Source organism: Glycine soja, chromosome 1 (genome assembly GCF_004193775.1).
Source record: "Glycine soja cultivar W05 chromosome 1, ASM419377v2, whole genome shotgun sequence".
NCBI lineage: Eukaryota > Viridiplantae > Streptophyta > Magnoliopsida > Fabales > Fabaceae > Glycine > Glycine soja.
In genome coordinates, this window is record NC_041002.1 from 10,050,576 (window position 1) to 10,122,664 (window position 72,089).

Here is a 72,089-nt window from a genome sequence, read left to right on the forward strand (position 1 = left end):
TTATGTCCTTAAAATGATAGAGATAACTAAGATAAATAATGTCTTATATGCTTATGTTATTTGCAACTTAATGTACACCTAAGATTATGTGTTTGTACCAATATTGTTTTGGTATTAAATATCTTGGAAAGATACTTTAGCAACCTAGTTTTGGGCTATTAGAAAGCCATAAAAGATCTATAGACTTGCAGGGCACCATGAATTATATGTTGACCTTTATGCATGAAGTGTGATCAACTTTAGGTCATTGCTTTTGCAAGTGTCCCTAACAACCGAAAAATATTTTCTTGACTCTTTTTTTTATGATGGTAGGAGAAGTTGTTTCTTGGAAATGTGTCAAGTAGCCACTTACAGCTACTCCTACCTTAGTGATAGAGTATGTTGCTTTCTGTGAGGCTGGTTTCCTAATTATGTGATTGATTTTGGTTATTGCATTATTGAGAATATATGTAGGCCACTTGTGTATATTGCGACAATACTATTGTTGTGCTTTTCTCTCTGAATAATAGGAGCTCTTCTTGTATAATACACTTTGATAATTGTTGAAAAAAGAAATTATAAAGTCTTAGCTAGACTTGAATTGAGCACATTGTTATAGAGCTTTTGAGGATTTTGTAGCTCACTTGTGTTTGGTTAAGTCTTTTGAGGTTTTGGGTTAGCGGGAGTTTGAAATTGCACATCTGGATATTAATGAGATATGAGATTTGTCGACATCATTTTTAGTATCATATCTCTTATGGCAATATTAAGATGTTTGGGACCATTTTGTTGGGATTGCATTTTTGTCTTATTTCACTATGTTTTCTTTTATCCATCTTGTGTATGAAATGTGAGTTATTGACATGAATGATATTTGTATCTATCGGATATAATTTTCTACATGGTTAATAACTCATAATTTATTTAAGCATACTTGATATTTTGTGTTTAACAATCTTTTGTCTCCAATAAATAAACTAATGTTATCCAAGTGGTACATTGTTGGAATTTTGTGAATTAACATTGTTGAATTATAAATTCTCTCAATATATTTAATACTATCTTTATAAATAAGAGAGTAGTAAGGGTTAGTTACTTTCATTTTTATCAAAGGAGCGCATATTCCTTAATTGACTTTTGTCTTCATAAAAAAAAGGGTTCCAACAATGTTAATCCATAAGTGGGAGATTGTTGGAATCAAAAGAAAAAGAAAACATGTTAATGTTAGCAAAGAAATTCAATATCCACAAGTGGAAGATTGTTGGAATCCTTTTTTTTATGAAGACAAAAAAAGTCAATAAAGGAATATGTTCTCCTTTGATAAAAACAGAAGTAACTAACTCTTGCTACTCTCTAATTTATAACAATGGTATTAAATATACTGAAAGAATTTATAATTAAACAATGTTAATCCACCAAATTTCAACAATCTCCCACTTGGATAAGATTAGTTTAACTATTGGAAACAAAAGATTATTAAAGCAAAAAATCAAGTATGCCTAATAAATAATGAGCAATTAATGATGTAGAAAATTATATTTGATAGGGACAAGTATCATGCATGCCAATAACTTATATTTCATACACAATAAGGATGAAGGAAAGCATAATTAAATAAGACAAATATCCAATCCTAAAAAAATGGTCCCAAATAGCTTAATGATGTCATAATAGATACAATACTAAACATATTGTTTTGACAAATATATCAATATAGAATTTGTAAAGTACAATTCAATTAAAGGATGTAGCACCCTAAATAAAATCCTTCTTGATTATAGTATCCATACTTTAATTGCATTTGATATATTTGGCAAATCAATATGTTCCCAATTTGATATATCCCAAATTTATATTAAATAAAGATATTAAAACCTTTTGTTTACTTGATCTATGAAGCACAAACATTATGCAAAAGAAATAATAATTTGATACCAATGAATATTGAAAGCGGATTAGGACCTTCGATTGTGGGCAATGAAATAATTAGAACCAAATAGTAAGTGCCAAATATGTTAATTGATCCACAAAAGCCACACTTTTACCAAAAGAAAAAAAAGTACTGGACTAAAGGAAAGTCAAATATGATACCATAGGAGTATCTTTACTGGGAGATCTTGGAGTGGGTTTTTAACCTTAAGAACCGATCTTTTAAAGATCCAGCACTAGAGAAACAACAAGGATCTCTACCATGTAAGATTTGTTCTTGTAGAAGAACCCTCAAGGTCTACAATGCTTTAAAAAATTGGTTTTTTACTCTCTCTCCCTAACAACTTTGAGAGGGAAGCAATAGAAGAAAACCACTAGATCAAAAGCAACCACAACAATCAAAGTAATAAAAAATAAAATAAAAATACACAAGTGGATTTGAAGAGGTATGCGCGACAACCATCACCAGTTATTGTTGAACAACAACAGAGGGATCTTGAAGATAAGCATGGAGATCGCCGATCTGTGTGACTTTGTGAGATTGTCGATTTATCTCTTAGAGATGAAGATGAGCATGGAGATCATTGTTGTCACGGATCTTCTCTACTGCCATTTATCATGGCCCTACACAGATATCCACCATTTTCTATTACCATGGTCGTGTAGGGGTGGGCGAGGAGGTAACTGGAGGAAGGTGGAGAGTGGGTGGCTTTCTGAGAAATGGAAAGTGAAGGGGTGGGGGAATGGTAACATATGTGAATTTTTTAATAAAATGAAAAAGAAGTGGTCTGTGATGGTGGGAATGAGAGATCACTACTTTAATTTTTCTCTCCCTTTTATTGTTACTTGTCAATATTGGGAAGTGAAAGGAATTTTTTTTGTTGAACTTTTGTTATCAATCAATAGGTGTATTTAAGTGTTTTCTATAATATTTGTGAGAGAAATTTGTAACGTTTCTTATCAATCAATATTAGTTGTTTCATAATTAAAATTTATATGAATAATTACTTAAATTTATTTTAAATTAAATATTAAATAAAATTTAAAAAAGTGGAGTCCATTGTGGGACCTACAAAAAGTGATTTAAGAACTTAAAGTAGGATCAATCATTTGAGCAAAAAATGGGAGAGATCGTGAATCACATGTGATATTGCGGGACTCACAAAAAGTAGCTTAAGATTCCAAAATTGGATCTATCACTAAAGATGCTCTAAGATAAACAAATTAAATGATGTCATACGATGCCATATGCTTCTTCGACATTTTCCAATCCATAAACAATTACCAAGTTACTTGCCTTTCTTTATTCTATTTAGTGCGCCATTAACCACAAAGGCACATCATTCATGAAGGCTTTCATGGATACATAGTTAATAAATTAATTTACAGAGACACTAGCAAATTGTAGCAAAACAAAATAAAACATAAAACAAATCCCAATCGATAATTTATTATACCTTTTGAAGGATAAATGCAAGGTATTCTCTAATTTTACAAATATTATTGTTTCAAATTGTAAATTATTTAGCCCAATTTTGACCCAAAATTAAAACGAAGAATATAATAGAGTTTAATAGGATCTAAAATTCCATGTTGTTATAACACAAAAAACAACCGTAGTACTCTTCAATCTAGTTCTAATACCAATTGATAGAAAATTGATAACATGTGATGCACATTATAGCATGTTTATAAACATCTAATAGAAATCATCAATGGTTAGAAAATGTGTACCGGAAGAAAAGGAGATGGAATCCATCCTTAGTATCTCAGTTAATCATGAACATTGAATATTGAATATCGAATGAATGAAGGAGATATTATTCTTTGTATAGCGGTTAGGGTTTCTCACATAATGTTGTGCTATCATAAAATTGTCAAATGAAAGAACAATTTTATAGGCACTAGACGAGAACAGAACACCCTAATATGGACACTAAGTGGGGCCCAACCAATCATAAGAATATTCACATAATAAACCCAAATAATTTAAAGGTTTTAGCATAATTTTATGTGTTGAGTACTATTCTAATATAATTTATAAATTTTTATTTTATTATTGTAACTTTTTGAACACTAAATTTTTTAAATAAAATTTAATAATCAAGTAATTTTAACATCTCGCCTTATATTCATTTATAAAATCACATCTAGTAATATAGTTTATATCAAATTAAATATAAAAACTTAATTTTGAAAATTTTCTTTTGATAATGATAACAATTGTAAATATTGTTAATAATATTTTATAAACATTACATGTATTTAAAAAGGATCGATTTTCAATATAGCTTAATACTTCTAATAGTAAATTACTTTTTTGTAAGTATTTATTTAGTAACTTCAATTTTGGGTGGAAAAAAAAATTCAAGACCACTAATATCAAATTAATGCTCACTAAAACTTAAATTTGTTTCAAGATCCAATAAAAAAAAATGGTTTCAAGATTAATACTTTTTAATTCATTCTTCTTTAAGATTCTCAAATATTTGTATTCCAGTAAAAAAAAGTTCAAAGTGATTCTATATTTTAATTTTTTCGTATAAGTTGTAAATAAAAATAAATAAATAAATTCATTTGATATGTATATAAAATAATCAAAACTAAAAGAATTATTCATTAACTAAATGGTGATTTAATCACTGTTATTTTCATGAAAATATTCTTTTAATGAATCATACAATATATGAAATTTAATCTTTATATTCATTTTAATGTTATTTTTTTGTTTGAATTTAAACCAATTGTAAACTCATTTTTCTTATAATATTTTAAATGAGTAATAAAATTTCTCAAATAATTTATAACAATATTTATGTACATACATATTTTTTTAATTATATTAATTTACTCATAAATTAAATACAAAAAATATAATATAGTTTATTATAAAATAATTCAAATTAAAATATTTTTAAAAGCATATGTAAAAAAATTAAAAACTTAAATTAAGGCCTATGGCCGTCACTGGCCTTGCGGCAGCCACAACCCTATATAACACTCAAACAAAGTCAATTAAACATAGAGACATGGATTAAATGCAAATCATATTTGATCATGCATAAAGTAAAAATGACTAATACACATAGACATAACGACTAAAATTTGAATCATACATAAAAAATTGACTCACACATATAGACATAATGAATTTGGAATTTGAATCAAACAACACACCAATTTAGAGAAACACAAATGACACACAGAAAGCTGTAAATCTAAAGAAAAAAAACAAGTTAATGTTAGCAAAGAAATTCATTATCCACAAAACATTAAGCACAAGCATCATCCAAATATTGATCATGTTTAATGCAGAATACAAAGATGAGAACAACAATGAATTTTATCGAGTTAGCTCCTCTTATAAGTAACAACTTTGAAGTAATGTCAGCCACAACTGCGAAGTTGGAACAATTCAATTTGCAAATGAAAGTTATATTTCAGAGAAACTCCTCATGCTTTATCTTATAGCCATATAAGGTTTTCTTTTTTTTTTTAGTTTTTTTTCTAAAGGTTTAGAGTTGAGGTTTTTCATTTTTATGAGAATTCGAGTTTTTATTTTTAATTGAGATGGAAGGGTTGTATGTCAATTTCATGTGAGAGGAGACATATTGGTAAGGTTTTTTATGTGTACCTTTAATTTGCATGAGATTCTTAATTAAGGAGTCTCGGCAAGTAAGTGATACACATTCTCTTATATTTTACTATTGCAAAGGAGAGTACGATTCAAAGAAATGTTATTGTATTTTGATTAGGAATCTTATGATTGATAGGAAAATAATTTTGCATATGTGTGCATATTATAAGTTTGAGTGTGTGACACATAATGCACAATGTGTGTGCTATGTGATGTATGCAAGTGTGATTTTGTGAGAGGATGATGAGTAGGTGAGTGTAAGATGTGTGTAGGAGAGAAACATGAAAAAAAAAGTGGTTACACAAAGACAAACTACAACTGATAAACAAAAGATTCAACCACAAAAAAATAGAATATTGAACAAAGATAAATGACAATGGTTGACCATTTTGCTCGTCTTTCATAGTCTTATTTGATTAATTGTTTACAAGGGATTGAACAAACCACAAATGGATGAAAGAAGTGGACATTGCAACCACCCATTTTGATGAGGACAAGGCAATGAATAAGGGCAAGGAATCTTTAGAAGGACTTGGAGGACCTATGGCAAGGGCTAGAACAAAGAAGGCCAAGGAAGCTCTTAACAAGTGTTAACCATGCTATTTGAATTTAGGCCCAAGTTACAAGTGGAGAAGCTTCGGATTGTTAATTGCACCATGTTCCAAGAAGAGTAGAGGGTGCCACTTTTATTGAGTGGTTTTATTAGCATTTTGTTAGTTGAAATAAAGGCCCAAACTTGTGTTAAAGTGGCTGTCAATTCTCTTGGGATTTGCACCACCTATGGGCTTGTTTAAATTTAAAGAAATTAAGGTTTAATAAGGTGAAAACTCTAGGATTGTGGCTGCCTCTTGGCTGACCAAGGAGTTGCACAATTTTCCATATGTTTATGTGTCTTAATTCTAGTTTTAATTAGGTATAATGACACCATCAATTGTTGTTATCAATTCTAGTTTTAATTAGGTTTAATGATACCATCAATTGTTGTTATTGGTGATCATTTCACTTGTGTAACCAACTTGATGTCATTCCTATTTATAGGCTGCATATTTTCTAATAAAAAAAGAGACCTTGAATTTGAGTTTTTAATCACCTTCTAAAGTGTGAGAGTGAATCTCCTAGTTACTTGAGTGATTCAAGAAATTGGTTTATCAAGGAACACTAGCTTGTGTGTGACACCAATTCTGGAGGAGTGATTCTTCCAACCCCCTTCTTCATTTTCCTTCTTCATCTTTCTAAACCTTCATTCTTTAATCCTACTTGAACACCATTGTTATCATCTTCATTTTCCATCCAAACACATTCAAACTTTGAACCAAATACCTTACATTCAACCCTCCATAAACTCGTCACTTTCTCTCTCATTCAATAAATTTCATAAAAAAAAAGAAAAAAAAACCTTTGAAGATCCATCTTCCACCCTTGTGCAAATGGGTTTACATCACATTTAAAACTACACCTACCATAAAAGAAGGAACATCTCTAGAAAAGTAACTAATGTTTGCATAATTTTACTTTCATGTGCAATTTCCTAGGGTTCAGCATGTAAGAAATTATATCATAAGATCTTGGATAACATAATTCTCACATCTATTATACTCTGTAATTTCTCTAAGAGAATATTTAAAAAACTTACCCGGATTCATAATGTGTTCTTGAAAAGTACTTTAATCCTTGCAACAAGTTTCTTGCCTCTCTACCTTTCTTTACGTGTATCTTTGATGATGAAGATACAAGTTATGTTATGTGGTTTTTCTTTTAAGCAAAAAGTTAAAAAACGTACATGAAGAGTGCCTCACTTTGAACCTTGAGTAGCTTCAATGGTGAAAGAGAAACAAGCTTCTATGTGGTTTTAAGAATGATGAAGATGAGAAGAGTTGAGAGAAGGAAACGAAAGCTCTCTTTTGTGCGATTATTTTGGATCCTCTTTAGAAATGTACAACCATCTTTTTCTTTCTTGTCAGTTGGCATAGGATCTTTGGAATTGGGTCAGTAACTTGTTGCAATGTCGCATAGACCTCACGTCCCAGTTATCCATCCTGCATGGTCATCAGAATAATAGCAAGCAAGTTCAAGATGTTTATGTTGCAACTATTTTAAATGTTGTTTGGTATATCTAGATCAATAGAAATAACTCTAGATTCAAATTAAACATGGCGTTTAAAGAACAAGATTATTGCGGATGTTGCTCGCGCAGGTAATTATAGTTTGGAATAAATATCTACGCCCAAGATCCAATCCATCATGTTATCAATTTTAGTAAAGAATTGTTCTTTATTTTATTATCATATTTATTGCTTTATTAAATCGTTAATTTGACAAGTCCTTGATTAAAATTAGAGACTTGCTATCATGATAGAGATTATGATAATGAGAAACAAGTCCTTTATAATTTTAATCTAAATTTTTCTTGATTGTAGGATTATTGTGAATAGGACATCCGGATAGATCAATACATATGTAATGGTCTTTGTTGGATAAAGATTAATAGATCTCATTTATTAAATTGCATATATAGATGATATATATGTGGATGTCATCATTGAACTGACTTAATTAAGAATTTCTAATAGTTAATATTACCTTGATATGACAATAAGAAGTTCTCAAGAAGAAATACAATAGTTTCATTTGACCTGAGATTATCATAGTAATTAACAAGTTATTTGTTGTATTTTAATTTCGGACACCTAATGCCTTAGGACACTAGTTGAATGAATATTGAATATGATTAAAAACTTGTAGAATTAATGATTAATTAATCAAGAAGGAATCCATCAACTCTAGGTAATGAGTTTAAGTTCTATGATAGAATTAAGATCTTGACCAAGGCAATTGAATGAAAGAAGAATATAGTTTGTTAAGTCATTCATTGATTAAATGTGTTAGCTTATTAGAGTTTGACAATAATACTATACTCTAGAGTTAACCTTGAGTTATAAATGATGGAATGAAATATTATATTATTCTTTAATTGGTTCTTGAAAGTAAAAGATGTTACTTCATGTTATCCAGACATTAAGGAATGTTGTTGTCTGTCTACCTTAATTAGTAAATTAATTATCGGTTTAGTATTGAACTTACAGGGTCACACACAAATGAATGTTTCAATCTTTGCAAGAGAAAATAATTTATTTGATAATTAAATTAGAGAATTTAATTTAATCAAATAAATATTTTTGTGGAATATTATTATATTTTTTGTTAGCACCAAGAATATAATTAATATAAAAAGGGGAGTATTATTTATAAATGTGGAACTTGTCCATAAAATAAGAATAATATTTTGTTGTTACATATCAACAATGTGATTAATAATCATAATTAATCATGTGATTAATTATGAATTATCTTTGTCTTATATCAAGAAGCTTCTTAGAATAAAAGATATGACATAATTTTTATTTTTATAAAGATAAAGAGATATATAATTATTTTAAATCTTTCTTCTTTTTTTTTTTTTTGAAAAAAGACCCAAATTCATACCTCTTTAACGGTATAAATAGAAACATCAACCTAAGGCAAAGTACACCATACACAAACTAGAAAAGTTCAACCCTAGTTGTAGACCTAAAAGTAGAAAGAGGATTTGCATAGATTTGTCTAGCTATAGATACACGTAGAGTCTTCACATTATTGAAGAAAATTTTAGTTGCTTCAAGAACGCACATCCAATACACAAATCTATTTTTCTTCATTTATTATTGTTATATATTTTTTAATGCAAAATAGATCATAATTTTCCGCAGCAAGTATTGGGTACACTTCTACGTAACTATTAATTCAAGAGCAAAGTTATAAAATTCATTCTGGTCATTGACCCGGTTGAGGTAGTAGGTCAATGGTCCAACCGGTAGGCCAATAATTGATCCGGTTTGATCTGATATGTATATTAAAAAATTAAAAATTATATATATATATATATATATATATATATATATATATATATATATATATATCTATTATATATAAGTATATATAACTAACAATATTTGATTAAGAAAAATTCATTCATACTCCAAAATTTAAAATAACAATTGAAATATTAGAGTTGATAACACAAGTTCACAAATAATAATTCAATAACACAATTACACAAGTTCTAGGTTATTTTTGGAGCGTTTTGAAGTGTTTTTTTTTTTTTTGCAAAATGGGTTTTAAAAACCGATCCGGGTGATCGGGTTTATCCCAAATCGGTCGGATCTGACCGGATCATCTCGTGTCAGATGCATAACCAGTCCAATAACCAAACCGACCCGGTTATGCCACCGGGTCCGGGTTGGACCAATCTGACCAGGTTTTTAAACTATGCTCAAGAGGTACAATGCATAATTCATTCACGAATTTCATCACTCTTAAAAACTTTGAAGTTTCTATACACCCGAACAAAGCTCTTGTAATTAAACCTGTCACCTTGTGCCCTCGATTGTGTGAGTGGATTATCGAGGCCACATCTTACGGTGCTTTTCCTGGCATATTGGTAACAATACAACCCTTTGCGCAGAGCTCTTGGCAGCCATGAAGGCCATTGAAATATCATATAGTCATGGATGGCGTAAACTATGGCTGGAGTGCGATTCAAGCTTGGTAGTTGCAGCCTTTAAAAACCTTAAGTCCCATGGCAGTGGCGAACTCGCTGGATAAACTGTATTCACTCGACCAAGAAGATGAATTTGTGGTTTCTTACGTGTATCGTGAAGGCAATGCTTACGCTGACAAATTAAATTAGCAGATTATGGAATCCAAGTCTCGGAGGGCGAGCCCTGGTGCAGCGGTAAAGTTGTGCCTTGGTGACTTGTTGGTCATGGGTTCGAATCCGGAAACAGCCTCTTTGCATATGCAAGGGTAAAGTTGCGTACAACATCCCTCCCCCATACCTTCGCATAGCGAAGAGCCTCTGGGCAATGGGGTACGAAGTTTTTTTATGGAATCCAAGTCTCGGGTTTTATGTGGTGGGATCTTATTCCTAATTTTCTTAGGAGTGTATTTTTTCATGATATGACTGGACTTCCCTCCCAGTTAGGTTTCATTAAGATGCGTGGAGGGTTTAGAACCTTTGTTTAATTGTAACTCTTTCAGTTTTTAATAATATTAAGTTTGTGGGTAGGGGCCGGGATTGGTAGTTTTTCTTGGTGCAAATCTAGTAGGGATCAGGGATGCTACCATGATGTTCAACATGTTTTTGCTTAAAAAAATATTGATCAAATTAATTGTATTTATTCCTTTGTTCGATTGATGTTATCTGGAAGGATGTGAATGGACTCACTTCTAGTTGGTTTTCAATGTAACAAGGAGAAAAAAGGTGTGAGAGTGAGTTTTCATTATATTTCTAAATGTTACTAAATAGAGTAATTTAGATACTAAATTTTAAATAATACCTCAAAAGTTTTAATTTTAGTTTTATAAAACAACATTTCTGATCACATCTTTTACTTATAATAAAGTTCTTGTATTTTTTAAATACTTTTTTAGAGTTCATAATTGTGCTATTAAATAAATATTTAGATAATCTAAAAAATTATCTGAAAATTCTTGAGAATATAAAATTATATTCTAAACATATTTACATGCTTAATATATATATATATATATTCTCCCTCTTTTATTTTTTTCCAGAAAAAAATATTTTGTGTTCCGTAATTTACTTCAAAATTTGTTACAAATCTAAACATTATTTTTAATTCTAATTTAAATAAAAATCTCTTAGAATTGAACATTCAAATAAAGTGTTATGAAAACATATTAGTAATATTTATTTATGTTTAGTGATATTTTTTAAAATTTGTTAAAAATTTTTAACAACATTTTTACTCCGTGTTAAGCAAAAATATGTTATTAAAAGTCATGTGTTGTAGTGTGATGTCATCCAACATGACATGCCACTTAATAGAGGAAAGTTAACCCTTAAAAATAACTTTCATGACAGAAAATAAACAATAAACTAAAAGTTGGTATTTTTTTAGAGAAATAAATTACATCTATAAATTTAAAATTTTATAATAATAAAAACGTAGTTAACTTTAGATTGAAATATATTTTTGTTCATGTAAGTTAGTATTTTTTTTTAATTTTTGATTCTTATAAGTTTTTTTTTTTTCAATTTTAGTTGTGGTAAGATGATATTTTTTCACTTTTGGGTTCTTGCAAGTTTTTTTTTTTTTTTCATTTTTAGTCTTTGTACCTTTTTAATTTTAGTCTCTTTAAGATTTTAATTTTTTATTTATAGTTCCCATAAGTTCGTACTTACAATGATAAAAATTTTAAAATCCTAAACTAAAATGAACAAAATATGTTATATGGATCAAAATTGATAAAACATAAACTTACATGAATTAAAAATTAACAATTTTTTTTACAAAAATAAAAATTGAAAAAAATATGAATATATAAAAAAAATATATTTATGCCTTAACTTTATATATTATCTCCTTGGTATTTGAGTCAGTGAAATCCAATATACATGCCTACATGGGATGGGAGAGATTGGTATCTCAATGTTATTTAAAAAAAAAACATTCATTGTACTTATTATAAAACATGTTAAATTTGAAATACATTTATTAAGTTACTACCTAATAACTTTAAAGAATGTAAAGGTAAATATATGTTAATAATATTATTATGATAGTGACATTAAAACGATATATTCAATCAAAGATGTGGACTAACAAGTGTCATTTTACATTAGCTTCCCATCATTAAGAACAACCTAACAACTAGCTAGTAAACCAATAAGCACGTGAATTAAGGATAGTATGAGTTTATTTCACTTTAATTAAAAATATTAAGTTAGGTCTTGAATATATTACTGTATTAAATATTTAGAGAAAGAATTTTATCATTCATAATAAATCTATTTGGTTCAAAAAAAATTGTCTCCGGTGAAAGTTACATGTGTTTAAAAAAAAAAACTAGCAAGCAACAACTTAAATAAGGATATGAGATCTGGGAACCAGAGGGAGAGTTCAGGCTCGGGTAATTATAAAAATGTGGTCGATATTGGTATTCCATCACCATTTTCTTTTGCGTATAAATTGTCTGTTAACAACGAAAGAATAGCTCAACCAATCAACAAAATTAGAAGGCTTTAAAATGAGTTAGTTGTATGCACTCGAGTAGTTTGGCAGGAGATCATAAACTTCTCTTTTTTTCGCATAAGTTCATTAGTTAGAAGCATATATCAACCTTTATTAGTTAATACAATATATTAATTAATGGATTTGGATTTCTTGATTTTACGATCATTTTGTTTATATTGCTTTTTTTTTTCTTCCGATACATTTATATTGCTTTTTGTATCATGTTATGAAGGAAAATAAATACAAAACCAAGTATAGAAGATCTATACAAATAGACTATAATTTTATTATAGCTAGTTTCATATTTTTTCTATTTCATAGCATAAAGGTAAAGAAGATGAAAACTTTAAAACCAGCTACGTGCATTCATAAGCATGTCTGAGTTTTAGTTAAAAATCTTCAAATTATGGATTAAGTAAATATTATAAGATTTTGGAAGTATTTCTTCCTTATAAGGTGTTGTCTTTTTCTTGGCATTTGATTTTGGACAGATTACTGTTTAAGGTTGTTCTTTTTCGCCAATATGTTATTATAAACTTATAGGAGATCCTTTGTTATGCATATTCTGTAAATACAGATCATGTGTTTTTCTCTTGCTTAGTCCTTTCTCAGGTATGGTCTCTTTTGTAAGTTCGGTTGGGGAGTTTTTATGCGGTTTTCCTAATTTTGGTGCTGTTTATTATATATAACATGGCGGTTTTGTTTCGCGGGAACAAATCATAGAGCTGACAGATAAAAAATAAATAAATCATAGAGCTGAGTTTATTTTTTTGTCATGTGTATAATATGGTCCTCGTGGTTGATAATAATAGGATTAATTTTCAGAAAAATTCTTTTGACATATGGTTCATTTTTTTATAGCATTAAGATTCTCTTAGGGTTAGATTATGATTCAAATTAATTTTGGAATGTGATTTATATTTTGAATAAATATCTTATCTCGTCACATAATATATTATGTAAATCGATTCTAAACAAAATTTATTTTGATTAAAAATGATTTTAAAATCATGTGATTTACATTTGAATATTTTTATTATAGAAGTAAGTTAGTAGTAAAATTTAGTAAATTTTTTTCATCTAACACAAAAGTTACCTAAATTTATTTTTAATCCAAAATCAATTCTAAACCTAAAATTAGAACAAAACTCGTGAATATTTACCTATTATTAAGTTAACTGGTATTTTAACGTGATTATAGAGTATTCAATATGAAACCAGATATGAACTAAAGCAGGGAAAGAGGGGTAACAATTATATGTTTTCATGTTCTTATATTCATCTGATCGATTGTATATCTTGAAAATTTATTTACGATGTAAATGATTTTGTATATGTTTAAAGTATTTCTTATACTTTTTAATTTTTAATTTTATTTTCTTAGCAAAAAAAGTAAAAGTTAATTACAATTTTCAAGAGGCAGCTTTTTTTTTTTTGTTAAATATATAATTTAAGATATTTTTAACAAAGAATCAAATACAAACGCGTTCTTACTAATTTATTAAAATAAAAATAAACATTTTTTAAAGAATGACATTAATTAATATTAAGAATCAAATTTAATAAAATAAATTTTTTAATATATTTCATAAACGTTAAATTTATTTCTTTCACTTTCATATATATCAAGTTAAGACTTTCTTTAAACAAAGAATCAAACACAAACGCGTTACTAATTTATTTATTAAAATAACAATAAAAACATTTTTTAAAGGATAGCATAATTAATATTAAGTATCAAATTCAATAAAATAATTTTTTTAATATATTTCATAAATGTTAAATTTATTTCTTTGACTGTCATTATATTTATTAGATTCTTATCTGTTATTGACTAAATTATTTACAGTTTGGTATGAATATTTATTGACTCAAATAATATAATATATTAATTGCATTGATGACATTCAATATTTACACAAAAAAATTTATTTAATTAAATAGACACAAATTTTTATATTGTTATTTTATTATAAAATATTATATATAATAAATCCTAATTAATTGATAGCATAAAATATAAAATATTACCATAAAAGTATACTATGAGTTTGTCAACTTGACACCTAGATCATGTCTAAAATGTGTTGATAACCTTTTGATAAAACTAACGTTTTAAACAGAATTCTGATTTGTGAACGTGATCATTGCATGTCCACAGCATTGTGAAAATCCTCATCCCACCGAATCTCATCACATAATAATAATAATAATAATAATAATAATAATAATAATAGAGAAGCCAAAGTTGGTTGGCCATTCGTGAGTGGGGAGGATGAAATATTGATTTTTTTTAACTCTTCAATTGGTGGGGTGGGCCCTATCCAAAGAAGGAAAAAAAAATATATAGTCAAAGCAAATAATAAGAAGAAAAGAAAAAAAAAATTGAAAAAAAAGAGAGGAAGAGAATGCAGCGTATATATAAAGAAGATATCGAAAGAGAAGCGAAAAAACAGAGGCACGTACAGACAGCTCAGTTTGTACATGAGAGCCAGTTTCAGATTTGGGATACAGCTAAGTTCTTTTTTTTTTTTTTTTGAAGTATCGAGGAGTTGCAGGATCCTACGGTGGGTGTCACCGCATGCTAACAATTCTCCAACGTAACATGTTGCATCAGCATCACCGGTGAGTTTCACCTCCGGCATCATTGTCAAACTCGAAATGGGTTGGTTTTGTTTTTTGTGTTTTGTTTTGGTTTTCGGTTTTGTGGTTTTTTTTTGGGGGTTTGTTAAGGTTGAAAGTCAAAGGTTTTAGTTTTAGTCGTTTTGTGTTGTGTTGTGTTCGTTTTTGATTCGTCTCCTTTGAAGTTTGGTCGATGGATCCGTGGGCACCAATGTGGTCGTGTTGGTTTTTTTTGTTGGAATTTTCTCGGGAAAATTCTGGTTGGTGGGAAAATGGGATAGAAAATAGTAAAGGGGTGATGATGATGACGATAACGGTGAGTGAGGGATAAAATAAAAGTAGCGAAATCTGATAAAGATGGAGACTTTGGAGAGAAACAATTTGTGGGAATTGAAGGACACTATGAAAAGTGAGAGAGTGATACTACAGAAAAGTTGCATATTTTTGGTTTGAAATTAAATTTTGATATGAGGGGGTTAGAGGTGAAGATTTAATGCTACAATATACCGTATTGAATTTGGGGTATTGGAGGGTAGGGTCAGGACTTCGTTTCACTGTTGCTAATGCATTAATTGCAGAAGGAGAAGGTGGAGGGTGTAATGTGTGAAGAGGGAATGAGAGAGAGAGAGAGAGAGAGAGAGAGAGAGAGAGAGAGAGAGAGAGAGAGAGAGAGAGTCACAGTTGACCATTATGAACGTTATAATTACAACTCATCCATTATCTATCTCTTGGTACTGTGTGGTTGCTTTTATTATTAGGATTAATTTATTTATTATTAGGATTAATTAATTGAATTATTTTTATTATATAGTTATATATCTCTTCCTTTTTTTTTTATCAACCTTAAGCATTGAAGTACGTTTACCGACATAAGGAAACTCTTTCTCTTCTTCGCCAGTTTTGGACTTTGGTAAATTCTCTTTCTGCTTTGATTTTATTTTAGCCGTGTGATTCTCTCTCTTCCACTCTCTGGTGACTTACATGGTTTGTGTTCAAACCAATTTTGTTTTATTTTTATATACAACTTTTTTTTTGCTTTATTTTTCAATTTTCAATTTCAAATCCTTTTGTTTCCTACATGTTGTCATTCTTATTTTATTTTTTATTCTTTTGAGACTTTCATCTCCAGGTGAAGTCAGAATTTTCTGAAATTGTCTGTTCTCAAGGGAGATAGATAGAGAGAATCAGAGAATAAGAAAATTGAAGGTTTTTTTTTTTTGTTAAAATATTTTTTTCTTCTGAATGCTGAGCAAATCCTATTTTCTCTTTTAATATGAGAAGTATCTTTTTAGCCCTTTACTATTTTATGGGGATAAGAAGGTTTTGGGATCTGAGATAGATCTCTATTATGGTTTTGACCATGTTCCCTGATTTTCCTTCATGAGATTCCAGTGTAAGTTTTAACTCGGCTGGGGATTTTTTGCACTGTACTTTTTATCTGGTTTTCTAAACTTGTTTATTCTGATGAGTCAGATCTTAATCAGAGCTAAAGGACAAAGTATTTTGGTAGGGATTTTGTAGGGAGTCATCTTGTTTATGCAGACCTTGTGATTTAAAATTTCGGTTTGTAATTTTGTAGTTGAAAACTTTCGAAAAAGTTTGAGATTTTTAAAACTTTTTTCTTGTCCTATTACACCATCTTCTGTACCTTCCTTGGATTCTACTTAGGCGAAATCTTTTTCTTATAAAAAGGAAAAGGCAACTAACTGGTACTTGCTTTTTAGTACTTAAAATATATATTGATATATCTCATATGTAATATGTATGTGTTGTGTGGATATTAAAAGCTTAATATAGAATATGGTCCCTAGTTTTGCTGGTTTAATCTAAACCTTGTTCTTAGAATTTGTGGTAAACTCTTTATTCCCTTTTCTTATGCTATGGTTTATTTTATAATTAGTGTCATGACTAGAGTTGGGTTCTGGTAAATTTCATTCCTGGTTTGTAATCAGGAATATAGGGTAAACAGTGACAGAATCAGTGTTTCCTTTATACTGCAATCCAAATAAATAATTTATGATTTCTTATTGATTAGAGAATTGGCACTTTTTCTTTCTTTTTTCTTTTTCTGTTTTTTTGCTCTTTTAAATAAGATTATCTTTTGGAGCAGTAGAATAGAATCTTATTATTGGTGCTTGGCTTTGAGTGTACCTTTGTAGATCATTGAAGACATTATTGCTCTTGTTTTCATTATGTGCAGTTAAATTTTAGTTGGTTACTAACCTATCATTGTTGTTGTTTGCTGGTTTTCAGATCCCCGCAGAATATTGTGTAATCAGACTAGTCACTAATCTCTTTGGTTGACAATAATAGTCAAAATACCAGTGATTGTTGCACAGAAAATTTGCCCATGTATTTATACCTCAGCCCACCATGAAATTAGGTAACAAACTGTTCATTTTATGGTACCTGCAATTGGTTGTTTTACTATTTCCAGCTGACTTTTGTATTTGTTCTTTGCTTTGAAATGGGTTGGACTAGTATATATTTGTTTGGCCATTTGGGGTAACAAGATTGTGACACCTGAAATGGGGATCATCGTATACATATATTTTAAAATTTTTTAGGCCGTGGTTGTCAGTTCTAGTTGAGGGTCGATTGTTTCTTGACCCAATTGTTCAGTGTGGGTTAAGGATATGTTCTTTCTAGTTCTTTAAAAGCCATAATAATATAACTATTTTAATCAGTGGTTCTTCCTATGATTTACTTAGTTTTAAATGGTATGTGTTTTATGATCAATCTCCTTAGTTTTAAATTCTAACCTAACTAATTTTTTTGCTGGTATCAAAATGAATGCGCAGAAGGAAATAAAGTGACTTTTCGACATTCAAATATTGGTCTTGAGCCTGAATCTCAAGCGTTTGTGTTCATTGATGATGATCAAGTTTCCGATGGATACAAATTACAAAACCAGAAAGTGAAGGAATATGAGAATGTAGTTCCTGCCTTTTTAGAGAACAATGAACAAGGTTTAGATTCATCACAATACAACATGGAGTCAGCTGATTGTATGAAAAATGAATATGAAGCAAAGGTAAAGGACATAGTTGAGCCAGTTTCTCATTCTTCCAAGGATATGGAGTCATTTATGAAGTTTCCAAATGATGTAGAATCAGTTAAAAGGTCCCTTACTTCACCAATCTCTAATCCTGCAGAGGGAAGAGACTTGCCTAGGAATTCTGTGGATGGTTACATGGACAAAACTGTCACAGAATGTGAACCACACCTAGAAGTGTGTTACAAAGAGAGTAATTATCATGTTGTCAAGGACATCTGCGTTGATGAAGGGGTCCTTAACAAGGATAAGGTCATGTTTGTGAATACTGTTGATGAAAAGGCTCACAATTTCTTCCATTCAGAGAGTTACGAAAATAAAGAAAAGCAGAAAGACAACACCAGTATCAAGGCACTAAGCCTAACACCAACAGAGGAAAAGGCTCACAATTTCTTCCTTTCTGAGAGTTACGAAAATAAAGAAAAGCAGAAAGACAACATCAGTATCAATGTACTAAGCCTAACACCAACAGAGGAAAAGGCTCACAATTTCTTCCCTTCTGAAAGTAAAGAAAAGCAGAAAGACAACACCAGTATCAATGTTCTAAGCCTAACTCCAACAGAGGAGTCTGACGAGGTTCATGCTAATCATGACCAACCCAAGGGTTTGATGCACAAGGATGGGGACGCAACTGAAAAAATTTCTGGTAATGTCAACAAAGAGATGAAGCCTTTACCAGAAGACAAAGTTTTGTTGCAAGATTTACTCACTGAGGATTCTGTATCTTCTGATGACAAGGGTGAACAGGTATTCAACATATTATCAAATGTAACCTAAATATATTGTTTGGAAATATATGTTACTTGTTCTTATAGAAGGATTAACTTTGGTATGTTAATTAATTTGTACAATTGTTACTTATTAGATTTAATCATATTAGATACAGCATTGAAAACACAATGTGTGTTCATGTTGGAGTCACTAGTTGAGCAGGACGGCCAAAGATTTTAAAAATTTTAGAAACATTGTATATTATTTGCAATTTACCTACTATTAAATAAAGTTTCTAGGTAGTTGATTATTCCCCATATCTATGTTGTGACAAACATATCTTTCGGAGCTTTTATTTCTAAAATGTTATTGGCCAAATTTTGATATTCTCTTACTGGAAATTGTGTATTTATGTGTACTGAAGGTGTTAGAAAAGAGAAATTTCAGAAAATGATATCTTTGCTATATGTGCAGATCTCCAATGAGCCTGAATTGCACTCCCAATCAGAAGGCTCCAAAAATACAGTTGAGGAAGCAATATTGGAAAGTCCTTCTTTGGCATTGGCAGATGATGAATCAAATAATGATAACATGCTTTCAGAGAAAGAAAGCTCCACTCATCAATTGGATCCTTCACGTCCTTCAGATTGTGGTAAAGAGGAATGCCACCAAGCTGGTGTTTGTAAATGTGATGAAATTCAACAAACAATGAAGCCAGTAGAAGGGAAGTCCGATGATCAGGCTGTAACTGGCCACATTCATCACAGCTTAGGCGAGGCAAGTTTCTCTTCCATTGGCCCCATGTCGGGTCGAATAAGCTACTCAGGGCCGGTACCTTATTCTGGCAGCATCTCTCTTCGATCAGATAGCAGCACTACCAGCACGCGATCCTTCGCATTTCCCATGTAAATTGCCAGAAAACTTCTTGAGTTAATACTTATTCCTTTTTGCCAGTAATGCATGACTAATAAGCTGTGATTTGTGCCTTTGCAGAATTCAATCTGAATGGAATAGCAGCCCGGTCAGGATGGCGAAAGCCGACAGGAAGCACTTCCGAAAGCAACGGTGGTGTTGGAGGGATGGCTTTCTATGCTGTAAATTCTGATAGTAGTTTCATTTTTAATAGGTTAAAGATTAATATATATCATTTAAATTCTACCTTGAGTATCATGCTTATACATCATCTTCCTAGCTGTTGAGTAGTGTGCAGTAGGTTTAGAATGGCCAGTCAATGCTCCTAAATGTTTGCAGGCAAAAGTAGTCGTTTTAGCATAGCTTTCATCTGATTCTCTCCTTTTCTCTTTTTGCCTATACATGGTTTCATTGATTTTTTTATTTTATCTCAATTACAAACAATTAGTAGTACATATTAAATTTGAATCTTTTTACGTATAACTGCAAGCTTTTAAATTAGAAGGTAGTTAGTTTAATCATTGAAGCTTCTTCATTTGGTTGTTATGAATGTAATTTAAAATGTTGCCCATGATTTTTTGTATAAGCAAAAAGTTGCTCATGTTAATATGGGCATGAGAGGATTGAACCTTCATATTTACCACAGGTTAGGTACATTTATTGGAGAACATCAGGAAAAATAGATAGAATAAGCAATTTGCTTTAAATAACCAAAGAACACAAAGTTGTGCCAGGAAATTCCGATGACCACACATTTTAATGGGAGAAACTTAACTCTAGTATCATTATATTGAAATTCTTTTTACTTGGTTTTGCGGTACAATGCTTCAAATAATTCATCTCCTCCTGATGTTGGATTAGGTTTCCAAAATGCTTCCTATCTTGTGCTTGTTTGATTTCAGGTCTTTCCAAAATTTTCGTTGTCATTATGAAACATTTTGGTCCAAAATCTTGCCGTTATTCCCTTTAAATCTTTTGTTTTTTATTTTTTACAAACCCTTTAAATCTTAATGACGGGGATTTTATTTTATTTTTCATACAAGTGTTGCTATGTTTTCATCGTATTATTATATTCGCTTGACGTCCTTTTTATGGTTCATTGTAATTTTTTAATTCATACTTAACGTCCTTTGATTTGCTTTTAGAGTTGTGGTGGCTTAGATTAGTCTTTGGATTCGATTATTATTTCTGAGATTCCGTTTATACCCCGAATTTAAAGTAGATTTAGACATTACTTCAAATTATTTGAGGCAAGCCTTGTAGTTGGACAACATAGTAGAGAATGCATTCTCAACCAACCTTAGATGTTTTACAGTGGCAGAATTAAAAAACTACTCAATTTTGTTCTTTAAAATTAGGAGCAGGCAAGTACGGTATAATTGATATTATTATATTTTACACCCGAGGCCTATAATTGGAGATATCATTATTTTTGGTATAGAAGTTTGAAGAATATTATACGAGTAAAGCATATAGTTTGATCATTGATGTCTATAATGTACAAAGCATTAAGGTTGTGTTTGGTTAAAAAGAGAAAAATATAATAAATAAAGTAAAAATAGGTAAAAAAATAATAAGTAAAATTATTCCGTTGAAGGGAAATAAATAACAAAAATGAGAGATAGATAGATTAGTTAAAATATATAAGAAATAGTACAAATAAATCTTACTATTTTTAAATTTACTTAACCTTTATTGTTCCTACTAAACCAACACTCATTTTTATCCTCTCAAAATTATTTCAATTATTGCAAACAAACACAGCGTAAATGATGATGATTACAATGTGTTTTTGCCAATATGTGACACTGTTGTACTAAATCTCAGTAGTTGTAAACATTCGTTATTAGCACGAGATTTTATATCAAATACAATTCTATATGAAAATAACGATCTGCTTTTTCAGGAAACAAATGCGTCATAATGAAGTAATCGTATTAAAATTTTGGTAATGCTTCTTTTATTACGATTCTCTTAATTAAAATTGTAGGTTATGACTCTTTTAAAAATATTACCTAAAAAATAACTTGAAATTTAAGCAATTTTTTAAATTGGATTTCTTATCTTTTTAATTCTTAAACTACAAGTTATTTGACTCCAAAATTTTGGTAGTGACTTGAAATATTTTATATATATGATATCGTGAAGTTTTTAACATAGAAAGGTCTCTGGAGAAAAAGAAAACATAGAATGATCTGCAACTTTTTAATGAGTGTGACATTCTGGCCTCGGTTGATTGATTTTTCTTTTATTATTTATAAAACGATTGATTGATTAAGTAACAGCAAAATTGAATTGAAGTGTAATTTGAGGTCAGTTTGTTTTTTTAGGTACAATTAGTATTATATAAGTAGGTGGTTTTTAGATCTGATTTTTAATTATTATATGGGAAGGGAGTTATGTTCTTTTTATTCGTCTTTGCATATTTTGAATTCAGATATTTTTTATTTATCAAAAAATATTTGGCTAATTGTTGGATATGATTTTGGAGGTAATATTATTTGTGTATCATTTATTTTTATTAATTTTTACAAAATAATGTATTATCTTTTTTTAATTTTTTATTTCTATTTTAAAGGCTATAAATGATTATTACACTTGCAATCAAAAGGTATTACTAGTTTTCTATTTATATTATAATAAAAGATAATATGATGAATAACATAATTCATTCAGATATACTAAATTTAATAGGATACTTTTCTAAAATTTTATTGTTATTGTAGACCAAATTTTATTTTTAATATAATGAAATAATACTGGTTAAATTGATTTTTGTTAAGAAAAACATTTATTTTAATACAAAAAATGCTAAAATGTAGATATAAAAAAATTGATGACATGCAAGAGAGATGGTTTTACATATTATTGATGTATTTTTTTAAAAGACAAAATATATATTTATAAAATACCAAACTTGCCATAAGATGGGTCAAAGATTATTAATATAATTAACATTTTAAAATATATAATTATGAATTTTTGTATGATTTTAATGTGTATATATTTATTGAATGAACTTTAATAATTTTTATCCCCCCAACTTATGGAACTCTAGCTCCGTCCCGGCTTATATCGATAACGAGATGAGTCTATTTTTTGGCTCAATACCATTATTAGAGTCTATTTCTTTTGTGATATGAACAACGAGAATTAAACACATGTCCTTTTGTGATATGAGTCTATTTCTTACCAACTAAATGTTGATGCAATTTTACTTTAAGCACCATTATTAGATAAAAAGGAAGGAACATGTCCTTGTTTAAAAGATAAATAGAGATGATCTTAAAGGGCGCTCAATTAATTTTCCTATGGTTCTTGGCTCAGCACATGAGAAAGCTTCATTTGTTCTTTTTAGATAAGCCAATGATTAACTAAAATGAAGTCCGAGGCTACTTTTGCTCATGTGGAAAGATACAAATTAGTAAGTTACTAGATTATAATTCCTTTTCAGGTAGGAGAAAACAAAACAGGTTAGGATGTCTATTTCACTACTGATAGAAAGATAAATACTCTTCATAACATTTCTCCTTTGTCCAAAACCATAATCTTACTTTAACTACATCTATCCATTCATCTAGAATTAATTTTGCATTGTTCGAAAAGTTTTGTTCATTGTTGAACATTATGTCATTTCATCCATTCCAATTTGTCTAGATAGCCATTGGCCAAAAACATATTCCAATAATTCTTGAGTTTATTTTCATTTTTATTTTTGCTCAATGTTTTATAGGCTAAAATTGAGACTAATCCATTATTTGCTAGAACAAAATTGAGACTGATCCAAGCATAAACTTGTTGCCGAACCTAATATGATGTTAGATAGGAAAATAGAAGTTGTTCCACTAACTTAGTACCATTCTTGCAGATGACACACTGATGTGTTTGTGGAAATATTCCTCTTTTAATCAAATTGTCTTTTGTGAAACACAAATACAATAAACACCCCCAGGCCACCACAACTTATCCTATTGCAGTTGCCATTATCTTCGAATGGCTTATTAATTAATAAATCACTCATTCTATGGTCACAAATATTACTAACAAATTTTCTTTTATGAAATTTAGTGGCAAAATTTTAAAATTATCTTGTACTTGGAACTAAGTCTCACTTAAAATTTATGAGACCTAATCCAAAAATATTTAATCAAGACAAGTGTAATCTACCTTTTTAGCCTAGTGTCAAGGGTTCTTATTCACATGGCCTCCCCCTCTCCTTCGTAATGTTATGTCTTTAACTCTTCATGAATTGCTATTATGAGTGCATACCTTGTAACGACTTCTCTTGGGTGATCATTACAATCCCAGAGGAGTTACAAAGATGATTACCGTTCTCAATGCGAGTACAACCAAACATCGATAGTTAAGGTCTATGTGAGGGAAATCATGGTTCGGTCAGCAAATGACAGTAAGGCACACAATCCTACGGCCTCAAGCACGTAAGCGCAAAGAGGTTTGAAGTAAAGGTTCGGTCGGCAAACGACTGGTAAGGTACATAGTCATCTAGCCTTGAGCACGTAAGCGCGAAGAGACTTGAAGTCATGGTTCGGTCGACAAATGACGAGTAAGATACATAGTCCTCCATCCTCGAGCATGTAAGCGCGAAGAGGCTTTTAGTCATGGTTTATCAACAAACGACCAGAAAGATACATAGTCTTCTAGCCTCGAGCACGTAAGGGCAAAGAGGCTTGAAGTCATGGTCTGAATGACAAATGTAGTCTTCTAGATTCTTGAGTTAATATTTGCTTAATTTTCTTCTACTAGTAGATTTTATCTTTAGTTTTACAAATAACATTAACAATAAATATTTCTGTGAAACTTTTTATTTATTAAATAATTATTTATTAGAAATTATATACTTAAATAATTGTGTAGGAAAAATTTGTGTCAATGTTCTTATTCACATGGCCTCCCCTATCTTCATAATGTTTCACCTTTAACTCTCCATGAATTGTTATTATGAGTACTTGTAACAACTTCTCTTGGGTGACCGTTACAACCCCAGAGGAGTTACAAAGATAATTACCATTATTGATGTGAGTATACTTGGACAATCGATCATTAAGGCCTATATGAGGGAAATCATGGTCTGGTTGAAAAATGACCGATAAGGTACACGGTCCTCTAGCCTTGAGTGCGTAAGGGTGAAAAGGCTTGAAGTCATGGTCCGTTCAACAAACGACATGTAAGGTACATAGTCATCTAGCCTGAAGCGTGTAAGCACGAAGATGCTTGAAGTCATGGTCTGGTCAACAAAATGACCAGTAAGGTACATTGTCCTCCAGCCTCAAGTACATAAGCACGAAGAGGCTTGAAGTCATGGTTTATTGGTAAACGACCACTAAGGTACGCAGTCCTCCAACCTTGAGCACGTAAACGTGAAGAGGCTTGAAGTCATGGTCTATTGGCAAACAACTAGTAAGATACACAGTCCTCTAGCCTTGAGCGTGAACATACGAAGAAGCTTAAAGTCATGGTCCGATTGACAAACTTTCGATAAAGTACATAGTCCTTCAACCTTAAGCATGTAAGCACGAAGAGGCTTGGAGTTCTGGTCTGGTGGCAAATGACCGGTAAAGTGCACATTCATCTATCCTTAAGTGTTTAAGAACAAAGAGGCTTGATGTAACATCCTATTTTTCATAAAATAAATTTAAAATGATTTTATTTAAAATAAATAGAATTTTAGGAAAATAATGAGTTTTTTGTAATTAAGCGAATAAGAGAAATAGTTTTATTAATTAAAATAATAGTTTTAAGGTATATAAAATAAATATATGTTTTTTTTAAATATTTTATTTATTCATTTAATAGGGAGAGTAAGATAGATTTTCTTTATATAAAATGATAAAATAAAGAAAAATAGAGTAAATAATAGACTCACAATACCCTAACTATAAATAGGTATGTGATAGGTCACTTTTTACATTTACGACACGTCTCTACGCTCTCTCTTCCTCTCAAATCTGTTTTCCCTTCTTCCTTTCCCAAAACCTTCTCTTTTTCTTGCATACACTCAAACCTCTCTCAGTAAAACGACGATCCCGGACTCTTTAACCATTGGATTGTCGTTAAATTTTACCAAGAGGTTCAAAACTTATTTCCGCACACAGCCACCATTGTTGTTTTAGAGATAATGTCTTTGGTGGATTAAATGTACCTCACACTAAGCTTTCTCTTTTCCCGCATACACCCAAATCTGCCCCAGTAAAACTACAATCTCAGACTCGTTAACCGTTGGATCGTTGTGATATTTAGGAACCACCTTTGAAACAAATATTTTTAGATTCTCACCATAGGGATTTATGAAATAATGTTTTAGCAGAGAGAAATTAGTCTCGCATGTTGACAGTAAGGTGAAGGCTACAATCTGATGTGATCTTGACTAGGAGCGGATCGCTTGATACAAGCTACGGAGTTTTGGATGACGCCACTTCCAAAGAAGGAAGATAAGTCAGGGTAGATGCCACAAAGATTACCTTGATAAGTCTGAGATTGGTTCAACAAGGAACCCAAAGAGAAGCTCTCACCAAATTTTATCAAATGCCAAAAGTCTTTTATTGAAAATGAAAATCAATACATATAGTGTATCTGAACAAAAAGATAAAAAATAGACATGAGCCTTCAAAATAGTTTAGGCCAAAATTACAACGAAAATAATTAGAAATAAAAAAATAGAACATATTTGACATGGGCCTTTAAATTAATCTGCACCTTCAGTAAAAATTAATATTCTTGGTAGTGTCTCTGCCTCTGGGCCTTCGTCCTTCTCCACTTGGGCCTTCATTGTTCTCCACTTGGGCCTTTCGTCCTTCTCCACTTGGGTCTTCATCCTTCTCCACTTGGGCCTTCATTCTTCTCCACTTAGGCCTTGCTAAGTATGCTTGTTACCATTTGTTGGAGGGTATCCACTGACTGTTTGGTCCTACTCCTAGTCATAGGTCCTTGTATTTGGGTAGTTTTAGGATTCTCATCACAATCTCTTCTCCTTCTCTGTAATGCTTGGAAACCCTAACAGAGCAAATAGTGGAAAAACTTGAGGAATCTTAGGGAACTATTAGAGACACCACTATCACTGTCGGACTTCACACGTGAGTCCGCTTAGAGATAAGGGATGAGTTGTTCACAATTAGGGAGTAGTAAGAACATATGTAAGGATCCTTAGATGATTAATTGGAATGAGTTTTGGGGTGTTTCTACAAATGTTGATCCTATCTTTACAATTATATATGATTGATGGGCCAATTGATGTTCGAATGAGAAATTGTTGTGTTCTTGTGTTGAGTGTGAATCCTAAAATTTGAGTTTTTTTCTTCTAATTAACGTGAATTGTACTCTAAATAATCTTCTCTTTAATAGATTATTTTATACAAATTATTGTCTTTGTTTTGTATCTTCCTACAATGATGATCAACATGTTATGTAAATATTGTAATAATAAAAGCAATAAAATAATAAATTAAAGAAAGTTGTAAAGTTAATGCCTAGTAGCAATTTCTTTTGATATAATTTTAATTTAATTGTTGTAGAAACTTTTTTTAATTGGAAATAATATAGTTTGATTATATATATGTCTTGTGTCATGCAAATATTATTATTGTGTGATGTGCATATAATTTATGAGGCGTGATAAATTGTTATAATGAGATTATAACATTGTTGTTGAGATTGAACATAAGTTCAAAGTTGAACATGTGTTAATTTTTTAGATACACGTAAACATGTGATGGTGGATTGTGACGTTGTGATATGTTAAAATTGGGGACATGAAATTTGGTTGTGAATAAGTGTGTGGTTAACACTTGATGTGACAATACTTGTGTTATGAGCTATGAATTATACAATAACCCAACTGGTATTTACCTTGAGAAAAATGTTTATGCGTAGTGTTAAAGGAAAAGTGTAGATTTCCTAATTAGGAACCTAAAGTGTTAAATTGTAGTGCAATGTGTTAAACGTGTTTGAAACACGAGAGTGAGGTCGTGGGTATTGTATAATTCACGAGCAGTGTCTGCGTGCAAAAATTATTTTAGGAGTTGGACTGAATCAGGAAGGTGAGATCCTAACGAATTCTTCGGAGTCTAGGCCTTGGGGGTAAAGACACTCGATTTAAGTGTTCCTTTAAGTCTATGTTGATCTCATGTGGTTGAAATATTCTCGCAAAATAGAGTGACCTTGACATACCCATTGTGTGATGTATCTTGTTATGTACTCCTAAGTGCTCCAGTGTGGTTTTTCACTGACATGGTATCACATTGCATATAGGCTTGAGTCTTAGTATAATTGTTGCATAACGCTTGCTAGTTGTTTATTATGAAATTGGTGAGTGTTATTACGTCTTGATCCGAGTGTGTGATTCATGTGTAATGTGATTGGTGATTGAAAAATGAATTTTAAATGATAAAGTGGTGAAGTGACATGGATTGGTATTAAGTTGAGCTATGCTATAAATACTTCTATAATTTATTTTGATTATGTCTTTGTTTATTTGTATTTTTCTAGAAATATGATAACTCACTCCATGCGTGCTATTTGTGTTTGGATCCTGTGATGATCTCGAACCTTGTGTTTGTGGGAGTAGATGACTAGGTGGATGACTTTAAAGAACATTGTGCTAGAGGATGCTGGGACACAATGCTCTATTAGGATGTGACATTGGGGATGAGTTTTTATTTTAATTGTATGATTTTATTTTATTTTACCTCACTGATATAACAAAATTTCTTTTGTAAACTTTGACGGCCTTGTTCTGAGCCAAATATGCTTTTAATAAGTTTTATTTGGTAATAGTGAAGTGAATGTGAGCCTTTTACCCACGTGAATTTGTTTGTCTGTATTTTTATATGTTTTATTTATTTATATGTATGTCGGGATAAAGAGTGTCACACTTGAAGTCCTGAGCAGTCTAGAAACGATTGGTGTGGTACACATTCCTCCAAACTCAAGCACAAAACGCAATGAGGTTTGAAGTCATGGTCCGACGACAAATGACCGATAAGTACATAGTCCTCCATCCTCTCGCGTGTAAGTACGAAGAGGCTTAAAGTCATGGTCCTATTGAAAAACGACTGATAAGGTACATAGTCCTTTAGCTTCGAATGTGTAAGCGTGAAGAGACTAGAAGTCATGATCTGATTGGCAAAGGATTGATAAGGTACACAATCCTCCGGCCTCGAGCATAAAAGCGTGAAGAGGCTTGAAGTCATGGTCCAATTGACAAACGACCAGTGAGGTATATATATTATCTAACCAATATTTTTTAATTTTTTTTAGTATAGGATGCAGTTTAGTCATTGCCTCCTCCATCATTTCCAGGGACAAATTTAGTTAGGGGCAAGCAAGAGCCTTTCTCCTCCATCCCTTAAGATTCTTTGTATATACATGAGGAGAAAAGAAAAATAAAAAAATATTAATAGAGAAAAATGGATAGAAAAGATAGTATTTAGTTAACGTTTGCTTAATTTTTTTATACTAATAGATTTTATCTTTAGTTTTACACAAAATTAATAATAAATATTTTTGTGAAACTTTTTATTTATTAAATAATTATTTATTAGAAATTATATATTTAAATAATTAAGTAAAAAAAAATCGACCCTTTGATGCATTTCTGATCCCTCCTTTATCACTGCCGAAAGAAATTTATCACGCAGGTCTCCATCTTTCCACTCTCAATATCATTGTTAAAGGGTCAAGATCTTCTCTATATTTTATTTTCTATTACTATAATTTTTTAGGAAAAAAATAAAAATAAAAATGTGTCCAATATAATGGAATATAACGAGAGTACAATTTATTTTTTTAATAGATAAAAATGAAAAAAGAAAGAAATGGAGAAGATCTTTTTTCCATTGTTAGCTCCCTATTCCTCTCTCTCGGTTCATAGCTCTTTTCCCTTGTATTCTCTTTATTGCTTATGCATGTATGTCAGGTAAGGCAACCCAAATACACAACACTTCCTTTTTGTTTTAAAAAAAAAAGTACTTCTAGAACTCTTTTGGAATGTCAAGTCAAGAAAGTATATATTTTACTTCCGGAAAGGTTGTTCCGGAAGTTAAGAAATGTACTTCCAGAATTGTAAAATAAAATAGTGTATTCTAGAAAGGTCTTTCTTGAATAGGGTTAAGTTTTATACCTTGCTTTCCTTTTTGAATTCGTTTGCACTTTTTTTATGTGAAACAGTCGACGGATGGTGGTCGATGGTTGCAGTAGGGGTGTTTGGTTCGACAGTGGTATTGGGTGGAGGTGGGACTTGCTTGGGAGAGGCAGGGGGTATTTGTGTCTGTTAAGGTCTTTTTAGGAGGTGCAAGAAGCAATTGTCTATCTGTAATTCTTATTTTGGGTTGGCTCTCTAAGTCGTAGACCACTCATTAATTCAACAATAGGTGCACCCAACAATTCAAGGAACTATCAAAAATACCCTTCATTTAAAAAATAAAAGTTAATATATTTTAAAAAAAAACTTTTCTTCTTCTGCCCTTTCTTCTTCGCCCGTGCACCCAGCAAGCTTTTCTTCCTCCCCCTTTCTTCTTCGTCTTCTTCCGTTCTTCCTTCACGCACGTTTCAAATTTGGTAGCACGTTCCATTTGGTAGCACATTTCTTCGTCATTTGGTAGCACGTTTTAAATTTGGTTCCCTTCTTCTCTTCCACAGGCTTTCGTTACCTTCTTCTTCCGCCATCGAGGTTAGTGTTCTAACCTCCTATCTGTTTGAATCGCGTAAATGGCTTTAGGATAGACGACATTGTTGTTGTTTGGTGCTGGAGGTTGAAGATGAAGTTCTTCCGCGAGAAGAACCTTCTTCTGCGCGTGTGAAAGTGGACGAAAATGTAGCCTACAGAAGAAGGTGTTCTTCCGCGGGTTCCAGCGGAAGAAGGTTCTTCCGCTTGATCCAGCGGAAGAACCTTCTTCACCTTCTTCCGCTGGAACCCGTGGAAGAACCTTTCACTTTTCTTTCACAGGAGCTCGCGGAAGAACACCTTATTCCGCAGGCTACATTTTCTGCTCGCGGAAGAACCTGCGGAACCTTCTTCCGCAGGCTTTCAATCCTTCTCGCGGAAGAACCTGCCAAACTTCTTCCGCAGGCTACATTTTGCTGTATATTAGTTTTTTTTCTTGAAAATTATGTCTGAACCACCAATTTATTGATATTATTAGTTAGTTTTTTTTATTTATTAGCTGTTACAAAGTGTATATGGTATTTAAGTTACACAAACTCCCTAATTTTGTGTTTTTTAGTTGCTATTAAAAATTGTATTTAGGATGTAAATTGAAATTATATTTGGTGTGATTGATTTATGCATTAGGATGTCTAAATTGAATTGTTATTTGCTTTCATTTGGTTAGGATGTCTAAATGACTGTATACACTGCATAAATTATGTGAATTGTTATGTGGAACACAACATGAAAGAGCAAAATTAAATTGGTTATCCAATTCCTTTTCACAGGAAATATGACACTATCGTGAGGAACCTCAGCTACAATTTAAAAGAACATGTTGTGCTATGCCTGTTACGGGACAGAGATCGAGCATGAGATGAGTCTAGCCAGTAGCATCATGTGTTAGTAGAAGATAATATTGTAAAATACAACATAAATAGCTAGTTAAGAAATTGAACACGAAATCTTGGAGCACCTTGATCCCTCTAATTTGACGTGTTGAGAATTTTGAATACAAAATGATGCACTTGGTGATTACAAATCCAAGCACCCACATTTGTATTAGTTACACATATTTGTATTAGTTACAAATCCAAGCCATTCCAAACCAAATGCACTCTAAATGGTATGAAAAAGTTTAGTAGGAATTTCTTTACAAAGCATATACCTTGACATAATTAGCTTAATTAAAATTTAAAAAATAAAAATAAGGCTAGAAATTGGCAGGAATTATGGGTAATTAGTATTACTAATACTCAATACAAACCAAATATCCTTATTTGCTGATAAATGGTTTGGGAAGTATTTTGGACAACACCAAGATGATAAGGATATATTTGCTGATAAAGCCTAGCTGTCTATTTCTGACCATTAAATCCCTTCCTTGACAAGGATGAAAAGCTCTTATTGAAAGAATAATAGACAATTAGGACAAATTAAATGACACATGTGAGCTATGTATCTAGCCCTTCCTAGTAAGAACAAATGCTTTGTTCAGGTGCTTACTCTTTTCTCCATACCTTACCATATGAACTAGAATATTGTAATAGTTCACTTTCATTGTAACTAAGATTCAGTTATTATTTGATGTGTTGAGAATTTTGAATACAAAATGATGCAGTTGGTGATTACAAATCCAAGCACCCACATGGATCCCCAAGCCTTGTGCCCTTTTTGAATATTTTACCAAACTCTCTATTTTTATAAATTCTCAATTCACAATCAATCAAAGTGTTTGACTACACATGAATCTAATTCAAAAAATCCACCCCTAAGTAATTTGAGTTTCACAACTCATGGCGTCCAATCCAAGTTAGTCCTTTTGGTGGACACGAGCCCACTAAATCGTAGCCACAAAAGAGAACAATTTGATGTTGGTGTAAACCTACCTGACATGAATAAGATCAAGTGCCTCATCATTCTCTGAGGTCACTATTCATATTCTTTTGTTCTTGGACAAGCATGTTACCATACTCCAAGAGCTTGGTCGAAGTCATCTTCGGTTGGTCAAAGGTTGGAGGTCCAATGAAGTCATCACCAAGTTCACAAGCTTCTTCCCAATGAAGTCAACACCAACAACAGAAATCCACTTCCTCACCTCATCATCATATACTCTAGCCTTGAGTGCACCAAAGAAATCTGCAATCATAAATTGCATACCATTAGTCTTATTGTAATGTAAGGACATCTAAGAGCTAAATGAGACCTAGAGAAAAGTGTTATTTAGTTGCTATTAAAAATTGCATTTATATGTAAATTGAATTATATTTGGTGTGATTTATATATGCATTTGTTATATATGCATTTGTATGTCAATTATTTAGATAAATTATGTTGAACTAAATATATAATCTGTGGATTTGGATAAATTATGTGGATTAGTTAGGATTCGAAAGCTTTGTTACAAATTATTTGAATGTTTAATTTGACGAATAAAAGTAAATGTTCTTCATGATTTCAGATCATGGTTAGAACACGAGGTCTACATCGTGTGTTAGGCACAGGTAGAGGCAGAGACATTAGTGAGGATGTGCCAGAGGCTGATGTTCCTCGGCGTCGTAGGCCCACTGCCTCAGCACGTAGGCAACGGGTTACCCAGAGAGTCGAAGATGTTCCTGAGTTGCCTGAGGATGTGCCTCATGTGTCTAATGGTAGCCCAGAGATGACAGGCGTTGCCGATGGTGTTGAGACAGATCGAGTGGCTAGTGATGGGAGCTTGGGGGCACCTGCTGATGATGAGGGGTTCCCCAGTGGGCCACACGATCCATCTGTTTTGATAGGATTTGCTTATCATGTGGCACACAACATATGGAGTGGACATGTACGTACTTTTTTTATTCCAGTAATTAGAAAGTAGTTTCTTTTATTTTGAAATACACAAATTTATAAACTGTTATTCAATTTAGGAGTGACCCGATCTGAAGTTGGTCTCCCATGGTAGGAAAGTAGATAAATTTGGGAGATCGGCTGCTGAGATCGAAGGTATGATTGCGGCCACTGGATTGGATCCACCGACCAGGTGTTCTATAATCACCACCGATCCTGGACTCATATTCGACTTTGTTGAGTGGTGGCATAGGGAGACGAGCAGCTTCCACCTCCCAGTAGGGGAGGTGACGATCACTCTAGACGACGTTTCGTCACTCCTGCACATTCCGATTACTGGCGCGCTGCATTCATTCGAGCCACTGGTTACATCTGACGCAGTGGCCTTGTTGACGGAGCTACTTGAGGTCACCCCAGATGAGGCTACAGCTGAGACACGTCAGGTAGGTGGGCCTCATGTTCGGTTGTCCTGGCTTCGGGACATGTACCAGAGTAGGTGCCGAGCCAGGCAGTGGGTTGCTGCAGCTCGGACATACCTCCTTCATTTGGTTGGTTGCACTCTTTTCGCTAACAAGAGTGCAACCCATGTCCATGTTGTGCACCTGCAGGCATTCAGGGACCTAGGTCAGGCAGGGGAATTCTCTTGGGGAGCGGCCGCTTTGGTCCACTTGTACAATCAGCTTAACGAGGCGTCGCAGGCCCCTACACGGCAGATGGCCGGTTACATTTCACTACTTCAGGTGAGTATCGCTGCTTGTAATTTAAATTAAAGTAAAATTCAATCCATGTTTGTTTGTTGATGTTGACTTTGTGTTTGTAGTGCTGGATTTACGAGCACTTTCCATCGATCCATAGGTGTGTCGTTGACGATGGTTATGCTGAGGCTAGCCCACGTGCCTGTAGGTGGCTTACGGGTAAGGCCCAGATGACCGGGATTAAGGGAGCCCCTTACAGAGCACGTATTGATTCCCTGACAGTGACCGATGTCTGTTGGATGCCGTATGCTGAGCATCGGGGAGTTCGAGGCTATGACTTGATCTCCTCGTACACGGGGCAAGTCAGATGGGGTCAGATCATTGTCTACATTCGACCAGAGAGGGTGGTTCGGCAGATGGGGTACATTCAGACCGTTCCTCTGCCACCGGTTCGTGATTCGTTGACAGGTACTGATATAGACGACCGGTGGGTACACTTTTCAGATCATGTGGTGCCTACAGGGAAGCTCTATGTAGTTCCTGGGCAAGTGGCCCCAGACTACATGGAGTGGTTTTTTCAGATTTCGCACCCTTTTCTGACGCCGACGGAGGACACTGTTGAGCCGAGACCTGCGCCTCCCCCTCCCACTCATGATGATGACTTCGTCGAGCCACCTGTCGTCGAGGTTTCAGTCACGTCGGATCTCCCTACGCATTCAGTGGTAAGCATAATTTGTGTAGTTTTTGTTAACTTAATTATTTTTTATAAATTCATACTGACTTGTTATTTTCACTGAGACAGGTTGATTGCACAACATGTGTAAGGATTGGAAGGATTGCTGAGCATTTGGAGCGCGTCATCAACCTCAGGATGGTGACTGAAGGGACTGACTCATATGATATCATGGATCCTTGTCTGAGGATAGCTAGAGATGACGACCCAGATGACAGTCTTAGGCCGCGACAGAGACCCCGCATAGATTAGGATTTATCTTTTTTATTGTATTTGTTTATGTATTTAAATTTTAGTATTTCTTTTTGTATTTGTTAAAACACATTGGCTTAGATAATGTATCTATTTCTTTATGTATTTAAATTATCTTTTTACTTAAATTGTTAATTTTAGTATTTGTTTATGTATGTGATAAATATAAGTTAGAAATTTTAAAAAATAAGTTACAAATTTTAATTGATTGAAATGAATAAGTTAGAAATTTTAATTAAATTTAATTGATTGGACAAAATAAGTTAGAAATTTTAAAAAATAAGTTACAAATTAATTGATTGAAACAAATAAGTTAGAAATTTTAATTAAATGTAGTTGATTGGACAAAATAAGTTAGAAATTTTAATTTATACTAAAAATTATTATATAATTTAAACAACAATAAGTTAGAAATTTCAAAAAATAAGTTACAAATTTTAAAAAAATAAGTTAGAAATTTAAAAAAATAAGTTAGAAATTTCAAAAAAATAAGTTACAAATTTTTAAAAAATAAGTTACAAATTTTAGTTGATTGAAACAAATAAGTTAGAAATTTTAATTAAATGTAATTGATTGGACAAAATAATTTAGAAATTTTAATTTATACTAAAAATTATTATATAATTTAATCAAAAATAAGTTAGAAATTTCAAAAAATAAGTTACAAATTTTTAAAAAATAAGTTAGAAATTTTAAAAAATAAGTTAGACATTTGAAAAAAATAAGTTAGTGATTGAAACAAATAAATTACAAATTTTTAAAAAATAAGTTACAAATTTTAATTGATTGAAAAAAATAAGTTAGAAATTTTAATTAAATGTAATTGATTGGACTAAATAAGTTAGAAAATTTAATTTATACTAAAAATTATTATATAATTTAAACAACAATAAGTTAGAAATTTCAAAAAATAAGTTACAAATTTAAAAAAAAATAAGTTAGACATTTTAAAACAATAAGTTAGAAATTTAAAAAAATAAGTTAGAAATTTCAAAAAATAATTTACAAATTTTTTAAAAATAATTTACAAATTTTAGTTGATTGAAACAAATAAGTTATAAATTTTAATTAAATGTAATTGATTGGACAAAATAAGTTAGAAATTTTAATTTATACTAAAAATTATTATATAATTTAAACAACAATAAGTTAGAAATTTCAAAAAATAAGTTATACATTTTAACAAAATAAGTTAGAAATTTCAAAAAACATTTACAAATTTTAAAAAAATAATTTACAAATTTTAGTTGATTGAAACAAATAAGTTAGAAATTTTAATTAAATGTAATTGATTGGACAAGATAAGTTACAAATTTTAATTTATACTAAAAATTATTATATAATTTAAACAACAATAAGTTAGAAATTTCAAAAAAATAAGTTACAAATTTTAAAAAAATAAGTTAGAAATTTCAAAAAATAAGTTACAAATTTTTAAAAAATAATTTACAAATTTTAATTGATTGAAACAAATAAGTTAGAAATTTTAATTTATAATTTAAACAACAATAAGTTAGAAATTTCAAAAAATAAGTTACAAATTTTAAAAAAAATAAGTTAGAAATTTTAAAAAATAAGTTAGACATTTTAAAAAAAATAAGTTAGTGATTGAAAAAAATAAGTTACAAATTTCAAAAAAATAAGTTACAAATTTTAAAAAAATAAGTTACAAATTTCAAAAAATAAGTTACAAATTTTAAAAAAATAAGTTAGAAATTTTAATTAAATGTAATTGATTGGACAAAATAAGTTAGAAATTTTAATTACTTTTGGTTTTGTTATTCCTTTTCGATTGCTTGATAAAAGTACTATTTGCACCTTTTTTTCTCTTTATAACTCCTTATAAAATTTTTTGATAAAAGTTGATAATAAAACTTTTATTTCTTTTTGATACATACTACACAGTACAAACGGGTCACAAACATAACAAATTGACACACTAAGACATATTACATCGACTAGAACATCATGGACACAAATTTAATTTGTACCTAACATTTAACTAGCATTCAATCACGCAAGGACGTAACCACATCGTCCTCATTTTCCATAACCACTTTACTAAAGAGAGCCAAAATTTCTATTGGCACAAATTGTTTTCAGTAATTGGACTCTACCAGCACCTTTAGCACGTCGTCGTCACATTTCAGCTCAATAATTTCAAATTCTAAAACTTTCTCAGAATACTCCAAATGACTAGGTTGTCGATAAAACAAACGCCTTACAACTTGGGATTCGTGAATCCCATGAGGAGGATTCCCTTTAGGTGCTACTTGCTTGATCAAATCCTTTAGTTGATCTATGCTACATCCTTTTGGAATATCAAATTTTTTCGGATTTATTCCGGTGAACGCATAACCCACAAAGTTGTTTTGGCGTGGCATGTTCCACCTTCCGTTGTAATACAGAACCGCATCATGTGTAGGGATGCTGGGGTGTTCAAGTAAGTTTAAAATTGCATCTGCTGTTTTACCAACGGTACATAACAACTCAATCGGTCCAACAAATGAAAATTGATCATTATACATTAACAAGGTGTTCACATCCATGTCATTTTTCAATTGCATACTTTCAAAGTGAATGTTGTTACCTGTATCTTCCACTGGTCGCCGGTAATGAATTTCATCCACAACTTGATTGTTGTTTAGCTGAAGGGTGTTGTGTATTCTACTTTTGAGAGTTGAAAAATCGCATAGGTTTGGTACTCGCATGGGCACTGGACTAGAACTTTGAAAATAAACCCCACACTCGTTGTGAATGACGGTTCCATTTGGAAAAATGAATGTCAACCTCGAGTTCACGATCGTCTGGGACGAAGTCTCTCCTAAGAATGCCATTGTTTATCGAAAATTAATTTGACAAACTCTGAATACCAGTTGCTGTTGAGTACCATGGACATCCCCATCTGTCATTTATATAGATGGCCCAGCCAGGCACATGGCTTCACTTTTACCAGACCCGTGACTATTTTAGATTTTGAAGCGTAAAACTAAAGCAACCTCCTGTCACGTCGTTCACTGTCGGGTCACATCAGTCATTGTCGTTTGACGTCATTAACTATTGTGTAACGTGAAACCCAGTTCACAGAACTGCTTATTTCATCAAACCTTGCGTGGAAGAGTCAGCAGAAGGAAGGCCCAAAACTCAAAAAAGTTGGTTTCGGGCCATGTAAACTTGCCTAAGTACCCTTGTTCGAGGTTTTTTTAAAATTATCTGGGAAAACCGTGAGACTCTCCAAAGGTGGCCTGTCTCATGTTTGCACGTCAACGAATCCAAAAAAAAATAATAGGAGACACCAGTTCATTCGAACAGGGCCTGCAACGGAAGGCTCAAAACTCAAAAAAGTTGGTTTCGGGCCATGTAAACTTGCCTAAGTGCCCCTGTTCGGGGTTTTTTTTAAATTATCTGGGAAAGTCGTGAGACTCTCCAAAGGTGACCTGTCTCATGTTTGCACGTCAACGAATCCAAAAAAAATAATAGGAGACACCGGTTCATTCGAACATAGCCTGCAACAGAAGGCCCAAAACTCAAAAAAGTTGGTTTTGGGTCATGTAAACTTGCCTAAGTACCCCAGTTCGAGGTTTTTTTTAAATTATCTGGGAAAGCCGTGAGACTCTCCAAAGGTGGCCTATCTCATGTTTCCATGTCAACGAATCCAAAAAAAAATAACAGCAGAGACCGGTTCATTCGAACAGGGCCTGCAACGGAAGACCCAAAACTCAAAAAAGTTGGTTTCGGGTCATGTAAACTTGCCTAAGTACCCCAGTTCGGGGTTTTTTTTTAAATTATCTGGGAAAGCCGTGAGACTCTCCAAAGATGGCCTATCTTATGTTTGCACGTCAACGAATCCAAAAAAAATAACAACAGAAACCGGTTCATTCGAATAGGGCCTGCAACGGAAGGCCAAAAACTCAAAAAGTTGGTTTCGGACCAACATTTCCTCTTTAGGGACGACACGTGGCCTGCTACTCTGGCCCTTATCTGGCATGTCCATCCTTCTTGGCGTGGCATTTAATTCATCGTCAGAAAAAACTGAAGGACACCTCGCTTGTTTCTCTTGCGGCCGCCACCGGTCTTGTCATCGTCAAAGGCGCCCTTGCGCTTGGCAGCAGAACCTTTTCCGGCGACCTCTTTGCCTTTTCCTTTGGCCTTGTTCGTCATTTCTACAAAGAATGCAATGAGACCAACGCCAATTGCATGGTCAGAGTTAGAGAAATGGAGAGAGGAAGAAGTGTGTGACTGGAGTGTGTGTAACTGTGAAGAACGAGGAGTCCAAAATTAATTTTACTGTAAAAAATTTGAGGAAAAATGTGACTGACACATATCATGCGGTGCGTAGAAGAATCGGCCATTGGTCAACTTCTGAGAGGAAAAATCATTTAACTAATACAAAATAATCTTAAAATTAACAAAATAATTTAACTAATTAACCCACGGAAGAACCTTCTTCCGTTGACTCTCGCGGAAGAAATTCTTCTGCGGAATTCCACGGAAGAAGGTTCTTCCGTAGTTCTTCTTCAGTTGACACTCGTGGAAGAATTCTTCCGCGGGACTCCATGGAAGAAGTTTGACAAAAACGCTCAAGGGCATTTTTGGGATTTTGAAAATTTGCTGGGTGCACCAACAATTCTGCTGGGTGCCCCTAGCAAATCCCAAATATTGATTGTTTTGGTAGCCTCATCCACTAGGATTACTTTAGTGGTTAAAAATTTGGATAATTTATACAAAATTTTAGATTTCAATTTCTTTAAGTGAAATAGGAAAAGATACAAGATAGTACATACATATTTTATTTTTCATCATGTATAAAATTATGGGTTAACAAAGTGTCACGCCTAAATTGGCCTTTAGCTTATAACGAGCTAATTTTATAAAATATATTTTTATAAGAGGAGGGATCAGTTTATAATGAGATAACTATATACAATATATAACATCTTCACCTTAAATAGTTGAAAACTAAGCAAAAGGAAGGACAAAGTCCCAAAAGAGAAGTTCTGACAAAATATTTGGAAACTCGAAAATATAACATGCTCATAAAAGTATAATACAAAATTAATGAATTTTATTCTCTATTCATATTTTTTTTATGTTGAATTGAGTTTGACTCATTTTCAATCTTATTTAAGATAATTCAATGATCTAAAAGTACAACACATAATCAACTTAAAAAAGTATTATATATTATAATTATTCAATATATAATACGTAATATACTTATAAAAATATAATTAAATGTTATATTCATTATATATAATATATTGATTAATTATTCGTTAAATTAAATTTATATTTACTAATTCTATATAACTTTTCATTTTTAGGAAAGCCATAAGATAATTTATTTTTATTTTTATTATATTATTTTAAAAAAGAATTAGGGTGAGTCCTATACACTTCACAACCAACATTATAAGAGTCTTCGCAGCATAGGGAAACAAAGAAAATAGAATAATTTGCATTTGGAGAAGGGAGTTTTCAAGGGACCTTTCAAAACGATTTTAAACATATATCAAATTGAATAGGAAAGTGAGATCGATTATAAGGGCAAATTGAGTAATTTAGCCTGAAAACAATGTAGACCTCGATAGTATTGCCACTTTTTCTTTAAATAAAGAAAGGCATAATAGTGCTATCATTTTGTAGTGGCCTTTTATAGCATTACCTAGAAATTCATACCTTCAAGATAGCCTTCGCATGCACGGATAGGTTTAGGCTAACACCTTGAAAATACTCTTTGTTTTTCCTTTAAAGAAATTAAAGAAAAAATGATTAGAATACTTAAGAGTAACATTTAAATAGGCAGAGCATATTGTTATTTGTTGGTGGTATTGGACAAATTTTTAACAAGTGTTAAGGTCATGTTCGAAGTATATGCTACTCGAGGAATATAGTTTGCAATGGAGATAATGTTTTGATATACTTTCAAGAATAGGATGGTGAATAAAATATATTTCGCTAAGTGGTGAAGGTGTATTTAAGTTGTTCGACGTTCGACTCTTATATATACGGTCATAAAGGTTGAAAACATACAGTATAAAAAAGGGGGGTCGGAAAACATTTGCACAAAACACTCTGCATACACCATAGACGCCCATCATCATAATCAAAAATAACTATTGGTTTCATGAATTGAGTGTATTAATTTTTTGGAGGGTCCAACTAAAATATTCTTTATAATTTATTAAAACACTACTCATATTACTTATCTTTGCAATTTTTATGCCTTCATTCATTATTAAATAAAAAGAAAGAAAATTATATGTAAACTTTTTTTATTGAGAATATGCAAAAAAAAAAAATTCTATGAATTTTTCATCAAATTTGAAAATTAATCATATTTTTACCGAATTATACTAAAAGTTGCAGAAAACTTTGTTAGAAAAAATTTGCAAAGAATCATAGAATTAATAGAAAAAAATTACAGATAAAAATCTACAAGAAAAATTTTATATTCAAGTCACACTGAATAAGTTTTCTGATACTAGAATTATTATATAAAGGTCATAGAAATTTTCCTAACTAAACTAAGAACCAAGTTATTATAACCTTCAGACAACAAGCAACAACACGCACAGGCCTTCATTTTTTTTTTCGCTGAATCACAGATCTTCATTCATATTTAACTACTCATATAATTATATTTTATATATAAAAAAATTTGGGGATGGGGGGCAAGGCCCTCCTTGGCTCCTTCTATGTTCCGCCACTATATATATATATATACTTTTAATCACTTACAAAACAAAATTACTCGAGTTTACACATCTTAGTCTAACTAACCATGTTTATAGATGGATGTGGATGAGTGTAAAATTTCGGATGTAAGTTTAGCTTTTTTTCATTTTTTTTAATCAGCAAAACAAAGTATATTCTAATTGTATGGGCACAAGGGGGAGTCCAAAACCCATTTACAAAGAGCTTGTAATGAGGTCCCCTGTATCATCACAACACCAGAGATGGATACATAATATTAATATGGAACCACATAAATATGCCATAACCAACCTAAATTAATTGCAAGACAAATTACTTCAGTTAAACTGTACATTATGTTGAGCTGTGTTTATTGGTCTACCCCTCCATATATGCTTACCACGATGTGTGACTCGGTTGATAACCATATATACATGTGAATGGTTTGATTACTTGTAATGTAGATAGATTGACTTAAAGTCATCCTTGTAAAGGTCATATTACCATAGGTTCGAGCAAGGGATTAGTGTGGCGCGGACAGCCGTGAAACAAAAGGAAATGTGTTTTTTCTGCACATATGATTTGTATATCTGTTTTTAATAGGTTTAGGGAAGAATTTGGACCACATCGATCATGGGCACATTGCTCTTAACTAGTTTTGACCGGCCAAGTCATTAGCTTTATTTAGATATTTTTCATTTCCACTTTTTATGTAATATTATTATTGATTAAATTAAGATGTATAGTTACAAAAGAAATCCCGTAAAAGAATATATTAAAGAAATAAACAAGGCGATTTTTTTTTATGTAATCTACAAGAACAATACTTATGGTTTTAGTATTATTTTGTGTATAATAAGGCTTATTTACTATTTTAGTTATCTAATTTGTTTTTGAAGTTCAATTTGATCTTTTTATTATTAATAAATTTAATTAAGTTCTCTAATTTCTAAAAATAATTCAATTAGGTTTTTTATTTGTAGAAGTATCAATTAGGTCTTTTGTTTTTCAAAATAGATTCAATTTGGTTCTATTTTTCTTTTATCTGCTCCAAAAAATTTAAAAAATAAGATCAAATTGAATTTATTTTGAAAATAAAAAGACTTAATTAAATATTTTAAGAAATTAGAGGACTTAATTAAACTTCAAAAATAAATTATTAGATAATCAAAATAGTAATCAAACCGTATAATGATGACAATATTGACAATTCAACATAGCTTGGAAATTGTATATAATAGCAACCATGAGAATTTGTATCTAATATTTTGTGTATATATAATAGGGGCAATAAATTAGAGTTTTACTTCAATTTTAATTTTTTTTTATAATAACGGCAATGGGAATCCAACCTAACTTTTCACGTATCAATTCCAATCTCTCATACCCGACCAATCATAGTAATTTTCTTTTGAAAATTTGTGTGATGATATAAATGCAAAACAACAAACCATTATTTTTAATTTGCGATAAAATAATCAACTTTGATAGTTAAGTTGCCTATTCATATTGTTGTGAATGCAAAAAGTAATATTTCGCATTAGATAATTTTATGTTTGGGAGGCATATTTGGACAAAAAGCTAACTCTCCTGAAACGCTGCGCCCTGATGTTTCATGAACTATGTTGCATCATGTGCCTAGCTTCGAAAACCGAAAGTCTTTCTACGGGTTGATAAATTATGTGTGCTTTTGAATATGACATGGAAGCAAGACATGCTAAGCTTATCATAAATTTGATTCATTTCGCAGTTCCCACAACTAATTATAAAATCCACGAACGTTGTAGCATTTTCTTGACTTGCATGAATGTCGGTCCACTTGGGTGAGTTTCGAGGGCCTTAAATGGTGGTAGTATGCATGGTAGAACAATATAGTAACCCCGTACAGTTGTACAACTGTTGCGGCATGTGAATCTTAGAAATTTCAGTTTACTATGTTCTTGATGACTTCCTAGGTAGGCAGTCTGCTATTGGTAGAAAGTTCCATTCAGATAGTTATTTTTTATCTTCTTGACAACAACATATCACTACAGCCAAAATAACTATGGCTATTATTAGATTTCCGTGTTGAGTGCTTTAAATGTAGTTCAGAGAGTACATTCGGTTTTATGATATGTTTAGTTATCTTTAATTAAAATTTATGTTATATGTTATTTTTAATTTATTATGTTTTATTTTCACATTTTTAAAGAAATTTAATTGAAACTATTTAATTTTATTAATCTCAAGTAAAATATAAAATTATTTCTAAAATATGATTCATTAGAATTTAATATGATGAATAAAGTAGAATTGCTATTAAATGATGATTATTTTTGGAATGATATTATTAAAAATGGGTGAAATTAATTATAAGAAATATATATATATATATATATATGAGTTTAGAGGGAGTAGTGTTTTTTCATTTTAATATATTAAGTTTTAGAAGTTTAACTTTAAATTTGGAAAGTTTTATCGCTATATTAAATTTTAAAAGTTTGATTTTGATCATTTTAATCTTTTCTTTTACTATTTTGTTAAAAATATCAATCTTTCATTCATGTTTTAAATTTTGACAGAACACTAAATATAAGTAAAATAATTTATTTAAAATAGTGATGGTTAAAATAACTAATTATTTTAAAATTTAAAACATTGACGATCTCAAAACACTAATGTTTCTAACGGAAAAGTAAATAAATTATAAATTAAAATCAAACTTTCAAAAACATAAAATATTAAAATAAAATTTTAAAACTTAATGTATCAGATGAAACTTTCAAAGACATAAAAAATTAAAATAAAACTTTTAAAACTTAACATGTGAAAGTAAAAAAAAAAAACACTAAAATATAATGAATTAAAATAACATGTAAACTTAAAAATATATTCATATATACACTTATATTTTGTGTCAAACCATGTTTTCATAAAAGAAAGACAAAAGTTCATTTTGCAAACTTATATGTAGTCTGCAAAATAAAAATTTATCAAATTTAACTCAACAATGCACTGTATTTTTAGACATTCCACTTTCTGAAATCTAAACTCTTTAGCAAGAAAAAGGTTTGCACAAAAAATACGAATTGATACCGTGTTGTTATCTCTTTTCTAAATGACTATAAATTATACATATGTAATATGATTTTTTTTACGAAAAAACAAATTCGTGATGCTTAGACGAAATCAGTTTTGTAGTATTTATTATTAATTTATATTTTTAAATTTTAATTTTAATATTATTAGTTCATATAATATTAACATTATTCAATTAATTTAGTAACAGTAAATATTTGTGGAATTTAATTTCTTGTTTAAGTTATATATATTTATATATCAAATAAAGCCTAGTCATTTTAGTCATTTTAGTATTGTTGGATATAAAGGTCGGAATTTAACTTTCACCTTCAATAATTTATTAATTACTAACTTAATTTTATTCGTCACCTCGGTGTGTCACATCATTACTAAGTCAATATGAGATAAATAGCAAGTTAATATGTGTGTTGGATAACATGTCAACTTTCACAATAATGTCATATCAAGTAAATTTATTAAATACTTAATAGAGGATGGATAAAGAGACTTAATTGTAAATGAAAAGTAAGTTGGGAGACCCAATTGGTGATGCAATTGTAATAAGAGGACTAATATTGCATAAATGCAATAGCTGAGAGACTAAATTAAAGTGTAATTAATAGTTAACGCTTTAAATTTAAATTTATGGAGTTATAACTTATAGGCTTATTTAATTACATTTTATGTCATCCATCTTTCAGTTTTTGTGAATTTTGTAATTAAATTATGAAATTTGTATATTTTATCATCTAACTTTTGAAATTTTGTATTTTGTGACCTTTTTTTGTTATATTTTGTCTCTCAACTTGTAAAGTTTCATGCATTTTATTAACCAACTTTTTGAAATTTTACACGTTTGACCTCTTATATTATAATTAGTCATTTTTGTTTTGATATTTGAGTGAAAAAATGTGTGAAATTTTGAAAGTTGGGTGAAAAATTTGCAAAAAATAGTTAGATCTTAAAATAGGAAAAATTTCAATAGTTGAGTGACAAAATGGACAAATTTCATAATTTGATGATAAAATTTACAAAATCCTAAAAGATGGATAGAAAAAAGTGCAATTAAGCCAACTTATTATGGTGTTAGAGTGTTGGGATATAATTACAAGAGTTTTAAAAATGATAAGGACCTTTAAAATTGATTTTACCAGTAGAGAGTTAATTAAAAATCCAATAAAATTATAAGGACATTCAGATTATTTCTTAGATGATAGGTTAGCACGGACAGAGTCAGGTTGGATTGGCTGGGGGGGCAAACTAAAGTCCATCTAATTAATAAACATTTAAACATCAAATTTCATAAAAAAATTACAATTATATATTATTTTAAATAATCTAAAAAACATATAAAAGATATATTTATATGTAAGAAAAATGAAATTTCTCTATGTATAGACTGAATATTATACATGTCAATCATCATTTCATATGTCATTAAGAATCTTGATGAATTTGTAATAATAAGTGATATCTAAGCTATCAATATTTTTTTAAGATTTTTAATTAATTATGTTCTAAAAATATACTAACTTGGAATAAGTTATGTTACAAATCAAATTATCTTTTACGATAATAGTAATCAATAATTATTAAAGAAGAATTTGTCTTCTGATGGTTGAAAAACAAAAAATGGATATTTTGTCATTGCTAAGAATTATGTTTGGACCTATACACTTGAGACCAAAAATACGATAGAACCTCGAAAATAGCAAGAAGAACAAACAAAATGAGAAAAATATAAAATAATAGTAATAATAAAAAAATATTTATTGACTGCCTTAATGTTCAAATTTGTCCTATTAACAAATGTTAATAAATAGCCTTTAATTGTTAAACCAATTATAATTAAAACAATATAAAGAAAATACTAATAAAGTCATTTGGTCGTAAATACAATCATGGGAAAGACTATTAAAAAGGAATATAAATGATACTCGAATATTTTATCTTCAAAAAAATATTATTATCTTGATAATAAAGACTTTAAAAAGGAATAAAATGTTTTACAAAAATTAGAAAAGATAAACAAAACTTAAATATCAATTTTATACAGTAAAATTTCAAATAAAAATACTAAATAAAAGTAATTACCTATTTTTTTTTTCTATGGGCTAATCAACCCAGAAACGCAAGATTCACTGCTGATTGAGAAGCTAAAATTAAACATCTCCAACAGCAATGAAGACACAAACTGAGAGTGAAAAGAAAAAGACAATTCCCAACCCAAGGTTCAAATCAAGTTTGACAATTTTTTTTTTACCTAATATACATATAAAAATTTACAATTGAAAATTTTCAGGCCCCACAGCTACAAATAGCTCCATTCAGGTTAGGAAACATACTCATTAAATAGATTTTTAATATATGATATAATAATACTTTCATTATTTTCCTAAAAATAATACTTTCATTATTAATAAAATTTATATTTTTGTCTCCTTTAATGTATATGTTCCTTCTTTTTTGAAGACAAAAAGAGCTATGTTATTGATGGTACACTACTATTCAGCACAAGGTGTGCAGAACAGTAGTGGATAGCAATACACAAACAATCTTTATGCACCTAATATAAAATTGAAAAATCACTAAATCAATAATCCGCAAAGTGAGTATAATGAGTCAATATTGGGCTATGCATAGCACAAATAAATAATTAATAATGACATATTAATTTTAGGTGAATTTACGCATTGAAAATGTCGTATGACTAGGAGTCAAGAATTTAAACCACAATATATTCAATAATTGGTGGTCTATATATCTCACACGTTAGTATACGTAAGGATAAAGGACTAAAGAGAGAATGCTACCATAGTCTCTTATACAGTTTAATGGATAAAAATTTCCATATATAACAGATAAACTGATCGTCCCTATCACTGACATCATTGAAGGGAGAGTATAGTATAACTGCCTATCTCATTAAGTAATAGTTCAAAATATATATATATCTTTAGTTCCTGTAATAGAAATATTTGATGAAACTCTGATCATATCAAATCAATATGTTCCTTCTTTCTACAGGCAAGAAAAGATGGAACTGCTATTGAATCTAGAATGAGTATTATTAGCATATGTGGTTGAATAGAAATTTGAGACTGGTTTCTACTAATTTCTTCTTCACATGTAGTCAAGTTTCATTAATTTTTTTTATAAATTGAAAAATATAACTATATGTTACATAAAAAAATTAGTTGAGATCATAGTGGTCCTAGCAGGGATATGTTGAGGTTGAGGGAGTGATGCACTGAGATAAAGCATCGTTAAAACTGGAAGTAAGAAACCAATTAATAAGGGCCCTACAGCATTAGCTGAAAAAAACAACCTGAATTGCGTGAAGCCTCCTAAAAAAGTAAAAAGTTATGAAATATGAATATTTAAGATTTTCCTGTACTTGTTTCGGAACTCTGAATTTTGTGCTTTGTGTTTGCTCTCTCTCTCTCTCTCTCTCTCATGCCCTTGTCAGGGTGAGGTTTCCTTCTTGGTTTTGTATATAAGCTTAACCTACCTACAGCTGAAGAAAGTATCTTCTTGTGCAATACCCTCTGAAGAAATTAAAGAACTTGATGGAGCTGATAATCATCATCACTCTTCTTAGCTTTTCTTTCTCTTATCTAATACCAACTTCTTCTTCCCAAATTCAATTGGAACCTTCACTCCAACTTGAAGGTAAGAACCTACTCTCTTTAGTCTTTATCTACTTGTTCAAGAACTTTTTATAACTGATCGATTAAGTTTCTGAATTCTTGTTTAGTCCTTATATATTATCATGAATCTATTAAAAGAAAGTCCTTATGAATCACTCTTCATATTCTTCCTTATATAGATGGTAATACAGGAGCAGTAGTCAATACAAACCTGCAGCTTTCTGATCTTCCAACAATTCCTAGAAAGCTAAGATTCACTGAGAAGGTACTGCATGAATCAAAAGAAGCTTCTTTTAGTCTTCTCATATTTTTTTTTATCTATGTTTATGTTATTTATTCCTTAATTTTCCAAAAATTAGGTTAAAGAAGTTGATGAAGCTAGAGATCTTGCATCAAACAAGCAGCAGGAGGGTTCCTTTGCTTCAGGTAATGATCAACAAAAATGACTAGTTATTAATATATACTACTTAAAACAAATCATGTTGGACTCAGTTATTCAAAGCAAAGTTTTCTTGTTGATTCTAGCTTGTATGCCCGTGTAATATTTCATATCTCAAAAGCTTTTCATGAGTACTAGGTAATCCGCAGTCTCTATTTACTTTCCAAGGTTCATGCATCAAATCAAGTGAGGTTTTATCAACCTAGGGGGTAAACAAAGACGTGGAAAATGAAAAGTGGTGAAAAGAGTAGCATATGTGGACTTTAGTGTTCAACATATCTACCTTCTGGCCCACCCTTTCTTTTCTATGTGTTATCACTGCTACAAACATTTTCATTCACAGCAACTCAAAGAACGTGTTCCTCTCCAAGTCAATATTACTTTGCCTATCTTATCAGTGTTCAGTGTTTGACATGAATGCATGTCTTTATGTGCATATATATATATATATATATATATATATATATATATATATTCCTCTTCGTTAAATGTTCAGGTATTATTTTTTTCTTCCTTCTTTCTATCTTGGGAAAAATCAAAATATATATTGAGTACAAGTTTTATCCTAGCTTTAGTTGTGAACAAGAAATTCCCTTTGATAATTTTAGAGGTGTATTGATCGTTGCTTGAGTGGTGTATTGATCTTCAGTCATCTACGAAATCTTGGAACAATAACAATAATTATTGGCATAACGGGTTAGAAAGTAGAATAACTCTTGTATATAAGTATAACCAAATTACTTTCTTGTTAAATAAAAAAAAAAATGGAGTTTCAAAAAGTCAAAATTGAATTCAGGAGTCATGCGAACTGGTCACGTATATTATGCCATCAATGAGCTGAAACCCCCCTTTTGGCATATCTCCAAAAGTAATAATGCTTTTGGGTTTTATAATTGAGCCTAAATAATTATAAGTGATACAATAATATCATATATATATATGTAATCCAAAAAGGAAACGTATTATATATATTTGATTTGAATCCACTCATGTACTATACGTTAATTTAATTTAAAATACTAGATTCATTAATTCAACATGTTTATGAAATTATGCAACTTTTACAGGGAAGCAATACCATAGAAAGCAAAACATGGTGCTTGGGAAAAAGGGGACAAGACAAGAATGGATGGAGGTGGATGACCCTTCACAATACTTTACTGTGGATTATACCCGAGTGAGAAGACGACGTCCCATACACAACAAGCAATTGCCGGTTGGTCCATAAGCACGATGAAGAGAAGATAACCTGTTTTCACTCTGATTGGTCTTGATGAAGCTAGTAGTTACATACAACTTAGGAGGCCTTTTAGGTTACAATTTTGCCAAATGTGTGTAATTAGCTAGGAATGTCTGGAGTGTGTCTTATGACCTCACTTTTGCCTATAGTGGCCAGCATTAGGGAGCAAAACCCAAAACTTGTAAGAAAACTAGGACTTCACCTAACTAACAAGTACTGTTAGGTAATTATTCTCAATGAATTATTTGTTTTTCTTTTCCTTGGTGTTAGTAGTCAAATGGGTTTCCTATGGCCAACATTTCGTAAAACATGGTCTCGGAAAGTCAATTTTGGATTTGTATATTAGGTGGAACCCAACATAACGTGCTAGATTATCATCCTAATTTGACGCGACATTGTCATCCAATGTATTTGGTGAAACCCACGATATATAAGAGCGTGTACTTCTTGTCTTGGACAAAAAAAGAGAAAGTTAAGAAGGAAAAAGAGAGTTAAATCATAAAATCAAATGGAAGCATGAAGAAATTGAACAGAAGCTTAAAAGAGTTCTAGGAAGAAGAAAGGGAATTTGGGATAGAAAAATAACTTTGATTCAATGAATTATTGCTTTTGTGTAGTTTAGTTGTTACTACAAGCTTTTATACATATAGGAAGTTAGTTACAAGTCTAACTAACTACTAACAATCATAACCAACTATCAACTACTTTCTAACCATATTTGACTCTATAATGAATGACTTCTAATATGGCTAATATCTCCCCTCTAGCTCGAGAATGTATGTTTGACATTCCTAGCTTGCAATTGAGAAATTGGAATACACTAGGTACAAACCAATTCATCAATAAGTTTTTGGCGCCTTTACAAACTAATTTTCTTTAACTTCTTTTATTAATAAAATATTCATCTATATAAGTACAAACAAAGTTCATGTGAATTCGACACTCAGACTTCTATTTTTACTTTACTACTTGAGACGCATTGGTGCACTTGCCAATTCATCAACAAGTTTTTGACGTCATTGTCAGGGACTTTGTTCTTTTGTACTTGGTATTTTGGATATTCTTTTTTAATTGTTATTTTTTCTTAATTTTTCAAATTTAAATGAAAAAAAGAAGAAATATCTTTTTCTTATGAGTCTATGCTTGCAGGGTGAAACCTCAGAAGAACTTGATCCATGGAAGATATTTTAAAGAGGTGATTTGAGAATGTTGAAAGCATACAATTAGAGGTTATTCACCCACCATTGGTAAATTGTGATTTTTGTGGAGAAGAGCATTTCAATAATAATTGTCACTTTGGTATATCCGTCTGTCACCTGACGCATGGGTCAGGATCAACAGATGTTGTGAGACCAAAAGAGTCTCGGTCGGAAGAAGCTGACATCTTCGGAAAGGGCACAGACAATCACATTGGTCTCCGCTTGTCAATCAGATTTGGGGTCTCCAAACGATGAGGTGCAGATAATCGTAAGGCGTCTCCGCATGCTACCGGACTCACGGGTCACGATAGTAGGATGGGGTGGTCGACAAAAGTGGGGCTTTTGCTCCTACGTATCCTCAATTTGAGATGAGGAACTCAGACTTACGTAGTTCTTGCTTTTGTGAGACTAAAATAGTCTCAGTGTTCTTTCACTAAAATGCGAACATGCTTTAGTAAAGAAACAAAACCTCCAACTAATCAGAACAACATATAATTTTTGGTGAAAAACAATGTGTCTATAGGGGAAGGAGAGTATGCTGATAAAATTTTCTCATAACCACAAATGAGATTTTGGATAACAGCATTTCATTTCAGTTGACAGATTAAGTCAAACGACTCCTATTTTTGATAACTCACTTCTCTCTCAAAAAGACAAACTTTCAGGAATGATAAAATGAGGTCACATGAATGTCTATATTTTTATTTGAAAACACAGTCAATCAAATGCTTTTTTCTTTTTCTTTTTGAACTTTTCTGTTTTACTCCTTGTTTATGGAACCCTCACCAAATGTATAGCACGAGTAATTTCTGATTGAACGGTCTTGGAAGTCAAAAAACTTAGGAGCACAGGTCGCTTGAGCAAACAAACCAATGGCTTACACTCACATTCCGATGGAAGTTGAATAAGCAAAGATGTAATTGTGAGAGGATGAGAGAGACAAGGATGTCAAATTTATCCATTTATTTAGCATTGTAACTGAGGTTTACAATAATGGCATAAACTTGAAACTCCTAATGAGTCATTAGAGACATCTAGCATCAACCTTCAAATTGCCCCATGTGTGGCATCTCTTGTGAATGTCAGGATTCATAAGTGATTCTCCTCAAATTTCAACCAACCTGCATCAATTAGACCTTGCACCTTATGCTTCAGGGTCCTACAATTCTCAACGGAATGCCCTGGGGCCCCTCCATGATAAGCACATGTTGCGTTCAAGTCGTATCCTCGGAAAAATGGAGGTTAAGGAACCTTGGTTGGGGTTATGGCAACCATTGAATTATCGAGTAGATATGGGAGCAAGTCAGCATAGGACACTGGAATTGGGGTGAATTCTACAGGCTTTTTTGCTGCAAAATTCATTTCTTGGTTGGTGTTTTGGTTTGAAATTGGCATTGGATGTGCGGCCAGCAAACTTTGTGGATGATTTGGGGATAGCCTTTGTGGATGATTGGTGGTAGGTAATAAGAAGGGTCGATATTGGCTGAGCGATGACATTGTTGGGCTGGTGGGAAGTTTGGCCATGTAGGAATGACAACCACAACATGGGTTCCTTCCTCATTCTCATCCTCTTCATTTGCCCTAGTTTTCTCACTCATCAAAGCAGGATGATCAAATTTTCCTCTTTTTAAACCCACTCCGATCCTTTTGCCGGCAAAGACCAAATCCGCAAAGCTTGAAGATGCGTACCCCACCATTTTTTCCATAGCAAAACACTGGTAATGTGTCTACTATTATTGTGATCATCTCCTTCTCCGTCAATGGAGGTGCCGTTTGAGCTGCCAAGTCTCTCCACCTTTGGGCATATTCTTTTAAAGATTCATGCCCCTTTTTACCCATGTTCTGTAGTTGCATCCTATCCAGAGCCATATCAGAATTATACTGATACTGCCTAATGAAGGCAACCATTAGGTCCTTCCAAGAATGGACTCGGGAAGGTTCCAAGTTAGTGTACCAGGTGACAGCTACCCCAATAAGACTTTCTTGGAAGAAATGTATTAGCAGTTTCTCATTTTTTGCATATGCCCCCATCTTCCGACAATACATCTTTAGATGGTTCTTGGGGCAAGTAGTCCCCTTGTACTTGTCAAAGTCTGACACCTTGAACTTGGGAAGGGTGACGATATTGAGTACTAGGAACAACTCTTCTAGGTTAGCAAAGGCATAATCTCTGCCTCCTTCAATGGCCCTGAGCCTTTCCTCTAGATGATCCAACTTTCCCATTTATGCCATAGGAGGAGGGTTTTTACCCGCTGTGGAATGCAAGGGGTGTGGTTGTGGGTGATACTGAGGGCCCTCCAAAGTGTTTTGCAGGGGTATATCGCCAAATACTTGCCCTTCAGTGGCATATCCGAGGCGAGGCTCGAAGTCGGCTAGATTGTGATGGGATATTTCATGTGTCTCCCCCATGGGTTGAGAGACATGTGCATGATCATCTTGAGGTTGTTGGCTATCAATGAGTATATGAGTGGAGTTATTGACATTCTCATTGGGTGGAGTATAGTTCGGAGGCAAACCATATGGCGAAAAAACATGCTTGTTCTAGACTTGCACAAAATGAGGGCCACCAGTATCTGAGGTTGGACGATTTATTAGGTTGAGACCAGATGGGGGAGTCGGGTCCACCCTAGAAACAGCGCTGACAGTGGCAACTGCAGCCGTATTGACCTCCATTATCTTCTTTATGCTCATCATGGCCTCCATCATTGTGGCCATCTGTTCTTTCATGGCCTCCATGTCGGCCTTCATCCGCTCTTGCACCTCGTCTACTTCAACCATTACTCCAACTCTAGCATGCGTTCGGTAAGGGTGTCATAAAGTGCGTTATTCCCTTTTGATAACAATGATTAAAGTTTGGACTTTAGGGAAAGAATGCAATGAGCAATGCAACCAATGAAAAGCATGGATGTATGTGAATGATGCATTGTTCATGCTTTATCGTGCCTTTCTTTGTTTTGCAGAGAAAAATGCAAGGATCATGCATGAGCGAACATGAAAACAAAAGGTATGCAGTTTGTAGAACAAAAAGTATGTTGAATGCATATGCATGATGATGCAATGCAAAAATGTGATGCTTGAATATGATAACTGATAAATGCAGGAACAATATGTTCATTATGATGCCGTGAAGAGAGGCATGATGCAATCAAGGAATATGCCAGAGTGAGTTTTCTATGTGCCCCTAATTGAGGAATATAATGAAAATGATCCAAAAGTCCCCTTCTAGTGACAATTCCCAAGCGTGGTTTTATGTAACCTTATTGGTTTCTAGAGATATCATCCTCTTAGGTAATACATTGTGGTGATAGGGACTATCAGCGACAATGCATCACTAAAAGAGGAAAACTCTAGATGAGACTTCATTGTCATCAAGCGAGTCGGAGACCCAGCATGACCACAGATTCACCTCCACTCCTTATGGCTCACATAGACCCGGGCATAGGGCCTAATATCTCAATGTGTGTGTGTAGAAAAAAGGGTATTTCTAACTATGAATGTAATTGATAGATGAACACACCAAACACAACAACATAGCAAAGGTTATGTACAAATATGGACAAAATACCAAAGATAAAAGGGAAGGGAGAACATAAATAAAGAAGAAGTCATGATGAGATGTTGCACACTGATTGATTGGCCTAACTCTCTAAAAAAAATCCTCAGTGGAGTCGCCAACTGTCTCAACCTACCCTTCGGCGGGAGGGCGACTTGGGGCTCACGGGTGCGTCTTCCAAGGGAGGAAGGCACACGAAATCGCCATCAACGTTTATTCGAGGAAAATGTCAGAAAAATCGGAACGTATGGTCTATGAACTTAATCGTGAAAGGTTCGAGAGTCGTTTTTACACACAGGGAAGGTATTAGCACCCCACGTGTCCGTCACAAGGGACGGCAGCCTTCAATCAAGTGTGCAAATATGACTTCAAAACTATGTATTTTCCCTTTTTTTTGTTTTTATGTATTTTCTCCTTTTTATGTTTTTTTTCTTTTTATGGGCCTTTTTGTATTTTTTATCTTTTTGTGGTCGACAAGGGTGTTTCCCTTACTCCTACGTATCCTCAATTGCGATGAGGAAATCAGACCTACGTAGTTCTTTCGAAACTAAACGTTGGTTAAGTTATTTTTATCTTTTTTTGCAAGATATATTTTAACCGAACAAAAGTCGTTTAAGGCATTGGACCTTTAAAAGATCTTTTGATTTTTGAAAAGGAGAGAAACGTTAAGGCGTTGGACCATTAACGATTTCTTGGTTTTGAAAGGAGAGAAACATTAAGACGTTGGACCATTAACGATCTCTTGATTTTTGAAAGGAGAGAAACGTTAAGGCGTTAGACCATTAACGATCTCTTGCGATTGGTCGACAAAAGCGGGACTTTTGCTCTTACGTATTCTCAATTGTGATGAGGAACTCAGACCTACGTAGTTCTTGCAAAAGCGATAAAGTTATGTGTTGATTTTATGCTTTGAATGGTCCATTTTAACCAATAAAAGCAAAGATGACCATTTTAAGGCATTGGACCTTAAAACGGTTTTGAGTGACTTTTGCGGACAAAGCTTGATTTGTGAGTTGATTTTAGCCTTAGTTTCACTTTGATTATTAGTCAATTCATTCAAGGAAACTTTCAAAGAAAAACGTCCGATTGATTTTTTTGATTATTTTATTATTATTTTTTTCTAGATATTTTGATTATTTTACTATTATATTTTTTTTAAAGATATTTGATTATTTTATTATTATTTTTTTGAAGATATTTTGATTATTTTATTATTATTTTTCTTTTTTTTTATTTAACCGAAGTTACAACATGGATGATTAGTTGGATTTTATTTTAATAGTGATTAGACGAGATTACAACAAAAATGATCGGTTGAAATTCATTTTATCAATTATTAGGCGAGATAACGACTTAAATAAATGATAAAAAAGCTCGTTAAAAGCGAAAGAAAAGAAAATCAAAAGTGAACAAGATGAAGATGAAAGCAAACAAAACAAGCAATGAATTGAAAAGTTTCGGATTCAAACACTTACCAGTTGAAGACCGAAGAACGAACAAAAAATGGTGAAGAACGGCGGAAAATCTTCATGGATTTGCTCACGGAAACATCTCAAAAGCGTTACGGAAGCACCTCGGCTTGGATTTTCTTCACAGAAACACGTTTTCTTTCCACCAAAAACAGCTGAAATGCATAGCATAGGGGTTAGGGATAAATTTACACAGCCCCCTTCCCCTATTAGTGTTTGGCCAAGGCTTGTTTTGAGAGGATAAGACACTTTGGTTCAGAAAACCTCTAAGAAAATTCGTACCCCAAGTCACCTATTTATACGCCTTTGGTGGCCATTCAATTTTTTTTTTGAATAGTTGTGACTTTTGGGAGTTATTTTTAAAATTTCCTTACTGGTAATCGATTACATAAATGTGGTAATCGATTACATAGTTAGTTTTGAAGAGTTATGACTCTTCAGACTTCAAATTTGAAATTTTCGTGTCTAGTAATCGATTACACAATTGTGTAATCAATTACACAATTTAAAATTCAAATTCAAAATTTGTAAACTGTTTTAAGAAAGCATTTAGCTACTGGTAATTGATTACATCCTCTAGTAATCGATTACCATAGAGAAAAACATCTTATTTTGAAAACATAGTTTTACTAAAAAAAATTATAAGATATTTTTAAAGAGTTAATCCTTAGCTCCGGAAACAGCCTCTTTGCATATGCAAGGGTAAGGCTGCGTACAACATCCCTCCCCCATACCTTCGCATAGCGAAGAGCCTCTGGGCAATGGGGTACGAAGTTTTTAAAGAGGGCGAGCCCTGGTGCAGCGGTAAAGTTGTGCCTTGGTGACTTGTTGGTCATGGGTTCGAATCCGGAAACAGCCTCTTTGCATTTGCAAGGGTAAGGCTGCGTACAATATCCCTCCCCCATACCTTCGCATAGCGAAGAGCCTCTGGGCAATGGGGTACGAAGTTTTTTAATCCTTAGCCAAACCTCTGCAACCTCATTTAAAGAATTCTTTTATCATCCTATAGACTAAGTTCATCGTTCTTCTTGAATTTCTTGATTTTTGACTTGGATCAAACTTAAAAAGCGCTCATCTTTGACATTATCAAAACTTCATATAACATATGCTTCTACAATCTCCCCCTTTTTTATGATGACAATAATCTGAAATCAAGATAAACGATACACAATTGGTAATGCATGCTCTCATTCCTTACTCCCCCTTAAGATTGAAATTTATGCCTAAATTCTACCCTTAAGTTCTCTCCCCCTTTGGCAACATCAAAAAGCCAAAAACCTTTGGAGAAAAGAACTAAATTAGGAGCTTAAACATATCTAGAAAATGATAAACCATAGCATAATCCAACTGATTCAATCCATAACATAATTGAAGCAAGTTTAATCAATCCAAGGCAGAAGCCAAACAAAGGCTAAAATAACCAAACACAAAGCAACCATAACTGAAAACAGCCCAGACAATCAAGAACACAATAATCAAAAAGTAACCAAAGTACTAAGCATTAAAATCCAAAATACAAGGCTAAGAAATAACCATAAAGCTAAGGAAATAAAATATAAGAAAGATAACTAAGAGTCGGCCGGGGGATCGAAGCAATGCCTGATGAAACTCATATCATCTTCAAGTCGAGTGATCCGAGAATCCATGGCATCAAAACATTCACCCACAAATGCTTGAAGATCTTGGAGCTTTGTGAGGACTTCAGTTAGCAGAGAAGAGGAAACGTCCCTTTGTGGTGGAGGAGATGGTGCATGCTTGTCGAGAATAGGTGGTGGCAAATCTTGCTTGCGGACCCATTGACCACCCACGTCCTTCCGGTAACCAAAAGAAGTAACAACACCGACACTAATGGAAAAAGACCTATTAACCTTGACAAAGGGTTCATAATCCAAAGGAACATTGAAATGATGAAGAAAGAGGGTAACGAGGTGGGGATACGACAGAGGTGCATTGGCCCGTAATGCCTTATGCATCTGGTACCGAACAAGATGGGCCCAGTCGATCTGACGACCAGTTTGAAGGGCCCACACCATAATCAAATCCTCCTCAGAGGCTTGGGCAATATTAGTAGACCGAGGAAGCAAAATGCAAACAATAATGTAGTGCATGATGCGAAAATCGAAAGTAAATGACCCAGCAAGCAATCTGCCAGTCATGTCAGCATGGTCATTGCAGACCATTCTACGAGCATCATGACTTGAATAATCAAATTTCCAGTCATCAACAAGAGTGCACTCAAAAGGAACACCTTGACTGGGCAACTTAGTTAAGGAATATAACATAGATTGATCAACAATTATCGGAATTTCATGTACCTCAGAATAAAGGACACCATCTTGAATTTTCAAATTATTATAGAAAACCTTAACTAATTCATAAAAATAAGTCAGTTTAAGAGACATGAAATTGACCAAAGCAGAGTTTTGAAACACTTGGTAACAATCAAATGTTTTTCCATCAAAAAATTCAAGGTCAAGGTACTTAGGGTCTAGAATAACTCTATTACAAAACTGAGAGTAGTACCTCTGACACTAATCATCAGAGGAAAATAAGGTGGATGACCGGGGAGAAGAAAGAGAGGGAGGAATTGGTGCTGGTGGGTCTCCGGAGGTTCCATGGCGGCAGTGGCCAGTAGCGGTGGTGGTGGAGGAAGATCCCTTTTGTTTCTTTGATGGTTAGGCCATTGGAATTTGTTTCAGCTAATTTTAATCAGTGGGTTTTGAAAATAATTGAAAAATATGAAGATTGGGCTTTGTTTGAAGCGATTTGGTTAAGAAATAAGGAAGATATAAGGATTTGAAGTTTTGGGAGAGAGAGGTGTCGTCACACGAAGGTAAAGAATGAGGGTTCTACAGAAAATGCAGATATTTATAGTTAGGGACGCTTTGTAATCGATTACAAACCTTTGTAATCGATTACAGGAGTATCCTGTAACTACTTGAGCCTACTGGTAATCAATTACAGACTTGTGTAATCGATTACAGTCTTGCTGTTCTAAGGTAATCGATTACATGGAATGATAATCGATTACCAGACCCTTAAACAATGCTTTTTCAAATAAAACTAACTATTCTTAAGTCATATGCATACTTAACTATGATAATCAAGCACAATCAAATACATTCAATCAACAATCATCAAGCACAAACAAATCTACTCAATTAACAATCATCAAGCACAAACAAATCTAATCAATTTAACAATCAATTAACTACACACAATAAATTATATTACTATTAAAAATTCAAATAAAGATAATAAAAAACAATTATTAAATGACAAACAACAATTAATATGACTATCAATAACACAAACAACTACAATCAAAGACAATCATTTGAACATAAGGAAGATAAAACTTAATTTGAGTTACCTATTTGTCTAGATCATTGATATCTAAAAGACCTAATTTTCTCCTAATTGAAAAGAATGTTTCTTTAGGGAGAGGTTTTGTAAAGATATCAACTAACTGATTCCTTGTATCAACAAATTCTAGTACACAATCTCCCTTTTGAACATGATCTCTCAAGAAATGATGTCTTATCTCTATATGTTTAGTTCTTGAGTGATGAACAGGATTCTTAGATAGATTTATATCACTCGTGGTATCACATCTTATAGGAATATGATCAAGAAATAATCCATAATCAAAAATTTGTTATTTCATCCAAAGTATTTGAGCACAACAACTGCCAACAGAAATATATTCCGCCTCAGCAGTGGATAAAGCAACACTATTTTGTTTCTTACTATGCCAAGAGACTAAAGCAGATCCAATGAAATGACAATTTCCACTTGTGCTCTTTCTATTAGTTTTAGAACCGGCAAAATCAGAATATCCTATTAAATTGCATGTGGAATTTTTAGGATACCATAATCCTAGATTCATAGCGCCTAACAAATATCTTATAATTCTCTTAACTGCACTAAGATGTGATTCTTTGGGATTTGATTGAAATCTAGCACACATACACACACTAAACATTATATTAGATCTGCTAGCAGATAAATAAAGAAGTGATCCGATCATACCTCGATATTTCTTAATGTCTATTGACTGACCGGTTTCATCTTTATCCAAATAGCAAGCAGTACTCATTGGTGTAGCCATATGCTAGGCATTTTCCATCCCAAATCTGTGAATCAAGTCTTTGCAATATTTTGATTGATTGACAAATATTACATTCTTGGTTTGCTTGATTTGTAGCCCAAGAAAGAAATTTAGTTCACCCATCATTGACATTTCAAATTCACTTTGCATGTCTTGAGAGAATTCTTTGCATAGAGAGTCATTAGTGGATCCAAAGATAATATCATCAACATAGATTTGAACTAATAATATATCATTTAACTTCTTTTTAATAAAAAGAGTAGTATCTACTTTACCTTTAGAAAAATCTTTTTCTAAAAGGAACTTACTCAGATGTTCATACCAAGCCCTAGGGGCTTGTTTTAAGCCATATAAAGCCTTTTTCAATTTAAAAACATGACTAGGCTTATTTGAGTTTTCAAAACCAGGGGGTTGATTTACATATACTTCCTCTTGGATAAAGCCATTCAAAAAGATACTCTTCACATCCATTTGATAAAGTTTAAAATCCATTATGGATGCAAAGGCTAATAACATTCTTATGGCTTCTAATCTAGCAACTGGAGCATATGTTTCCTCATAATCTATCCCCTCTTCCTGATTGTATCCTTTGGCTACTAACCTAGCCTTATTTCTAATGACTATGCCATTTTCATCTAACTTGTTTCTAAATACCCATTTTGTTCCTAGTTGTAAAGGTTGAGTTGTAGACACAATATTCTTTGATTTAAAAGAAACTCTTACTTGTTTTCCTTTTTGACAAACATCACATAATCTATCTTTTTCAAATTTGAGTTTTGGTAAACCAATGACTAAATCTTTAGAAATCAATTTATTTAAATGTTCCATGTTTATATGGGCAATTCTTCTATGCCATAACCAAGGATCATCATCTTTACTAATAAAACATTGATCATGATTCTGTTTTTGATCTAAATTTATCATGTAAACATTATTTGTTTTGTAGCCTATATGCTTTATATTTCTATCATGCTTGTTTTCAATGGCACAATTATGAGAATCAAATGATACTCGATAGTCTTTATCACATAATTGACTGACACTTAGCAAATTGTGCTTAAGACCTTCAACAAGTAGAACATTTTCAATGGAGGTAGATGAATTCGTACCTATTTTTCCGACTCCAAGAATTCTACCTTTATTGTTGTATCCATAAGTCACATGTCCGCTTTTCTTGGGAGAAATATGAGTGAATTTTGATGCATCTCCCGTCATGTGTTTAGAGCATCCGCTATCTATGTACCAACTCTTCTTCGAGGAAACCTATATGAACATGTTTATGACTTAGGTACCCAAACTTTCTTGGGTCCTTGTGTGTTAGTTTTAATAAAAGATCCTTTTGGGACCCATATTATTTTAATATTATTGCTATTTTTCTTTAAATAACATGTAGATGTATCATGTCCTTTCTTTCCACAATAAAAATAGGTTAAGAAAGCATATCTATATTTTTGTGTGGATGCAAAGAAATTTTTATAAAATTTTTGTTGTTTATCAGGTTTATATCCTAACCCTGCTTTATCAAAAACACATCTTTGCTTTCCTAATATAATATCTAGATTATTTTTGCTAATAGAAAATTTGGCAAGAGAATTTTTTAAATCCTTAATTTCTTCTATGTACTTCTTACAACAACTACATGAATTAGATACTTCTATATTATCATGCATGGTAGAAGAATGATTTGTATCATTTGACCTTAAAGTTATAACTTCAGTCTTAAGATTTTCTAATTCTTCATTTAATTTTAAAACTTCTTTTTCTAAATTTGAAATAGTTTTCTTAGAAGATGAAACCAATTTTTCAAGTTTAACTGATTCTTTATGTAAATCAGCAAATGCATCTTGAAATTCATCAAATAAAATGGATAAGTTGTTATCAGAAAATGTTACCTCTTCATCGCTTTCATAATTCTTGGCCATCAGACTTAGGTTTACAACTTCGTTTTCTGAATCTTCAGATGAGTCCATATTATTGTCATCCCATGTAATGTAGGCCTTCTTAGCTTTCTTTTCATTAAAAGCTTTCCTTTCAGATTTCTCTATTCTTTTCTTGAAAATTGGGCAATCAACCCTCAGATGTCCAGGTTGATTGCATTCATAACATTTTGGAGTAGAGGATGAATCTTCTGCCCTTTTCTTTGATTTGAAATTTGATCTTCTCTGATTTCCTCTGACTCTTAGAAATTTTTTGAATCTTTTTACAAAAAGACTGAGATCATGATCTTTGTCTATTTCATTTGAATCCTCCTTATCACTTCCTTCTTGGGTTGAAGATGAAGCTTGTCGCTACCTGCCCTCCGGCGGGGGTGCGAAAAGGCCTCTCGTATGGGCCAAGGGTGCGTCTTCCAAGGAAGGAAAACGCGTGGAGTCGCCACCAATGTTTATTCAAGGAAAACGTCAGAAAAACCAAAAATGGAAAAGGTCAAGGGTCTACGTATTTTGAAAATGAGGGTTCGGGAATCATTTAGGCATGGGGAAAGTATTAGCACCCCACGTGCCCATCACAAGGGACGACAACCTCTAATTGAGTGTGCAAATCATGACTTCAAAATTGTATATTTTCCCTTTTATATGTTTTTTGTGTATTTTCCCTTTTTATGTTTTTTTTTTATTTTTTGGCCTTTTTACGCTTTTTACTTTTTTGTGGTCGACAAGGGTTTTTCCCTCGCTTCTACGTATTCTTCAATTGCGATGAGAAAATCAGACCTACGTAGTTCTTTAAGAATTGAACGTTAGTTTAAATTGTTTTTTTTTTATCTTTTTGAAAGATTGATTTTAATCGAGCAAAAGTCGTTTAACGTGTTGGACCTTGAAACGATCTTTTGATTTTTGAAAACAGAGAATCGTTCAGGCGCTAGACCTTTGAACGATCTCTTGATTTTTAAAAAGAGGGGAAAGAGTCGTTTACGCATTGGACCTTGAAACCATCTTCTCAAGTTTGAAAAACGAGAATCGTTAAGGCGTTGGACCTTAAAACAACCTCTTTATTTTTGAAAGGGGAGAATCGTTAAAGGCGTTGGACCCTGAAATGATCTTTTGATTTTTTTATGAAATAAAGAAGTTTATGAGTTGGTTTTATTTGATTTGGGCTCATTAATCTTCAATCCTTTTTTTTATAAAATAACTTGCGGCGTTAATGACTGGTTACAACTTATTTTACATTGATGAAAAGAGTTTATGACTCAAACGATCGGTCAAAACTTATTTAAACATTGATTAAGTGAGATTACAACACAAACATTTGGTTGAAATTCATTTAAACAGTGATTAAGTGAGATTACAATACAAATGATTGGTTGAATTTTATTTAAATGGTGATTAAGCGAGATTATGGTATGAACGATCGGTCAAAACTCGCTTAAAACGAAGCAAAAGAATACCAAAAGTAGACGAGATGAAGATGAAAACATACAAAGCAAGGATGGACCCCTAAGGATCCATAAAATGAATTCAAGCTTCGAAATTGAAAACTAACCAGTTGAAGGACAATGAACGATGAAGAACAACAAAGAACGTTCACGGATTTGGTTACGGAAGTGTCTCAGCCTTGATTTTCTTCTTCTTTCTCCTTCTTTTCACTAATTTTAAGTTGAATATGCTTACCAAGGGTGCTGAACCCTTTCCTTCAACCTCCCATGCCCTTTTATAGCAGAAATAGGGGAGGAGCTTGTCGCCCAGCTTGCCCAAGGGAGCTGGTAGCTTAAGCCCGAAGTAACATGCTTGCCCAGGCGAGCTCAGCTTGCCCAGGCAAGCTGGTTGCTTCATGTAGAAGCTTCCTGATGGGCCTAGATGGGCCCAAGGCTGAAGAACACCCCCTAAATTGATCAGTTCACCACCATTTTGAGTTTTTGGCTTATTTCCTTCTGAAACATCATGAAATCTTACGGATCGCATGACAATTGGCTCTTAGCACCTCAACGTGACCAGCAAAGACCCGCATGTCGACAAACAGTTGTCCTCGGATGAAATTAGGGTATGACAAAGCTTTAAGAGCAATTCCTTTCTTTTTCTTATCATTCTCCTCATGTTGATTCAATCTCATCAAATTCCATTTCATGTTCATGTAACTTTCCAAACAAAGTAGCAAGAGAAATGTTAGAAAGATCTCTTGATTCAATAATGGCTGTTACCTTGGGTTGTCATTCCCTGCTTAAGCATCTCAAAACTTTATTGATAAGATCTTCATTTGGAAATATTTTTCCTAAGGATGCAAGATGATTAATTATGTGTGTGAATCTCTTTTGCATGTCCTGTATGGTTTCATTAGGATTCATTCTAAATAATTCATATTCATGAGTTAAAGTATTTATCCTAGACCTTTTCACATTTGTTGTTCCTTCATGGGTTACCTGTAAGGTATCCACATATCTTTTGCATTTTTGCAATTTGACACCTTAAAGTATTCATCGATTCCTAATGTAGATGTAATTATATTTTTCGCTTTTAAATTGTATTGAACTAACTTTTTTTCCTCCTCACTCCATTGTTCCCTAAGTTTTTCTATCGTTGTATTTCCTGCCACCATAGTGGGGATGTAAGGTCCAATTTCTATGGCTTCCCAGATATTTAGATCTATAGCCTCCATAAAAATTTGCATGCGGATTTTCCAATAGTGGTAGCCCACGCCATTAAAAATAGGAGGCCTATTTATAGAATTCCCTTTGGGAAATAAATAGTTTGATGAGGCCATATTCTTGAAGTTTCTAAACTTTATACAAGAATGAAACTCTGATACCACTGGTTAAACAAGTGGCCTCAGTATCTTAAGAAGGGGATTGAATTAAGATACAAAACTTTCCCAATTAAAATTTTAACTCTCTTTTGGATTAACAATGCACCCTTAATATGAATTACTCAAAGAACAATTCAAAATAAAATTCTTTAAAGCAAAAGATAAACTGCAATAAATAAAAGAAGTTTAAGGGAAGAGAAAATGCAAACTCAGTTTTTATACTGGTTTGGCCATGCCCTGTGCCTACGTCCAGTCCCCAAGCAACCCGCTTGAGATTTCCACTATCTTGTAAAAATCCTTTTATAAAGTCTAAACCACATAGGGACACCCTTCCCTTGTGTTCAGAAATCCTTACAACTTAAGAGACCCTCGATCTCTTAAACAATAATCTCTTGAATATGAAGAAGATAAATTCTCTCTTGAAGAGAAGAATATTACAATATGAAGATCACACAAGAATCCTTATTGGTTTGGCCAAGGCTTGTTTTGAGAGGATAAGACACTTTGGTTCAGGAAAACTCTAAGAAAATTCGTACCCCAAGTCACCTATTTATAGGTCTTTGGTGGCCATTCAAAACTTTTTTGAACAATTGTGACTTTTGGAAGTTATTTTTAAAATTTCCTTACTAGTAATCAATTACATAAATATGGTAATCGATTACACAGTTAGTTTTGAAGAGTTATGCCTCTTCTGACTTGAAATTTGAAATTTTGTGTCTAGTAATCGATTACACAGTTTAAAATTCAAATTTAAAATTTGTAAACTATTTTAAGAAAGCATTTAGCTACTGGTAATCAATTACATCCTCTGGTAATCGATTACCAGAGAGAAAAACATCTTATTTTGAAAACATAGTTTTACTAAAATAAATTGTAAGATATTTTTAAAAGTTAATCCTTAGCCAAACCTGTGCAACCTCATTTAAAGAATTCTTTTAGCATCCTATAGACTAAGTTCATCGTTCTTCTTGAATTTCTTGACTCTTGACTTGGATCAAACTTGAAAAGCATTCATCTTTGGCATCATCAAAACTTCATATAACATATGCTTCTACACAAACCTCATATTGCTTGTGTTGGCGAGAGCGGCATAATCGAACTTTTCCCTCCTCAAGCCTACCTCAATCCTCTCGCCCCCAAATACCAAATCAGCGAAGCTAGAGGGCATGTACCCCACCATCTTCTCGTAGTAGAACACTGGTAGTGTGTCCACTATCATTGTTATCATTTCTCTTTCCATCATGGGGGTTGCCACTTGTGTTGCCAGGTCCCTCCACCTCAGGGCATACCCTTTAAAGGACTCATGCTCCTTCTTGCTCAAATTTTGCAATTGGGTTCTGTCAGGGGCCATGTCGGTGTTATAATGATACTGCCTGATGAAGGCAGCTATCAAGTCCTTCCAAGAGCGGATCCGGGAAGCTTCCAAATTCGTATACCAGGTGACCGCCACCCTGGCCAAGCTTTCTTGGAAGAAATGCATTAAGAGCTTCTCGTCCCTGGAGTATGCCTCCATCTTTCGACAGTACATTTTTAGGTGGTTCTTGGGGCAAGTAGTCCCCCTGTACTTATCGAAATCTGGTACCTTGAACTTCGGGGGGATGATGACATCAGGCACTAAACACAACTTTGCCATGTCCGCGAATGGGTAATCAATTAGTCCCTTAGCCCCTCCTCGATGAGATCCAATTTCTCCCTTCCATCCACTACCGGAGGCAGTCTCCCTATGGGGAAGTGTAGAGGTTGCAGCGGGCGCTGTTGAGGGCCCCCCGCAACATTGGCTTGAGGCATACCACTACACACCGGACCCTCGACGGTGAACATAGGGTATGGTTCAAAGTTACCCTAAACATGATCCCGAGGCTCTTCACGGGCGTCCCCTACAGGCTGAGCAAAAGGTGTATGCCCCAACTGGGGTTGCTGGCCTTCAAAGAGAATAGGAACGGCGTGGTTAGCATTTTCGTTGGGCAAGTGCACGGCATTGGGTGGTGTATAGTTGGGGGGTAAGCCATAGGGGAAAGCATTCCTATTTTGCCCCATGTGGGGGACACCATGACCTACCATGTTCGGGATTGGTTGGTTTGCTTGGTTTATGGAGGATGGGTGGGTTGGATCCACCTCAGCGGCGACCCTGGTGGCGGCAACTGCGGCCGCATTGCTCTCCATCATCCGCTTCATGCTTAACATGGCCTCTATCATGAAGGTCATTTGATCCTTCATGGCCTCCATATCGGCCTTTATTTGCTCTTACACTTCTTCTATCTAAGCCATGACTCTAGTTTGGGAATAGGTTCGATAGGGGTACCGTAAAGCGCGTTTGTCTTTTTTGGTTATGGTGTTTACTTGACTATAACGGTCGAAAGAACAAAATGCAATGAGTAATGTGACAATGAACTAAACATGAATGCATGACAATGATAAGTTGTCGAAGTATTAGACCCATGCAGAAATTTTAGTAGAGACATAGGGTTGAATCAAATCTTATTTTCATTAAGAGACAAAATTTTCTATCTTGTCAAAGTCAAAACCTAGGTACAAACGCCTCAGCGGTTCCTAATTATGTGAGACATCAACTCGATTATATGCTGACAATAATAAAAAAGCCCATGAACTTCCTCGGGAGCTGAGTACACGTCCACCATCGCCTTGGCTTTGGCTAACAGTCTTGGAAGCTCTTGACTTCCATCCAAAGTAAAAGCGAACCTATCCATCCACATCATAGCTTCTTTGTGTAATGAATCAGTCACTCTCTCCCTTGCTTCCCTTTCCACTTGTAGGACCGATACTTTTACGTGCTCGTCCTCTAGAATTTGCTCATGGCTAGCAACTAGACTTAGTTTCTCTTTATACTGGTCAATGATAGCCCACATGTTCCCTTCCGTCTTACTCAACTGTTCGGACAAGCACCTTTTCGATCTTTGTCAAGCCTTTAACTTGTCCTCTAATATCATACCTTCCACCCTCAACTCGCCTCTTTTGGCCCTCTAAAGCTTGTGTTCGCTGTTGCTACCCCATAAAGCTCCTTGGAACTTGTTTCGGCGCCATTCTTCTTTTCGGGCCCTCTTTATTTCTCATTCTAATGCTTCGGTTGTGACCATGTTGACGTCCCTCGGCTTGTCACACTCTTTTTTGACCCTATTGGTTGTCGCCTTGAACTTTTCCTTGACCACTCATGTTCTTTCAAGCTCCGCTTTCAAGGCTTGCACTTCCTCACTCTCCTCAGGGGTTTCAGCCTCTTCCTCACTTGAAATCTTTAGTTGCGGGAGCCAAGTTTTCCATTGCGTCCAAGCCTTCAACCATTGATGATATCCACCAATAACATCGTTGCTGCTCTTTCTAAGCTCCTTATCCTTTCTTTGCACGGAATTCCATGCCTTTCGGACTCTTTGAAGCACTTTTGCATTGGGGTCACTGAAACCTCGTGCGATGAAAGGCGTAATACTCTCTCCCGACGGCACTCCTCTTATGGGGTAACCTAGCTGTCTTATGGCAAGTACGGGATTATAATTAATACAACCTCTCGTTCCCATCAAGGGGACGTTTGGGAACCCCTCATATGAGGACAAAACTTCGACCCCTCTTTCCTTCCATCGGGGGAACCAATTAACGGACGCCCCTACCATATCAGCCAAAAGTTGTTCCCAATTTGCCTTCCCTTTCTCAGCACACATGCGATGACCTTGTAGGGGACAGGCGGGTTTACTTTCATGATGAAAGATGTGAAAGACCAGCCATACATAAAGAGCGGGTGTGCAACAGACAATCCTTGCGCTGCTCTTCTCGCATCTTCGGTCAAATGTGTCATAGGCATCGGCCAAAACAGCAACGACCGAACTTTCCTTATTGTGGTGATAAGCAAGAAAAGAGTTGATTGCCGTTAGATCCACTAGCCCATCCATATTTGGAAAGAGGACGACCCCGAACACCAATAGCGCCAAAACATCAATGAATGAAGTCCACTCCCTTTGATCCACCAAAGCCTTTGCTTTATCTTCCAAGTGCTTCCTTGGTATTTCGACCATCCCATTTCTATTATGTTTTACTCAGTCCAATTCTTGCGTCGAGACTTTGACCACTTTGGCTATTCTTTCCATGGAGGGGTATAACCCAGAAAACAGATATGGCTTCCTTCCTCCTAGCAGACATCCCAAGATCCCTTCAAATTCTTCCACGGTCGGTACTAACTGAAAGTCCCCAAACGTGAAGCACCTTAGCGGCTGGTCGTAATATTGAGCGAGGGATGCAATGGCTTCAACAGACACTTCTATCATAGCCAAATCTCAAATCTTTCCATATGTCTTGCGGGAGGCTTGACGTTGGAGTTGACCCATCCGTTGCCCTAGCTCTTGCAAACTGGCTACTTCTAGGCTTTTGATTTTGACATGTAGAACCTTTTCTTAAAATAGGGTGCTTGGTTAGATCCCATGTTTGCTAGAATGAAAGAAAAACTTTGGTGAGCAATACTTCGACACCCAATCATGGAGGAAATATGATGAATGCATGAAGGAATGTTTATGCTATGCATGACACAGATGCATTTATTTACGAACAAGAGTCCGAAAGACCATCTCTTCTTACCCACAATGCATTGGGCATCATGGTTCATTCGCAATCATTACCATAGTGCCCCATGCATGCATTTAAGAAGGTGACGCGGACCTTTTGACTTCCCGTGACAAAATGATTAGACAAATGCAATGCACGAGTGATGAAACAGTATGAGTATGCATGCGTGAGAACATGTGGATGATAGCACAAAGATAAACATACTGGACGAATGGGCATGGTAACGCAATCAATTAATGCCAAAATGACATGGCAAGCACCAGAAAGACGCACACAATCATGACATCATAAAGGTATGCATGGCAATATCAAGAAAACAAACAGAGCGTGTTTGCTCCGTGCCCCTATTTCAAGAACCTAATGGGAGGGACTAAAATTTTGCTACTTAGTGATAACCCCCAAGCTGGTCGCACATATCTTTCAAAGGTTTCTAGAGATATCATCCTCTTTGATATCAAACATTGTGGTTGTAAGGACTACCAGCGACAACGTATCATGAAAGAGAAAAATCCTAGATGAGGTTTCACTATCATCAAGCAAGTCGGAGACTCAGCATGACCACAGATCAACCTCCACTTCCTATGTTCCCATGAACCCGGGTATAGGGCCCTAATAACTCATCGTGTGTGCAAAAGTGTAGGTGCCTTGTGTGCATGAACAAATATTTATAAACATGCATATGATAAAGAAACAGATGCACTGAATACAAAAACATCCAAAGAGTAATATGGATACAAGAACATAAAACAAAGAAAGGGAAACAACACAAAGAGGAAGTCATGATACATATGCACACAGATTAAAAGGCTTAACTCTCTAAAAATTGTCCCCAGCGGAGTCGCTAACTATCGCAACCTACCCTTCAGCGGGAGGGCGAGTGGGACTCGAGGGTGCATCTTCCAAGAAAGAAAAACGCGCGGGAGCCTCCACCAACATTTATTCGAGGAAAACATTAGAAAAACCAAAAAGGGGTCTACGAATTTTAAGAATAAAAGGTTCGGGAGTTGTTTATGTGCGGGAAAGGTATTAGCACCCCACGTGTCCGTTATAAGGGATGACAACCTTTAATCAAGTGTGCAAAATCATAACTTCAATATTTATTTATTTTTCCATTTTTATGTTTTTTATCTTTTGGGGTCGACAAGAGCATGGCCCTTGCTCTTACGTATCCTCAAGTGTGATGAGGAACTCAGACCTACGTAGTTCTTAAAAGCAAGATAGTTACGTGTAGGGTTGATTTTAGACTTTTGAAAGGTTCATTTTAACCGACAAAAGTGAAAGAGACCGTTAAGGCGTTGGACCTTTGAACAGATTCAAGCGATTTTTTGGATAAAAGCTTGTTTATGTGTTGATTTTAACTTTGGTTTCACTTATTTACTTTCAAACTCATTAAAAGATGACTTGTAAAGTAAATGACCGATTGAAACTTTATTTAACATTGATAAACCGAGATTACGACACAAACGATCAGTTGAAACTTTATTTTACAGTGATAAGGTGAGATTATGGCACAAGTGATCAGTTGAAACTCACTTTACACAGAGAAATGAAATCACTGATGGTAGAAGAATGAAGATGAAGATGCAAAAAGCAAGAGGGGACCCCTAAGGGTGCATAGAGTGAATTCAAAACTTCAAAATAAAAACTAACCAGTCGATGAACAAAGAACGAATGAAGAACGGTGTAGGAATCGATCACGGAAACGCCTCGACCTCATTTTTTTCTTCTTCTTTCTCCTTATTCTCACTAATTTCACTAAAATGCTCTTAATTTAAGAAGTTGAACCCTTCTCCTCAGCCCCTTCACGCCTATTTATAGGAAATGAGGGGTGGAGGTTGCACAACAGCTCACCCAGGCGAGCTGGTTGCTTCCTCCAGAAGAAACCTTGCTCACCTAGGCGAGCTGGTTACATTAGCCCTAAGCTTTCTAGTAGCCCAGGCGAGCCAGGGCCTTGAAAAAGTCACCAAGTGACCATTTTGCCCTCCCTTTTGGGTATTTTCCGCATTCTTTTTTTGAAATGTCAAAAAACCTTATGGATTATGCGACAACTAGTGTTAAGCAGCTCAATTCGGCTGACAAGAATCCAAATATTTGCAAATGATCATCCCTAGACGAAATTAGGGTATGACATGCGTTAGTCTAGTTTCTTTACTTTTGAGCTTCAATTTGTGTTTGGGAATTTCATTTAGTCATAGTTGCATCATCTAGAGAGTCCAACAATTTTTGATTTTGAAGATTCGTAAATTTTGACAACATCATCCATAGACTTGTATAAAGAAGCTAGAAGA

The 72,089-nt window shown here is 33.1% G+C and overlaps 3 protein-coding genes across 7 annotated transcripts; all 3 read left to right on the forward strand.

Moving 5' to 3' along the window:
- Positions 1-15,051: 15,051 nt before the first annotated feature.
- LOC114412392 lies at positions 15,052-20,401 on the forward strand. 5 transcript variants are annotated; one of them, XM_028376267.1, is made up of 5 exons: positions 15,052-15,246; positions 17,497-17,626; positions 18,045-19,045; positions 19,484-19,914; positions 20,003-20,401. In XM_028376267.1, the coding sequence occupies exons 2-5, from the start codon at positions 17,617-17,619 to the stop codon at positions 20,112-20,114; spliced, it is 1,554 nt and encodes a 517-aa protein (XP_028232068.1). In that variant the 5' UTR covers positions 15,052-15,246; positions 17,497-17,616; the 3' UTR covers positions 20,115-20,401. The 5 variants fall into 5 exon arrangements, with proteins under 5 accessions (XP_028232068.1, XP_028232057.1, XP_028232086.1 ...); XM_028376256.1 differs by lacking the exon at positions 15,052-15,246 and adding an exon at positions 16,086-16,153; XM_028376285.1 differs by lacking the exon at positions 15,052-15,246 and adding an exon at positions 16,177-16,227.
- Positions 20,402-33,045: 12,644 nt separating this feature from the next.
- LOC114405674 (protein MAIN-LIKE 1-like) lies at positions 33,046-35,087 on the forward strand. The gene is made up of 4 exons (XM_028368163.1): positions 33,046-33,402; positions 33,506-34,147; positions 34,228-34,824; positions 34,905-35,087. Exons 1-4 carry the CDS (start codon positions 33,046-33,048, stop codon positions 35,085-35,087), a joined length of 1,779 nt encoding a protein of 592 aa, XP_028223964.1.
- A 13,184-nt stretch (positions 35,088-48,271) lies between these two features.
- Positions 48,272-50,537, forward strand: LOC114403116. Its single transcript, XM_028365912.1, has 4 exons — positions 48,272-48,515; positions 48,673-48,758; positions 48,853-48,919; positions 50,000-50,537. The coding sequence occupies exons 1-4, from the start codon at positions 48,413-48,415 to the stop codon at positions 50,158-50,160; spliced, it is 417 nt and encodes a 138-aa protein (XP_028221713.1). The 5' UTR covers positions 48,272-48,412; the 3' UTR covers positions 50,161-50,537.
- Positions 50,538-72,089: the final 21,552 nt, after the last annotated feature.

Coding starts and splice junctions, on each gene's coding strand:
- LOC114412392 (XM_028376267.1), top strand. Junction 19,046..19,483: donor CTGATGACAAGGGTGAACAG/GTATTCAACATA, acceptor CTATATGTGCAG/ATCTCCAATGAGCCTGAATT. Junction 19,915..20,002: donor CGATCCTTCGCATTTCCCAT/GTAAATTGCCAG, acceptor GTGCCTTTGCAG/AATTCAATCTGAATGGAATA.
- LOC114405674 (XM_028368163.1), top strand. CDS start 33,046: ATGGTTAGAACACGAGGTCTACATCGTGTGTTAGGCACAGGTAGAGGC. Junction 33,403..33,505: donor ACAACATATGGAGTGGACAT/GTACGTACTTTT, acceptor CCCGATCTGAAG/TTGGTCTCCCATGGTAGGAA. Junction 34,825..34,904: donor ATCTCCCTACGCATTCAGTG/GTAAGCATAATT, acceptor TCACTGAGACAG/GTTGATTGCACAACATGTGT.
- LOC114403116 (XM_028365912.1), top strand. CDS start 48,413: ATGGAGCTGATAATCATCATCACTCTTCTTAGCTTTTCTTTCTCTTAT. Junction 48,516..48,672: donor ACCTTCACTCCAACTTGAAG/GTAAGAACCTAC, acceptor TTCCTTATATAG/ATGGTAATACAGGAGCAGTA. Junction 48,759..48,852: donor AGCTAAGATTCACTGAGAAG/GTACTGCATGAA, acceptor TCCAAAAATTAG/GTTAAAGAAGTTGATGAAGC.